This window comes from Chiloscyllium plagiosum, chromosome 15 (assembly GCF_004010195.1).
Source record: "Chiloscyllium plagiosum isolate BGI_BamShark_2017 chromosome 15, ASM401019v2, whole genome shotgun sequence".
NCBI classification, from domain to species: Eukaryota; Metazoa; Chordata; class Chondrichthyes; order Orectolobiformes; family Hemiscylliidae; genus Chiloscyllium; species Chiloscyllium plagiosum.
In genome coordinates, this window is record NC_057724.1 from 17,708,601 (window position 1) to 17,780,689 (window position 72,089).

A 72,089-nucleotide genomic window follows, 5' to 3' on the forward strand; every position below is an offset into this window, starting at 1 on the left:
GCTTTCTGATATGCTGTTGTCCAATCTTGTCAAGAAAGCCAATTCTTTGGCTGTATACCTTGTGATGACACCATCCATTCTGTCTTGTGGAGCAGCAGGTGGTTGAGGAGAAAGATGTTGTTACACGTGATGGTGATTGTGCAGCTCCTGCTGTTCCTCAGGTCCAAGGTACTGCTGCCTGAATGACTCTCATGCCACAATAAAAGCTTCCAGTGGTGAAGTGCAGATTCAAAACTCCACAGGTAGCAGAAGTGATAAGATGCAGGAGCAGAATTAAGGCATTCAGCCCATTGAATCCACCTTCCTGCCTTTTTTCCCTATAACTCTTGATTCTCTTTCTGATTAAAAATCTCAGCCATGAAAAAAAGTAATGACCCAATCCCTACAGCCCTTTGCAATAAAATATTCCTCCTCACTTCCATCTTAATTGGGTAACCCCTTATTCTGCGAATATGCCCTGTGATCCTCCCACAGGAGAGGGGAAATCACCCTGCCTCTACCTTTTCAAGTCCCCTAAAATCTTATAAGGTCACCTCTCATTCTTCTACCTTCCAATGAATTTTGGAACCTGACCCACTCAACCTCTCCTCATAAGAAAATCCCTTGAAAATCAGAATCAATCTCATGAACCTTCTCCAGGCTTCCTCCAATGCCAGGTTATCATTTTTAAAATGAGGGGACCAAAACTTTTCACAGAACTCTAGGTTGGGTCTGACAAGCACCTTCTATGGTTTTAGCAAGACTTCGCTATTTTTATGCTCCAGTCCCTTTGAAATAAATATTCTATATGCCTCTCCAGTTGCCTACTAAAATTGTATGCCTTTTTTTGTGATTCATATATGAGGACTCTCTCCCAAATCCATCTGTGCTACAGTTTTCTGCACTCTTAAGAATTTTCCACAGAAGCAATGAATGCATAGTCAGCACGCGACTCTGTGCAAAAGCATTTAACTGAAATAGCTGCCAGTTTTCAGCATTTAATAGTTTTCTTGCCTGTCAATTGTTCAGTCACATCAATTTCCACTTTGTTCAACCTACTGAGTTTCAAGAAGCTCCTGAAATTTGTATGCTCAGAACTATAGATGAAAGATTGGGTTAAAGTTCCTCTTAATAATTTCTAATTTATATAAATGTCAAACTTCACAGGGTTTTTGAACTGTCATTCCTGCAGAAATGGCAGGTTAAAATCCAACTGAAAAATATTTGCGCTAAAATTTCAAATGGGCGTTTCCTGTGATGTGTAATGTATCTGAGTAGCAATTTGCATGCAATTTTATTTTTTCTCCTTGCAGTCTGGTTCATTAACAAAGGTCAAACAGTTTACCTCCAGTTGTTAAGCTGTTTAATTTGCATGATTATCATGAGTGTTCTTCTAAATGAATTATCTAACTGCTTGTTTATTTGGGAACCTTAATAAACCTCTCAGAAAGTAAATCTTTAGGTTTGATGTCAATTGAAAAGTTAAATCTATAAGAACAGTGCACCAGTTTTTCGATTTAAGATGATAAAATTAAGAATCAATATCTTTGTCAGTGCATTACTAATGTGATAAAAATACAGAAATTTATCAATTTTCCTTTTTTTTTAATGCATAAATCAATGCTCCATCAATTGTTGCATGGAACAAATCAGCAAATCGTGTTTGAGTCAGAACTGGCAGCAGAAACTGTTGTATAAACCCTCATGTTTAAATTGACAAAGGGACAATGAAGGAGCTTAAGGTAACAATCTCCTCTAGTTGGAAAATCCAGAAGAAAGGAGCATAATCTTAAAGTTAGGATATGTAGAAGTGAAATCAGATAGCATTTTCATGGAAGGGGAGCAAAATTGTGGTCTCCTTAAAGACCATTGATGCTTGATCAATTGAAATTTTCCAGATTGGGATTCCTGGGTTTTGAGAGAGCACTGAAAGGTATAAATCAAAGGAGGATAAATCAAGCTAAGGTGAAGCAGTTGAGCTCTAGCTGATGAACTAAATAGGGAAAAACTGCTCCCAACAGCCAAAGGGTCAGTACCCAATGAACAAGGGTTTACACCAGTTGGCAAAAGAACTGGAGATGTCACAAAGAAATTATTTTTCATGCAAATTGTTAATCTGGGATTCAAAGAGAAATTACATTCATCTAACATTTTTGTTGCAATCCTAAACACTGATGACTTGTAGTTAATGTGCTGTTGCTAATCATTCTTTCTACACTTTTGAAGAACTGAATTGAACCAAATTAGCATAGCCAGCACCTAAGAACCATGTAACAAGGATTCAAATTTCAAACTTAATTTGCTAAATATGAATTGAAATTGCAGAGCGATGATTTCTTGTGGAATTTCCTTTCCTATAGACAAGAGTTCTGCTGCAGTTAGTCAGGTTAAGTGCAGCAGTGTTTGTCTCCATCCTGCTGAACATGTCACAATGGCTCCCCCCTCACTCAGCTGAATCTAAGGGCCTGGCTAATTCTCAGTGGAAGAGGATAAACCAATAGTGAATCTTAGTAGGAAGAGGCACTTCTCACACAATATGATGCAGCTTATCAAAGGATAGCAATAGGTAAAAGCTACATTGCCAGTTAGGCTTTTTCTGATAGTTGTTTCCAGCACGGCCTTGGCTCTTGACTGCTTTTTCTGAACTCAAAGACAGTACCATTATTGGATTGGGTAGAAGTCAATGCAGCATCAACATTAACTATTTCAGAGCCACTTTCTTGCACAACAACTGCCTCCAAGTTTTTCTCCACATAGATAACATTGATGTATTCAAGTATACTACTGTGATTACATTTATCATTTTGCCACCCTCCACCCACACTCCAAGTCTCTGGCTTCACAAATTCAGACAATGTGGAGATTTCACATTTCTTCCAGAACGTGTTCTCTTCAACTTAAAAAAAAATTAATCTTGATTCTGATCTTGACCTTGTTTGGTCCATGAATGATTGCCATGATGATATTCCTCATTATGTTCATCCGATTAAACATTAGTGGATCATTGTTTTGCAAGGAGATAATGTTTCTGCAGGTCCTCTGTACAACTCCCTCAGCACTATCGATAACATATGATAGCTGCTTTTACTGATTCTTGGACCATTCTTATTGAGGTCCCTTATAAATGCCTATTGACCAGGGGCTATCATACATGGTGATGTCTATTTTCATGAATAGCCTGCTGTTCCCAGTCAGCTGCTTCTTGTTATATATATTTAAGTAGTTCCATGGATTGAACTTTAGAGTCAATCCCTTTGGTAAAATAGAGAGTCAGGTCTCCAGTTCTTTTCATAAACAGCAACTTTGATGGATAAGCCTCACTGGAATGGGATGGGCCAGCAATTTAATAAGGATGTATAAGAACCAACATTTTCTTTCAATAGGGATTATTCCATCTGAACCCCTTGCTCAGCTTTTCTATTCAACTGTGAGTATCTTGGTGAAGTGTTCAAATCCGGAAGTGGCTGCAACTGTAGTCTCATGTTAGAAACGATCATTTTAGAGACCTTGTGTGTTAATCTAATTTTTGTTTTGTTTTGCATCTAATCATTTCACCTCATATGATGATCATTCTAACATGTTACCCCTCCTCACTGCTGTAATTGATTCCTTGCAACACCACCCACCCCACCCTCACTGCTATTCTCCTCTATATCTTGTCTGAATACCCTCTAACCAGGAATGTTGAGCTGCCAGTCATGACCATTTTCAGCTACATCTCAGTCTGACATAATAATCCAATGTGCCAATCTGCACCCTCAGCTCATCTGTCTTCTTCCTCAGACCCATTGCCTTAAAATATATTTCATTTAGCCTTGCTAATCTCGCTTTCTTCTTTTCTAGTCTATGTTTGCTTTGTTTTCCAGACTGAATTATGAGGTCTTATTGTCTAATTCCATCTCAGCTCCTCCTGTGTGAACCACTTGACAGGACCAATCCTGCTTCACTCTAGTTTAAATCCACTCCAACAGCATTAGCGAACCTCCCTGTGAAGATGTTCCTGCAGAATACAACATACATCCTTTTCGCTTTGAAGCTTGGGAACTCTTTTCTGAATAACATGCACAAGAAGGCAGATGCGTAATTGTCTCCACACATTCAGCTAATACCTTTGTGGATATACAACATGAGTCGAAAAGTGTGGTGCTGGAAAAGCACAGCAGGTCAGGCAGAATCCAAGTAGCAGGAGAGTTGACATTTTGGGCATAAACCCTTCATCAGAATATATAACAAGACTATATCTAGTCCTTATATAGTTATCATGACTTGGTGGCATGACTTTACTCTACCATGTCATTGTATAATTTGTTGTAGATGTGTGGCTGTTGTCTGATGTCTTAGCCAGCATCCTGGATGATGGATGATTAGTGATATGCAGTTTGTAAACATAACTTCTTTCTCAGCAAGACTTGGCCATTGCTTATAACCATGTCATTTGACCAAGCCTAGCTTTAATGATGTAATATTGTTTCATGAGCTCACGTGTTTACATGAAAATCTCATAATCATTTCTTTTTCCTGGTTCAGATCGGGATTATTGACATTGATCTTGCTCTTGCACCTTTTTCTCCCTTCTTTCCAATAATGCATCATGAGCCTCTGCTTGACTGATGAGAGTGTGAGAGGGAAGAACTATGTGAGATTGTCTTCCAAATGTGAGATCTGCCAGAAAGGGTAAACTTTTGCCTTGAGGAGGACCATGTGAATTTATTGTAGCAGTGCAAAAATCTTTGCAAGTCACTTTAATTTTAACCATCATGGATTTTGCAGTCAAACAGTGCACTCTGTAAAACTATTCAGTTGAGGGTAGTGAGGAGATGAGGTGACTTGTTGAACACCTTTTTTCCTGCGCAAAGACAGTAAAATCTGGAAAAACTCAGCAGGCCTGGCAGTATCTGTGCAGAGAAAACAGTCAGCATTTTGGGTCTACTGCCTCTTCTTCAAAGACCCTTCTCTGAAAAGTCTAATACAGTCAGACCCAGGAAATTTCTCCAGCTATTTCTGTTTTTGTTTCTGATATCCAGCACCTGCAGTTTCTTTTTTTTTATTTCCTTCACATTAGACTACTGAGGACTGTTGTTGTCACTACTTGTTGAAGTTAGAAGTCACACGACTACAGGTTATAGTCCAACTGGTTTATTCAAAATCACAAGCTTTCTGAGCGCTGCTCCTTCATCAGATGAAGTCTGGCTTCATAAGGACTTCAATCCAAATGTAGCAGCCTATTGTCTTGTAATAAACATGCACTGAGACCTTTCTGGGATGCATTTTCTTCAAAAATGGTGAGCTTGGAGTGATCCTAATATTGATGCACATACTTGCTGGATAGTGAAGCATTTTTATGAGTTTGAAAATTATGCTGTTATTCCTGACATGTTTATGGTATATTTTTACAGAGGAGACCTCATGCAGGAAATAAATTGGTCGCAAAACTTGGAATGTGTGGAAATGAAAAGTTAAAGAAATAGACACATTTGTAGGTCATCTTTGTCTTCTTGCGCAGACATCTTCTATACATCTTCTATTTTGGGATTGAACTGAAGAGATTGTTTTGGCATATGTTGATTTGATTTTTTTAAATTGATGTAAACTAGATCATGATTACTTTCTGCCCCATGAGTTAACATAGATTTCGAATATTCCCATATTTAATTCTTCTGATAATTGTGATGTCATTTGTGATATAGAGACAATTTGGTAGATTCTCAAGCATATGATGCTTTTGTTGTTGGAACATGGCAGGTCAATCAAATGGTAATTTAGAAAACAGTATCTACCAAAAATGGTTAAAGGTTCCTGTGAAAAAAGTATAAATCAAAGTCCATTCTCGCATTGAGCTGAGAAAAAAACTTTATGCCTGAGAACCTGGGATTAAGGTATTCCTGGGTGGAATCTTATGTAAAAATTGTTTATTCATGTTAAATTGAAACAAACATATGCAGTACCCTCTTTCTTCAAAACACATGTATGGAATTGCATTAATCAGTGTGAAGCTGACTTTTTGGACGATCATAAATTTAAGATGAGAAGTGAGTGGTTAAGAGGAGATCTGAAAAAGAATTCTTTCTCCTAAAGGGTGGTAGAAACATGGTACTACCTGAGTCCGCAGTGGAGGCAGGTACTTTCACAACATTTAAAAAGCACTGGATGAGTACTCTAAATGCCAGGGCAAGGTAGATTATGAACCAAGTGGAGGTAAATAGGATTAGTGTAGCGGGGTGTTGCCAGTCAGCATAGACATTATTGTATAACTCTATGATTATTAACTTTTGCACCACATAATCCAATGCAAATTTGAACTTTTCTTGAATGCAAATCCTGCACTTATATAGAGGGTCAATATTGGATTGGGAACTATCTTTCAAATGTAACACTTTAAAGTCAAAGTCAGAAAGTCATCAGATGAAGGTGCAGCACCCCCAAAGCTCGCGATTTCAAATAAACCCATTGGACTATAACCTGGTGTTGTGTGACTTCTGATTTTGTCCACCCCATTCCAACACTGGCCCCTCCATATCATGGGTATTTTAAAGTCAGCAATAGCATCAAGCCAGTCTGAGTCACTGTTTTCCAGTTGATAGATAAATGTTGCAGTCTGGAATCTTTAGTGCTGTAATTGACAAATCTGTCACCTAATGGATCATAATAATGTATCAGTTTATGCATGCTGGTAGATGGGTGGTCCATTTGTTAAAAGGTATCATATGTCCATCCTCAGGATCCATATTAGTATTTAAAATGGATCATCAGAACACATGGGATGTGCCAACAGTTGTAAGCCTATCTTGTGTGAACAAAACCAGCTTCTGCCAATATCTTCAATCTGTCTTGTATAAAATGTGTCAAGTGATAATATCTGCATTTATACCTGTGTCAATTTTGGCATGCAGTGAATGTTGTCTATTCCTTTTCAGGTATATTACTTGGATGAGCTAAAGGCTGCAGCTTTTCTGATGATATCTAGGTGATGCCTCATGTTTATCAAATATATTGTCTCATTGGAGTCTGTAGGCTATAATGTTGCTGGTAACTCTCATATCTCTAGAGATTGCTGTCACATATGAGTGTCATGTAATCAAAGTTTTTTTGCTGTGGGTGACATTCCCAGGTTTTTACTTTTATATGGATTTGGAGAAAGAAATGGTGGAATTGACATCTGGACACAGGTCAACCTTTTTAATGTAGAAAATTGTTTTAAGCTTTATTTTCTTCTAGGACACATTTGAGTGATCCTTTTGGGACCATTTAAAACTACCTTTTGGTTTTACAAATCAAATCAGCCTTTTTTTTTAATGTCTTCTTAAAGAAGAGAGAGGGAGTATGCACTATGCTTCTGTACAAGGCTGTAGCATTTAGTTTTGCTCTTTTTGTTATAATTCAAGACTGATCTCAGGCAAACTGATCAATGACTCAGGAAAAAAGGTTTTCCACAACTGCCACACTGTTGTCATCTTTTCGGTCTTTAATGTCCATGTACTGCCAGAAATTCCCCACCATGATTATCTTTTAATGTATGCTTACTATCACCATCCTCTACTCCCACATAATGCCACATGATGCTGTTTGGGGTTTACTATATTTTATACCACACAGCATAGCTAGGTACTTCTTAAGTCAGACATCTGAAGTTTATAAATAGCACTAAGTAGTAACAAGGCGGATGTGAGGACTGCAAATGCTGGAGATTAGAGGCGCGAGTGTGGTGCTGGACTAGTTATAAGGCTATGAGATCACATTGCAGACAGAATTGATTTCCTGATATTTTGTACATTACACATATACAAAGACAACTGGCTATGCTGATTCCATTACACAGAAATCATGATCAAACTATTACTCTGGAATGTCACCTGTTGTGATGCCATGTCTTAAAGGCACCACCCCACCTGGTTCTAGGATCTATGCCATGATGTACCACATAACAACACAAACAACTAGGCTGGAAGGATGGAAAGTGAGAAGTAGTAGTTATCATTTAAAACAAGCAGTATTACCATTGCAAGTAGGCGCCACAAGGCACAACTGCAGGAGTCAGAGCAAAGGCCTGAACATTAATTGATATCAAACCTGTGGTCTCAGGAAAATTGCAAAAGGGACAATGTAATTTTAACATGACTAAAGGCTAATTTAACAGATTTTCAAAATAGACAAAATAGAAGAATTTTAAGATTGTGCTAAGACTGGACCATTCAAAATTAAAATTGTCATTTTGGTATTAAGACCTTTTAGGGCCATAGACATATAAGTTCATTTTAAAACATTGTACAAGGGGACCTGCATTGTGCTCTGGGCTATGAAAGTTAGGAAAGAATCAACTTCGTCCGTGCAGAAGAGGGAAATTCAATTTCTATCCTACCCCCACCCTTTCTCAAGCAGTACAGAGACGTAATATGAATAGCTGAATATAAAGCTTAAAAATGAATCAGTGCAGCATTTTCAGAACAGACAATATAACATTTCGTTAGAAGTAAATATTATAGCATCACTACAATATAGAAGCTCCAAAGAAAATGCTGCAACATTATTTTTATTCAGTGTTTCAAACTTTGAAGGGATGATAAAACAAGTTCATTAAAACAGTAAGCTTTTAATTTCACTATTTATCTGTTGAAAAATGATTAAATCTTTGAGAAAATTAATCAAAATATTGCGATTTTAGAAGATTTTAAAACAGATTTAAAATAATAAAGACGAAATAACAACATTGATGAGAAAGATGAATGAATAATATTGGAGTCAATATTTAATGTCAGGGTTGGACCAAATTAGGAGTAAATACCTTGGAGAAAACAATTCTTAGCATACCGAATTGCTTCAACATTAAATATTAAAGATCAACATGAACCAGTAAGTAGGCCCTTGACAGGATGGTCCTATAAATTACCAAAATATTTAAAATACACAGGAACATTTGAAGACATATCTGACAGCTTTTGATAATAACTTTGATATGAGAACAAGTTCCTTAAAAAGTTGAGATTTAACATAAGAATTCAGTATTCTGGGATTCCTCAGTTTTCATTAATGACCTCCACATATTTGTGAAAAACTGTGACAGTGGATTTCTAAAATCAGAATTCATAAGAGACAGAATTGTTGCAGGAATTGTTGATGAATGTTTGTCAGATTTTTTAAGTCCAAGGAAGATTTAACTGTGGAGAAAGATATTCAAATTGTACAGGAAAGAATGACCAGGAAGATTCACAACCAAATCCAAAGAGGACAACTTCGCCACTGGAGAGCACCAGAATCAATGTATATTTAAAAGTGCAACCACATGTCACAAACAGACACAATGAATGGGCAAACTAACAGAAACTAATAGTTGTTGTGAATAATGCGGAACAGAAAAGGGCCCATAAGTAGTTTCCAGCTGTACCAAAAAAAACCCTACATTTGTAAAACCATAGGTCTCTTGAAGGAGGAGCGCACGGTTTCAAAGCAACAGAAATGGTGTTTACACACTTAACAGCTGAATGTAGTACAGCAATCATGACTGGAAAAGATACCCGAGACATTCCTAGGTGAAATTGATGAATCGATTTTGACAGAAGTTGCGCCTGTCAATAGACAACTTGTTGATCTTAAGCTGATAATGTGTGTATGTCACTGTCCTATCTAATCAAATAGAATGGCTAAAGAAATAGTTGTTACAGCTTGCAAAGTGAACATGCATTTTGTGAAGAGTATAACTCTCAACATTTTTGGTATGATTGAAGTAGCACTACAACATAAGGATTATCAGACAGTAAAGAACTCATACATAATTCATTATTAGGAAATCTCACTTGTGAGAAATAGTGCATTTTGACCTCAACCTTATAAAAAACCTTACATACACACAGAGTGATTCTGTTTTCCTTGAATGAATTAAGTTCAAAACCAATTTGAGAAAATGACCAAAATAGGCATTATTTTCCTGATAATATTAACTAAATCATGTTCGGCCCAATGGTCCATCGGAAAATATGTGTTGATCTAGCACAGTTGCCAAGCCACACATTGAGGGAAATCCATCCTCCGTTTACACTGGAATAGATTCTAGTCAAGTTGTCTAAAAGTATAGGTTTTACTGAACTGAATGTCGGCAAAAGGTTCTGCCTGATGCCATTCAATGAGTAATCAAGATTACTTTCTATATTTATTTCTCTGAATCGGAGTCCTTACTTCAGAACTTAACGAGACAGCATTCAGCAAGATCTCCTAATTCTTCCAGATTACTCACAGTACCTCGCAGAGGTGAGTATAAGAATACAATGATAGAGCATATTAACGCATAGTTGGAGAGATGGTGCAGAGCCTTATATTCCTGAAGCATCAGGAATATTGCTGGGAGAAGCGGAGCCTATGAATTAACCTTCCATCTATTGTCACCAGCCATGGTTGCAAAGGCAGCCACTATAATCAAAGACCCTCCCACCCTGATTGTACTCTCTCCCAATCACATTCAACAGGCAGAAGAAACAAAAGCTTTAGCACACACAAAACAACAGATTCAAGAATAGCTTCTTCCTTGCTGTTATTAGACTTCTGAATGGATCTCTCAAATCTTAAATTTAATGTTGATCTCACTCTTTGAACGCCTTCCTTGCAGCCATGATATTGTATTCCTTGTTCTGTTCTATTACCCTATGCATCTTGTGTGGTATGATCTGCTTGCACTGCACACAAAATAAAACTTTTTACTGTACTTATGTGACAATAATAAATCAAATTAAATCAAATCAAAATTGGACAGTCTACATCTGAACAGGAATGGTACCAACTCCCTCATGGGAATGTTTGCTCATTTTGTTGGAGCAGATTTAAACTAAATTGGCATCCTGAAGAATAGTTCAGTGGAGAGACATCTGAAATGGAATTAGAAATTAAAACCCTATAAGTCAGTCAGAAGGAAGAGGAAATATTACATGCAAGACTGAGTCTGATTGACCCATATTTGATCCTTAGCTTCCATGTTTATGTACCAAAAATTGAGAAACGTTTAGCAATAGAACCAAGAAACTATTTTCTTCTTGACTGAGAATTGCAAAAAAAAGTGATAATCTGCTCAGTGAGAGTTTTAATGCTAATTTAATGGAAAGTAGATGATATTAATTTGACTGAAAATTCAGTTATAGAGCCGTAAAACCAGTCTGTATTTTACAGTAATATTTGTACAAGATATTAAAATGTTGAAACCTGTAAAGTAAAAATACTAATTAAACCAATTATTTGGAGGTGAATCTGATAATTCTGGCTAGACAGCAATTAACATGGGGGATTGATGAGCATATTTTGGAATACAGCTTATATGTTAGAAATTTACTTTGCATTCAATTACAGTGGTATTGTAATTTTGAATGAGCAGTTAATGAATGGCTGATTTTTCTTCCTGGCTGTATTGTGCTCTCAGACATCTCAGACATCTTTCTGTTCATAAGGAGCCTTCCATATGTGCACACTGTTGTGGGATATGTGTCCAATATGTATAAACAATACAAGTGTGTCTTCACATTTATGACTCCCATCATCTGTCTGAGTCACCTCATAGAAGAGGGACCAGATGAAATTGGACCAGATGTAAAAGCAGTTACTGAACCTCCTCTGAAAATAATCAGCTTACACAATAAACCATGTTTAGATGTAGATCCTTACAGTGGAGAGGGGAGTATTCATACTAAAATTTCTTTGCTGATTATTTGGTAAACCCATGTATTTTGCACTCTCATGGTTGCTGTGGAAAAAACATTTCATGGTCCAACAATTGTCTCTGTGTGGAAGTTTCAACTAAACTCTTCCTTATTTCTTTAGTTAAAAATCACACAACGCCAGGTGAGAGTCCAACAGGTTTATTTGGAAGTACAAGCTTTCAGAGCACTGCTCCTTCATCAGGTAGCTAGTAAAGAGGGATCATAGGACACAGAATTTATAACAAAAGCTCATAGTGTTATACAACTGATGCAATATATCATTCGTGTATTTCTTTAGTAATAATTCTACCTTGAAGACCATTGTTGCCTGCTTATGAATTAAAGAGATTATGTCTTAGTAACATTCGTTAAATCTCGTTCTAGCTTTCCTTGATATTTTTCGTGAATTTTTTTAGTTGGAAGAATAGAGCACAAAGACAAGGAAGTTATTCCAAATTCATCTAAAACAATAGATCAGTTCTAGCTGGAGTACTGTGCCTGATTCTGGATGCCATACTTCAGAAAAAACTGTGAAACATTTGGAGAGGACACTGTGGTTAGCAGATAAACAACACTAATGTGATTCAAAACTTACTCATGCAGCAAGTGATTAGGATCGAGAATGCACTGTTTGAGTATGTATTGGGAAGGCAAGTGGTGAGGATTATACAAAGAGTCTACAGAGGGACATAGACAGGTTAAGCAAGTGGACAAAAATTTTGCAGATGGAATATAATGTGGCAAATGAGGCGGAACATTTTGCAAAGAAGATTAGAGGAGCTGAATATCATATAATTAGAGAAAGACTACAGAAAGCTACAATGCAGAGGGATTTGGGGGTGCTTGTACATAAATTTCAGAAAGCTAGCATCTAGATTTGCAGGTAATAGGGAAGGTGAATTGATTGTGTGCAAGTATGGTGGACTGTCACTTTAAGAATCCAATTATGTCATGCAATGATGTGAATGGCCATTTTGGGCAGGAAACAGCTAAGTCTAGTCTTGTTGCCTGTAGAGGAAACACCTCCATAATAAAGCTTCAGTTGTTTAACACTTCAGCCACATGGTCCTTCTTGGAATTCAACCAAGCTGGTCTTTTTTTCAAAGGTTATGGAATATATAAAAAATGAAAGTCTTACTAAAACTATGCAAAGTGCTAATCAAATCACAACAGGAATAACATTAATAGTTTTGGTACCTTTATCTAAAGAAAGATATATCGGCATTGTAAGCTGCCTAGAGAATATTCAATAGGAAGTTCCTGGGGCTGGAGGGTCCGTCTTACAAGGAGATATTGAGTACGTTGGGACTCTACTCATTGAAGTTAGAAGAATGAGAGGTGACCTAGTTTAATCACACAACATTCTTGGCATACTCAATGCTTTAGATGAGGAAAGGATATTTCCTATGTGAGAGAGTCTAGCAGTAGAGGGTATAATCTCAGAATAAGGTGTCAACCTTTAAAGGCAGAGATAAGGAGGAATTTCTTCCCTAAGGACAGTTCATTTACGATTCTTTACCACTGAGGACTTTATCCGTGTTGTTAAGTATATTGAAGGCTGAGACAGACAGATTTTTATTCAGTAAGAGAGTTGAGGGTTATGGAGAATAGGCAGGAAAGTAGGTTGAAGACAATTGAATCAGTCAAGATTCAGTCTTGATGGGCTGAATGACCTGTTTCTGCTCCTACCTCTCCTGACCTTATAGTGATGGAGACAGAATGAAGTAAGTCATTCAAACGATAATTATCTAGAAACAATGAAACAGTAGGAAAAATGGGGAAAATGTGGATGATTTGTTCCTGTGAAAAACCAGCATGGACATGATAAATATTCTATGAATGTTAAATAGGCGAGTAATTGTAAACTCAATGCTAATATTATGAAAACAACTGTCTTTACATTTAATGGTAATTACCTATTATCAGAATAATATTTAATAAGTTTCAATCAATGGACAACATTGTTTCAGTCCCAGAGTTATTAATAGTATAACATAGTTTGATTCTATGACGAAACCACAAACAGCATCAATCAGAATGTGTGATATAAATCCCCTTAATTGTCTCGCTGCTTTCAGTGACCTGTCATGCAAGAAGGCAGCTGGATCTAGCTTTTGTTGAAATTACTTCACTTTGACACTAATCTGACATGGAAGATTTTCCTGACAAAAAGCACTGTCAGTCTGGCCTCAAAGATCCAATCTTCTGCACATTTGCAAAATAACCTTTCTCATTTTCAGAGGATTTTCATTTGTAAAATAAATAGAAGAGCACTAATCCTCAAGAATGGAAAATGTAACCTATGTGCATAATAATTGCCCTGTTCTCAATTTGAGTAACACCATAGGACATTAACTGCCTGAGTCGGACTTTCAGTAATCAAATGGGTGATGCAGACATTTTTTTTAGCCAACTGTTAAAAGCAGTTTTTTTTTTCAAAAAAGCCTGCATTTGGAATATGGATCCTTCAAGGCAGCCAATTTTGAAGTTTACTCTTTTTGATTTAAGTAATGAGTCAAAACATGCATAGGCGGTTACAGTTAACAATTAATATGCACATGTCTTCAGCAGCAGATTTGTAATCTGTCCATGCTGATCCCGTGAAAGTAGATAACTTTCAAAATCATTGCCAATTCATTCAATTATTTCTGCAGACTACTGGATGGCTACACGCTCGACAGGCACCCTAACAGCGTGCTCGCTGCCTTTCCAGCTCCTCAAAAGTAGTCTGTCCCTCTAAAAACATGAACTGCACTGAATGAACGAAACTGCTGATGATGATCAGTCCTGCAGTTAGAGACAAGGGAAATGGAACGCCAAGACAGAAACAGTCCTCTCAGCTTCGTAGTAATGGTATTGGAGACGTTAGCCACGCATCTTATCAGGTCTGTGGGAAGAACAGAAGGCTTTTGAGGCCCTACATAGAAATTGAGAGATGGTGGCAACATAAGAAATCTGGCTCTGCAAACTTCACAGCAGTGCTGCAAGAGCTGGACAACATCACATGGTTGTTCAAGGTAAGTGAATGCACCTTCACATTACATCAGGTCACCAAAATGCTCTCAGTGCACCATACTCCCATCACTCATGATTGGCAGTCACAAGCACATAGGTTGCATGCTTAACATTCACCCTTGCACACTTTCGGATATCATGCATTACTGATATCAAACCTATTACTCGCTACGTCCACATGCCTTCAAGAATACAGCTATGACCGGAACACCAAGCAAACACAGTGCTAATCAATCACTAACACTATTCTGTCTTGCTTCAAGAACAAGATTATCTGAAACAAAGCTAACAGGATATAGATACACCTTGTTCTCCTGGGCTGCATGGGCAAGATGGTGCTGTGCATTGTAAAGTCAACTGTGACAGAACCCAGAGAATTTGGTATCACTGAGAGCATTGTTTCTGTTTGACATACCTTTCACTTCCACTTCATCTTCAGCTTACTATCTAGTAAAATGTACAAGTTGTCGATGGTGCAACTTTCTGCTTTCAGAACTGGTTTGACACAACCTTTAGAGACTACTTTAAAGGCAAGACAATGGGTGTGGGTGGGCTGCAGAAAGATAGAATAGCTCACTCATCACCAGTTCAGAAGGGAGAAGTCATAGCTAAGCTCAGCTACATAAGGCTCAGAGAAGAACATTAGTGGAATACCATTCAAGAAAGCGCAGGCGGGCATGCGGGCCAAGATGCTGACTGCATTCGCTGACAATGTCTGGTCACTGTTGGGAGACATGGAGAAGTCCAACATCAACATGGCATAAGAGACTAAGCAGAGTTTGGAACCTTATCCTTCCCAACTTGTAAGTCGTGGAAGATTTGATTTCTGCACTTCTGGAGTTTACCGCAATGCAGAGATTGGTGTATTGTTATGGACTGGGCCAGGCCACTCAAAACCATTTAAAGCAGGTAGCCCAGACCATAACTTTGCAATTTGTTTTGATAAGTGTATCGTGAAAATTACCTGGATTAAGTTAGCGAGGTTGACTACCAGGTTTAAAACAGACAAAAAAATTATTCGCAAACTTACATAATGAAACACGAAAACTCAGTCTATCCCAACTCGACTTAAGAATGCTGTTCTGAATATACAAAACAATCCCAATAAGCAAATCCCCTTTAAAACACAGTATAAAAAAAGAGTCAGATGCTTACAGATTGAAGTCAGAAGGGCAGAAGAGAGAGTTTCCACACAGCTCACTGTTGAACTCCCAATCAGTTCTGGACTGAACTGAACTGAACTGCTCAGCTAGAGAGCTGGCCACTCCCCTTTCATTCTGCAGGTCACTTCTAAAACATGACCACTTTGGCCTAAAGTCTCATCTATTTACATATAAACAAAAGATCTCTCAAAATCCTTTTCATCTCTGTACTAAACCAGTCTGATCTGAGCCCGGCCTGGTTTATTACCCCTCTGATAATAGTCAAGGACAGAGTCTCCTTGAGCCAAGGAACAGCTTTTAGAAAATAAAGGACTAGCTTTGTGATAGTATGATGCATCTGCTTCCACTGCAACACACATATAAGCCACCCAACATCTCTCTGAGTGCATTGGACAACCATGCGGAGGCCATGAAGCCTTTGCTGTCTTCCAGGCAGACTCAGCTTCCTACCATGTTGGCTGAAGGTCTTGATGAGGCCTCTGATGGCAGTCCAGCACCCCGTGCTCCCGTAGATTGCTAGGATTGCCAAGTTGCTACCTGAGGACAGTGATTCCCTAGAACGCAAACCCACTGTCCTTTCTTGGTGACAGTATTCATCATCCTGCTACTGCCGTGCTACCAGTGACCTCTCAGCCAGCCATCCCAACTACTAACACCCATGCCATGGTATTGTAGCCTGAAGTCAGGCCATTGAGGACAGCAACAGGTTCCTCCAATATAATGCTCAGAATCCTATAATTGGTACAGCACAGAATGAGGCCAGTTCGCCTATTGTATCCAAGAGTTACTCAGCTAATCACTCTCCTCTTTCTGTCACCTGGATAATGTTTTCGCTTCAAATGGTTACATAATTCCTTTTGAAAGAAAAGATTGAATCTGGCCCCACCACATGCCAAGGAGTTGATCCAGATTCTAAGAAGCCCATGCATAAAAATGTTTTCCTTATTCAGATGTTATTTGTTTTGTCAACCATCATAAATTAGCGTCTGCTCACTATCCTTTGACCAACAACAGCAGTTTACCCCTCTCTACTCTGTCCAGATCCTTTTCTCAAATCTCACCCTCAACCTTCCCTCGACAAGGACAACACCAGCTTCTACAACCTATTTCATTCACAGAAGTGCCTCATCTCATCCTTGAAATCATTTGCATCAGTATTTTCCATATCCTGTTCAAAGCTTTTATACTGTTGTTGATGTGCAGTGCTCCAAATTGAATATAATCCACCATAATATCCCTGCTTTTGTTATCCACCTGCCATGCTGCAGTCATTAGGTAGCACTGCTGGAGATCATTAGGGCAGGCGAAAACACCACAAAGGCAGACACTCAGGGTCTGCACAAGGGTGACTAGTTTATATAAGTGGATGTATTTGTGAATGAAGATGTTAGGAGAAGGAAATTGTAGATGGCTTCCATTGTCAGATCTTGGCCAAGGTGGTGCTGTAACTGAGCTATCTGGATAGAGGTGAGATGGGTGTTAGTGGAGTCCTGGTTATCAAGAGAAGTTGAAATGTGAGAAGCAAGGACTGAGCAGATACTGTCCAAGTCTACAAAACCTCACCCTTACTGCTCTCCCTGAGTGGATGCACCAGCTCACCAACTTATCTCTAAACACAAACCACAATGCTTGGATAAATATAGCTCCAGCTAGAGCAAGTCCAAAGCATCTGACCTGTAGGATGCACAGCTCACCCTTTATAGAGCATAGAACATAGAACATTAAGCGCAGTTCAAGCCCTTCGGCCCTCGATGTTGTGCCGACCTGTGGAACCAATTTGAAGCCCATCTAACCTACACTGTTCCATTTTCAACCATATGTCTATCCAATGACTATTTAAATGCCATTAACGTTGGCGAGTCTACTACTGTTGCAGGCAGTAAGTTCCACACTCCTACTACTCTCTAAGTAAAGAAAGTACCTCTGACATCTGTCCTATATCACCCCTCAATTTTAAAACTATGTCCTCTTGTGTTAGCCATCACCATCTGAGGATACAGGCTCTCACTATCGACCTTATCTAACCCTCTGATTATCTTGTATGTCTTAATTAAGTCACCTCTCAATCTTCTTCTCTCTAACTAAAACAGCCTCAAGTCCCTCAGCCTTTCCTCATAAGACCAAGCAATATCTGAGTACATTTCCCCTGAACTTTCTCCAAAGCTTCCACATCCTTCCTATAATGCAGTGACCAGAACTGCATGCAATAATCCTAGTGCGGCCACACCAGAGTTTTGTAAGTTGCAGCATGACTTTGTTGCTCTGAAAATCAATCCCCCCTACCAATAAAAGCTAACACACTGTATGCCTTATCAACCTGGGTGACAAATTTCAGGGGTCTATGCACATGGACACGAAGATCTCTCTGCTCATCTACATTATCAAGAATCTTACCATTATCCCAGTACTCTTTATGCCTGTTGCACCTTCCAAAGTGAATCACCTCACACTTTTTTGCATTAACCACCACTCAGCCCAGTTCTGCAGCTCACCTATGTCCCTCTGTAACTTGCAACATCCTTCGGCGCTATCGACAATTCCACTGACCTTAGTGTCATCTGCAAATTTACTAACCCATCTTTCTACATCCTCATCCAGGTCAATTATAAGAATGACAAACAGAAATGGCCCCAAAACAGATCCTTGTAGTATGCCAATAGTAATTGAACTCGAGGATGAACATTTCCCATCAACCACCACCCTCTGGTTTCTTTCAGCCAGCCAACGTCTGCTCCAATCCGCTAAATCACCTTCAATCCCATGCTTCTGTATTTTGTTAATAGCCTACCCTGGGGAGCCTTATCAAACATTTTACTAAAATCCATAAACACCACATCAACCACTTTAGCCTCATCCACCTGTTTGCTCACCTTCTCAAAGAACTCAATAAGTTTGTGAGGCACATCCTACCCTTCACAAAACCGTGTTGACTAATCAACTTATTCCTCTCTAAATGATTATAAATCCTCTCTCTTATAACCATTTCCAGCACTTTACCCACAACCGAAGTAAGGCTCACTGACCTGTAATTACCAGGGTTGTCTCTACCCCACTTCTTGAACAAGGGGACAACATTTGCTCTCCTCCAGTCTTCTAGCACTATTCTTGTAGACAATGATGACATAAAGATCAAAGCCAAAGGCTCTGAAATCTCCTCCCTGGCTTCCCAGACAATCCTAGGATAAACTTTAACTGGCCCGGGGGTTTGTTTATTTTCACACTTTCTAGAATTGCTAATGCCTCCTCCATGCAAATGTAAATCCAGTCTAGCCTAACAAATATATAATATATATATATTTATATAATACTGGTGCAGTTGTTGTGGGATGGAAATGGGGAATATAAGTTCAATGAAGAGTAATTAGCACATTGCATTCTGTGGACTTGACGGACAAAGTGTGCATAGCAGCTGCAATGGTAGATTGATATGATGATCCGACTTCGACTAATGTTCCAATCACGTGCATCAAGTGGCTACACCAGCTGGAAGTGGCCAAAAACGAATCCTGTTTCATTTTGGCTTTCAGGGTTTCTGCTGTGTCGACACCTGTTGTGTATGGAGTTCAATTTCATAAGCTGGTGTTGAGTTTTATTTTCTTTAATATGCAGTGAAGATGCTAAAAGATATGTTAAAATTTCCATACATAGACAGTTACAAAGATCTGTTCTCGAAGGCAAAGAGGATGTTGGCAGAGAGAAGGATCAATCCAGGCGTAGTTTGATGACAATGCCACAATACAGTTATAGACAAACTACAGTTGGTATAGGATAATCAATATGACATACCATGGCAGCAGATCTCCAGATGGGCAGTTACGAGCAGCAGCAGAAACACTAACAGCAATGTAGTCATTGTATTTTACACATCCTTCTGTTTGCAACAGCTTCAGCAAGAGTAACTCTGTAAAACTTTAAAATCATATTTTCACATGATAGAATTTATGACAAGAAACTTTCTCCACTGTATAATATGCTCGCTGAGATATGAATTCACCTAGAATTGGTTCAGCTAGAAATTTATTTCAATTCTAGATGAACGTTCATACCATGTTGCAGAATTTGTTCTGTTTTCTTTAATGCACTTAGTCAGTTACATAGTACCTTAATTGGGATAACTCATAAGGGAACTGTGTGATTTCATTTGGGTTTGCTGTACATTTGCAAATGATTGCATTTTGGAGGGGAGATTGGTAATAAATAAGTGATGTCAAACCATAATACTTGCAACATTGAACTCCCAAATTTTCTGTACCTAAATGATATTATAACTTGAATTGAGTTAGTCAGATAATATGTTTATTGACAAAAAAATTATGATGGCAGATGATGAGTTATGATGACAATATGAATAAATTATCATAATTCATAAAATAGTTACAGCCTAGTTACAGTTTGAAATAATGAAAGGATTCTATAACTATCAACATTTCAGAATACAAACAATTACAACATTTTGTTAAACAAAGCACATTATCTTAATTTACAGAATAAAAATAAACGTTCTACTGCACTTTGGATTTTAAAATTGGTTTCATGTGATCTGGATGTTGCTGGTTAGACCAGCATTTATTGCCCATTCCTAATTGCCCTGGACAAGATAGTGGTGAGCTGCTTTCTTGAAAAACAGCACCCCAGAAGTGTAAGTACAGCCACATTGCTGTTTGGAAGGGAACTCAAGAATTTTGACCAATGACTGAAGGAATACTGACACAATTCCAGTCAGGATGGTGTATGGCTTGAAGGAAAACATGCACATGGTGGTTTGTTATGCGTCAGCTATTCATGCCCTTCTGGATGGTAGAGTTCATGGGTTTGAAAGGTTATTGTCTAAAGAGCCTTAGTGAGTTGTTAAAGTGCATGTTGTAGATGAAACTTTCTGCCCATCAGTGGTGAAGGGATTGAATGTTGAAGTTGTTAGTTGAGGTGTCAATCAAATGGGCTGCTTTGTCTGTATTGTGTCAAGTTTCTTGAGTGTCGGAGCTATGTTCATTCAAGAAAATAGAACATGTAAAGTATTTCATCATGCTACTGACTTGTGTCCTGGAAATAGAGAAGATTGGCTTGATGAGAAAGGAGAAGGAAAAAAACAACAAAGACAATTGAATAGTTCTTCTCTACCTTGTTGACAAAGCTTCTCTCATCACAGTAAGGCAGAGGAAATAATCTGGAGGTTACAATCCAGAATGACCTTGGAGTGTTGAGTACCAGACTCTGCTCTCTTCACCAAAATCAGACTCTCATGGCATCCAGCTATACCTGGTATTGGATGACTGGACCAGCTGTGTGACAAATGTACTCATTGGGCTGAAAGGTGCAAAGTACTAAGTTGCACTGGGGTATTAATAAGTGCAAGGGTCTGCAGACTTGATGGAACAAAGTTAAACACAAGAGATACTAATGCTTCAGTACATTTGAGATACGTATTCATTATGCATTCATTACAGATTATTAATAGTGCTATAGTTACATTGCATCTTGTCAAAAGGTCAGGCTTATATATCTTTGGAATATGTTTTCAGATGTTTTAGTCTTCGGGCACTCTCATCCCTTAATATCTGACAACCGGAAGTCGGTTTTCACTTATAGACTGATCATAACCAGCTCTGTATCACCTCTCTTCACATATTCACTGCCTCTGTGCCCAGGATATGTAAGTGTCCCCAAATCACACTTTATCTCTAACTACTTTTGACCCTTTCTTTATGACTCTACTAAAAATTGTATTTTTATGATTCCACTTAAAATTCATCCCTTTCACAATGCTTTGCATTTCATCTAATAATAGCTACTTCTTTTTAATCTATTTGTTTGTGACTTTTTGTTTTTCTTACACCATTGTGAAATGGATTGTAACTGCTTTCAATCAGAAAAATATCCTTTGAATGCAAGTTGGTTGGTTGTGAGACATGAAAAGCAGCATGTGTTTCTCCCTGTTGATGCATAATATCAAACTTAGATGTCTGGTTTCCACATCAATAAGGCTTTCTGATGAATTAAGAGTAGGACATTTCCCAAGTTCAGTTAGGCATTGCTGGATCCCCAAAAGTTGTTTCTGTTTCAAGAGAACAATATGTCATGGAAAGAAGAATGTGTTTGAAATTCTAATATAAAACCAGCTAATCCCACTTGGATATTTGAAATAGTTTTCTTCTATTATTGTGAATTGCTTTCCAAGTATATGTGACTTTTCTCTCTCTGAACTTCTCTGTCCCTGATTTGCAAGCCTCCTTATTAGGAAGGTTGACAACCAGAGAGGTATGCATTAAACAAATCCTTAGTTCTCTTCAGAAACGGTTTCACCAACAACAAGGCCTTGGTACTGATGTTAAATTAACAAGCTATTGAAAATGTAGGGTGTGGAGGAAGGTGTGGTGGTATTCAGACAAATAAGATAAAAGCAGAATCATCTGCAAATGTTTCTTAAAGATAAACAAAATAACTAATTAATTACTTTAGCCTCCTCATGCCTGATTTAAAAATATTTTTTCTTTGCTGATGTTGAAGGCATTCAGGACAATCACTTGACGTTTCTTGAAAGCAGTTGGTTATTTGACATACCTGACAAAGACATGTCTTAGAAAGGTGCTGGAGTCAGTTGAGCCATGTGATGAAATGTGGATTTGTTCACAAGCTGTGCTAACTGGAGCCATTCAAATTCTGAACACCTTGACTGCTTAGACATGTGATTTGTCAAAATAACAGATGTTCTTTTCTGAAAGGCATAAGGAAATAAGATGGATTTTTACAACAATCAACAGTTGTTATATCATCACCATTAGGTTAGCTTTCAATTCCAGACTTCTATTGAATTTAAATTTCTGCATATGCCTTGACACTTGTCTTCAGAGGATTAGTCTGGGGCTGGAGCTTTGGATTACTGTCCTAGTGGCATTACCATTACACCACCATTGCACTTGCAGAGAGAAGGAGGTAAACGTCAGGTATATTCACTAAGGGGCGTATGGTAAACTAGAATAAAAGATGTATATGTCTATCCATGCTCAGACTACTGTTTCACTGCTTCACTGTTTTTGACAATGGTATGTTACTGCCTTGCATTAGAGCTAAAGTGCCACCTCTGAGACAAAAGATTGGGAAGGGGAATATAATTACACGTAGATTAGCTTCTTGTCATCCAATGATAAGAAAGCCATTTTACCATTGAAGAGGGGAGGATTTAATTGTGAAAGTTTAACTTACAATGAGGATCTGATTTTTGGACTCTCACCCGATTAAGTCATAAATAGTCATTATTTTTGCCCTGGTTGAGAGTGGAACATCGCACATTATATTATAAATTGTAAGATTGGAGTGGTTCATGACAATCACATGAAGGCTGACATTAAGAGTGCAACAGAGAAAATATTATTGATTCTCTAAACATAAGGTCTGTTAAAATTCTATACCTTTATCTGTGAGCGGGACAGATGTTGTGGGCATATTTCAAGTTGTTGGAAAATAAACATTTCTTTTTTTAGAATCATGTTGCCTAATTTATGCTGGCGAATAACTATACCTTGCTCTGTTGGAAGCAGAAATAAAAATGAAGCTTGACAGAAGCCAAGTTTCGATTGCAGACACCAAAGTTTAAGGTATTACATTTTTAGTCCCTCTAGGAGCCATGTGGTTGACAGCTAAGTATGTGATGTTTAGGAAGGAACTGTATGTCATTCTGGCATTTGTTGCTTTAGAATTCCAGAATAATATTTTCCAATTGATTCTTATCTGGTATGTATTTAAAGAGGAGCTACATAAATACATGGTGAAGAAAGTCATAGAAGGATATGTAATATATTAGGTGAAATAAAATAGGAGTTCATGAAGCATAAGTGCTTACATTGTCCCATTGAAACAAATGACCTTTTGCTGTCCTGTAAATTTTATGTAATTCCATATATTATAAATTGATATCTCATTGTTATAACCACCAACTCAAATGTTGATCATATTAATGAAAAACATCAATACTTTAGTACTATTTTCAGAGAAGTAAATGCTACAAAATAAGTAATAAAATAACACATTCATACCACAAATATATTTTTGAGGGCAATTAGAAATACGCAATGATGTTATCCTTGCCAGCATTGCCTACAGCTTTGAATGAATAACGAAGTAAAACATTTTTTACTTTGAATTTTTTCAAGAACTCAGATTCCAATATATTTTAGTCAATTAAAGTACACTATTAAAAGAAAAGCTACCATTGAAAAGTATTAAATGCAAAAGTGCTTGTACAAGTTTTATTTTTGGAATGTTGTGTTGGTTACTTCACCAAAAATAAAAGGCAAGATTGCAAATACAGTAATCATATCACTTGTGTTTGTTTTTAATTGCTTAACTTCAAGAACCTATGGTTTTGAATTATTCCATACCCAGCTGCAATAATATTGTGAGTAGGGGTTATCTTCAATTTAATATGAGAGCATAACATTGCAGTTTAGAGTAACCACTTACTATGCAAACCGATCAAATTCACTTCTTTCAGTGACACAAAAATCAAGCAGTTTCTATGGCAGATAGTGACCGAACGTTTGTGAATGGTCCAGTAGTTACATTGTAACTTTCCCCAGAGTGTTTTGCAAGGCTTTAGTGTTCTGATTAAAGTTCTCAGAGATGCTGTAGATTGCAAGGTGGTTGTTGAAGTGGATTAGGAATTAGACTTCCACTACTAGGGCCGGAATTCCAATCTAGCCCAGACTTGTGAATTGAAAATCTCTTTATCTACTGGCACTAAGGATTCTTTGTTAAATTATTTTGGACAATCTCAATTCAATTTTGTGCTGTAGGATGTGTTCAATTAAAAATTAATCACAATCTAATTTCGAAAATTATCTTTTTCATCTGACTGCTTCTGTGCAGTTCAGTTTACTTGCTGTTGAGAGCCTCATCTATACATTTGTTACCTCCAGACTTGATTATCCTAGCATTATCTTCCATTCACTTAAAAAAAAAATCAGCTTTTTAAATCTCTATTGCCTCTCCCTAACCTGCACTGAATGTCTTTGTTCTATAATATCCATTTGCGTATGGCGAGTGTTAAAATTATTGTTCTTTGAACAAGGAATTATTCAAAATAGTCTATTACTTTCAAAACAATCTCATCTCCAGTACTCTCTCAACTAGTACACCTCTCCAATCTGGTTGATGAATCAGTACTCTTTGAAGTTGAACTCTACTTGGAGGAAGCACTGAAGGTGGCAAAGGCACAGAATGTACTCTGGATGCAGGACTTCAATGTCCATCACCAATAGTGGCTTGGCAGCTCCACCATTGACTGAGCTGTCTAAAGAACATTGCTTCTAGACTGGCTGTGCAGCAGTTAGTGAGGACACCAAAAAGATGGAAAAACATACTGAACCTCATCCTCATCAATCTCCCGGCTGCAGATGCATCCGTCTTGGAAATATTTGTAAGAGCAACCACCACACAGACCTTGTGGAAGTGAAGACCCATCTTCACATCGAGTATTGTGTTATGTAGCGCTATCACTCTGCTACATGAGATAGACTTTGGGCAGATCTAGTAGCTCAAGATTGAGTATCCATAAGGTGCCTTGGGCATCAGTAGCAGCAACATTGTACTCTACCACAAACTGCAACCTCATGCTCTACTCTAGCAACAGCATCATTCCTTCACCATTGCCAGGTCAAAATCCTGGAACTTCATTCCTTAGGACATTGTGGATCTGAGAAGTTAGTTCACTACCTCCTTTCCATGTGTAAATGCAATACTATCTGGACTATATCCAGGCTTGAGCTGAAAAGTGAAAAGTTATAGTCTTGCCACAGAATTGCCTGGCACTGACCATCTCCAACAAGAAAGAATCTAATCATCACCCCTTATTATTCAAAGTATTAACATCATGGAATCCCCCAATATCAACATCTTAAGGGTGGCGGGGGGAGTCCCATTGACAAAAAAATGAACTGCACTAGACATATAAAGACTATGGCGAAAAGAGCAGCTCAGAGATTAAGAACACTGCATTGAGAGACTCACCTCCTCACTCTCCAAAGACTGTCCATCTAAAAGGCACAAATAAGGAGTGTGATGGGATACTTTCACATGCAAGGCAGAGCAACTCATTAGATAGTTACCACATCTACAAAGATCCATTCCCTCCACCACCGCATTCATTGGCAGCAATATATATCATCTACAAGTTGTATTGTAGGAATTCATCAAGGCTTCTTAGACAGCAACTTCCAAACCTACAACCACCGCCATTTAGAAGGACAAAGGCAGCAGATACATGGGGACACCACCACTTACAAGTTCCCCTTCAAGCTACTCATCACCTTGATTTGGAAATATATCATCATTCCTTCACTGTCACCGGGTCAAAATCCTGGATCTCCATTCCTTAGGACATTTTGGGTCCAAGAAGATAACTCACTACCTCTTTTCCGAGGGCAACTGGAGGGTGATCAATAAATACTGGCCCAGACAGCATCACATGATGAATAAACAAAGTACATTGAATAATTGAAAATAATTACTTCCCTGGAGGAATGGGAAATCACAATCCAAATTGAAGTATTCTGGTAATGTAGCTGGTATTTTCCCATGTGATCAATTTGATACCTTCTGGTGTTTTCTACCTCTGTCATTTAAGCTACTGGGTAAGGATCGTTTGATGTAATTCACTACTATTAAACCTACTTTATCCTTGTTTGACTTGGGCCTATCTAGCGATTGGTAGTAGAGGCTACAGAACCATAGAGTATCTGTAGAAAAAACACTGCTGTTGGATGACAAAGTTTATTGCATAATAACAATAGGTACAACTATATTTGATCAAGTACAATTTCTAAAACCTTAGAGAGCTGGTACAAATACATCAGTTCCTTCTGAAAGCTACTGTAAACCTTTTAGTCTCCAACCATAGACTTCTTGTGACAAGCTTAAAATATGTGGAACTAATGTAACATGAAAACTAACAACTTCCAATTCTTACACAAATACATCTACATCCAATCGACTGGTTGTAAGACACCACCTTGAATTCCTAAATGTATGACATTTGATCGCTGTTAGAGATTGATTCATGCTCCTGAAGATCTAAAAACATCGGAATAAAATGAAACATATGAAAGAAATAGCATATATTTAAACTAAAAATGCATTTGTTTTCCATTTTAATAATCAACTTATTTGCATAAAGTCTCTTAAAAATGAAGACGGCTGCATTATATGAGAAAGTAATATCGTTTGAATTTCATATCTTTAATCCAGTTTATATAGGCCAGGGAGAGATATTCATTCTTTAATCTTCGATTGAATTTGAATTACATATTAGATTTATCTTTTAAGCAGTCTGCTGGGACACATGCAAACAAATTGATAATATGATTTCTTTTATATTACAAACAAAGAGGAGTAAACTAAGGCAGCAGCAGATATACAGGCAATACAGCATCCATAGAAAGGCCTTGGATTCCACAGTAAATTATTCAAAACAGATTCTATTAATCTGTCATTGATAGGTTACAGACTTTACACTAATCTTCTGAAAAATCTGTTGAAGAAAGAAGAAGGAACTTGTATTTATGTAGTGCATTTTCTTATTTAGTGTGCTGTCACATGCTTTATCAGCCAGAATTCGAAGTGTAGTCATTGCTGTGGTTTGAGGAAAAGGCTGGATTTAATTGAAGCAATGAGGGTCTCTCCTGCCAGCCAACGGGAGCCCTTCCTCTCCATATTGAGGAGGCCATGACAAATTAAGTTACCGATATGCTTAATTGGACAGAGATGGCCTTTCTCCATCTTCCAGGTCCCTAGAGCAGGACTAAGTGAGGACTGCAGATGCTGGAGATCAGAGTCGTGAGTGTGATGTTGGAAAAGCACAGCAGATCAGGCAGCACCTGAGGAACAGAAGAAGAACGTTTCTCTCAGCATAACATTACCCCTGTTCATGATGCTGGAATCCTAGATCAAGTGATCAGTACTTAGATTAGATTTCTTACAGTGTGGAAACAGTCCCTTAGGCCCAACCAGTCCATACTGACCCTCCGAAGATTAACCCACCCAGAACCATTTCCCTCTGACTAACGGACCTAACACTATGGGCAATTTAGCATGGCCAATTCACCTGACCTGCACATCTTTGGACTGTGGGAGGAACCCAGAGGAAATCCACACAGACACAGGAAGAATGTGCAAACTTCTCACAGATAGTTGCCCGAGGCTAGAATCGAACCTGGGACCCTGGTGTTGTGAGGCAGCAGTGCTAACCACTTAGCTACTGTGCCGTACTTTTGAACAAGGCCTACCCCATGACATAGGCATTCTTAAATGTGTTGCATCTTACAATTTCCACTTTAAGAGTAACTGTGCAGATTGGACCTGCTGGTATTAAACCCTTAAGTGGTTAATAAACTATGCCTTGTTGTTAACACAAGTTCTTCTTGTCAAGACTCGGAAATAAATCATTTTCTCTTAAGCCAACAGGCACTTACATCAATGTGCAGGATGGTAGATTGATGCTAGCAATGTACCTTAGCCATAAGATGCATAGTCATACAGCATTGTGACCAATTTTGGGGATCATTGCTTATATATCTTAGGGAAACAATCAAGTTGACCCATGTGAAAAAAAAACTGTTCAGAAGACAATAAAATTTAACATTTTAAGAATATTGCTGTTTTAAGAATATTCAGTTTGTAGTGCTAGTGCAGGAACAGAGAAGCAGTCCTCAGAACTTGTAGAAGGAACAGGAGGACAAAAAACAGTACTCCAGGCGAAAACCTTCACCCCAGAGATAGTAAGAAGTGAAGAACAGAGACTGTGGAGTAAAACGTCCTTATTACATTTGGCAGATGCAGAGTCCTCAGAGAAGAAGTACTTGTATGAACACTCCTGACTGAGGTTTTGCGAGGAAGCAATAACTTCAGAGCTTCGAGAATAAAGAAAAAGATCTCGTTAAACAGGGGTAAAACTGGAAGTTAATGGTACAGTGCCCAGATTTGTAGGATAGATAAAAAAAAGGAACACTTGTCATTCACAGAGAGCATTGCCATAATAACGAGTACACAACACTAGATGAGGCTACAAAGTCAATGCCATTAAATTATGTTGAGGCACAATGTTGAGAATGTCACAGGACAGATTGAAAGTGATAAAACTGTGATTTGTATGATTTAGAAGACAGAGTCTGACTGAAAAAGAAATTTGGTATAATTTTAAGAGGGACTCATCACTTAAATTGCAGATTTGTTGGGAAGATTTATTAAGACTGTAGCCATAGATGTTTTGTTGAAAAACTAGAAACAGAGAGGTTTTTTTGTATTTGGCAGTGAAAGGAGAGGAATGTATTCATTTTACCCATTAGGAAGACAGGAAATCTCCATTTTGCCTGCAGGAGCCAAGGAACCATAATGTAATCATTAAAAAAAGTGTGAAAGCCCCTAGCAGTACAAAGGTACAGATTTGTTATTTAACTGAATTTAGCTTTAATAGAAAGAAAAAAAATACAGCATTGCAATAATGTAGAGTTTTAAAAAAAACCATAGATGTCTTTCAAACAGGAATTAAAATGGCACTGAGATACTGCAAATTTAAAGCAGCAATATAACATTAAGAATGTATAACAAAATTAAGAAGAAATGACATGAGAAACAATACTGCCATAAAGATTTGATATCAGAGATTGGCCAGCAGAATACAGGATTAAACATCTTGGAGAAAACAGTTCTTAAGATACAGAACTGCATTAGAGTTAAATACTAAGTCTCAAGCTGAATGAATAAATGCACTATAGATACCTACAGAAGATGATGCTATGAATTGCCAAACTTTAAAACAAAGCACAAATACTTTAATTAAAAAGTTCTAACAGCATTTGGTGTATTAATCCGATCATAACCAAAACTATTGAAAGATTAAGATTGAGCAGAAAGGTTCAGTATCTAGGACAATAGAATTCATTAACAATGTTCACAAATTTGTTTAAAAAAACGATTATCAAGCTTTGAATTCAGAATTCACAAAGAATACAATTGTTGTTGAGGTTATGAGTGCATCTTTGTCAGTTTTGTTGCAATTCAAAAAAGACTTGACTTTGAAGACAGGTATTTGACTTGTGTTGGAAGCAGAAACCAGGAAGATTTATAGATATCTGAGAAGGAGGAAACTTTACCACAGGCAGCAATGGAACCTACCTACTTTATAAAGCAAAAACATCGTACACACACCCATGACAAGCCAACACAAAGAGCACACCAAACAGTAGATACTAATAGCCAGTGTAAATTCTGTGAAAGAATGAAGCCTCACAGATACAAGCTGTGCCTATAACCAAACACTGCTATATAAATAAAACTACAGGTCACTTCCAGGGGATGTGCAGAAATAGGACCTGACGAGTGCTATGGTATTTGGAAATTAATTCCATTTCTCTGTGGTTTTCCCCACCATACATAGCATGTAGCAACTTTAAACTTATGGCATCCTCTGTCCTGTCTCTTACTCTGCAAGTGTTATGTAATCGGAGAAAGTGAGGACTGTAGATGTTGGAGGTCAGAGTCGAGAGTGTGGTGCTGGAAAAGCACAGCTGGTCAGGCAACATCCAAGAAGAAAAGTATGCAATAATTGCCTCTCCTCTATTTAGAACTTCCATTGCCTTTTTGGAACACAAAGCTTTTAATTATGTTTCTGATTTTCAAGTTCTTTACTGTTCTTTCAAATAGCCCCACGTTATAGTTTAAAAGTAAGCATTTGTTTCATCAGGTAAGTGCAATAGAGCCTCCTTCACTGGAAAATATATGAGAGGCATTCCAAGGGGAAATAAGTGACTTGACTGACTTGAGTTTGATAGGACTTATTTATATCAATGAACATCTCATTAATTGTCAACCTGGTACAGGAATAAATGCCACTGTCCTATGAAATCAGAAATCATGGCTGAAGAAGCAGAAGTTACAACCTTCAGAGAGTACAGAAACTATATGCTCAAGTAACTCCTAAAAGCAAAGATTTGCAGCAAGCAACTCTGCAATACAATGAACATAAGAAGTTGAAAATGTTCATGTAAGACACAATGACATTTCTTACAATTGACCCTTCTAGCATCCTAATGGTAGCAGAATGAGTTTGACTAACACCAAGAGAACAGTTGGGTCAGAAACAATCTGCTGTTGACCAAGCAGAAAACAAGCAACCAGTCGAAGATTTTATTGGTTTCTTAGACTCATGGAGGAGCCCAAGAAGCAGAATGAAGCGGTTGAGATGATTTATGTTGACATAAGAGAATTACAGCATATAATTAACAGACAAAAACAAACCCTGCAATTGCACAGAATTGGTGGCAATGGTTTCTATCCCTAGCATCACTAAAGAAAATTCCAAAGATAAAAATCAGCAAAGTTTACCAGACCAAGCAAATACTGAGGACAAGAATGAGCAACACAATTTACTTCAGCTCATTGACGAATTCTTAGCTGTTCAGATAACAAAGCAGCTCACAAAATGGATTAAAACAATACTCAAACAAAAAAGCAGCAAAATAGAAGACAATGAATATTAGTACATAAGTAAAGATATTTGGGATTTTTTAAAAAGGCCATATTAGTCTTGTTTTCCAAGGAATTTGTTTTCATGAATCTCTTTATATCAATCAGACTTTGCTTTAAATTACTGCAGGCAGAGGAGACAGCTGCATGAATAGCTGAAAGACTGGTGTAGGGAGAGAACAATTCAGATTTTTCAGTCAGTGAAAATGGTTTTAGAAAAATAGATAGCGACAGATGAGGGATGAACTAAGTGAGTAATAAGATTCTGGCACCTAAAATAGGTTGAGTGCATTAATTTAAATTAGTAATCTCAAAGTTGAAGTGAGTGTGATGGCCAAACTGAACTAAAGCAAAGAGGAAAATGATTAAAATTAGGATAGGCAAATTCGAGGGCCAATTAAGAGGTGGGAATGGGAATTTGAAAGCGAAAAGTAATTTTATTTTAAAATAAGAACGAAATAAATACTGATAAAAATGAATGAACTGAAGTTGTGATGTTTCTATGCAAATATACAGAAGATTAGAGAAAACAAAGCCTGAAAACTAGACAGTAATTTAATGTGGGGCTATAAATATAATACATTTCTCTCCAAAGTAAGTTTTGTTATGTCTCAAATTCATGTCAATCGTTTGCAAAATGCTGCATTTGAATCCCTCCAGCCTGGTTTCCATCCCTGTCACACCAACAAAATCAGACTTCTCTTTGTTAGAAATGATTGTTGATGTCACAATCACGAAGGTTATCATCTCTCCCTATTCAACCTTGTTAGCCTGCTTGTAGCCTTTGACATGATCACTACGTTCTCTCTTCCAAATTCCTCTTCCAGTTGGTTATGACTGCAGTCACTTAGCTGCATTCTTAATTGCAGCAAGAGAAAGGCCTCTCATCCCACTCCTGGAACATTGCTTCAATTGTCCCTCAAAAGTCTAACCTTGCTCCCTTTCTATTTCTTGTCAGCATGTTGCATCGTTACATTATCCAAGATTCATTTGGAGTGATGGGTCTCGTAGACTGGTTGGAAAACTGCCTAGAGCCTTGAAAGATTTGGTGCTATCCTGAGATAACCAGGCACTTACTTGGTCAGTTTGAACTGCCTACCAAATTAGGTACCCAGTAGAGCAGGCATCTTGCTCTCGAGAACCAGCAAGCAGAGAGAGACCAGCAGCTCTCGGAATGGCAGCACCAGCAGGAGTAGTAGAGATAGGTGGAGGGATAGGTAGTGCTGAGGAAGTGGGGAGGCTGCAGAAGGGCCTGGACAGCCTGGGAGAGTGGACAAAGAAGTGGCAGATGGAGTGGAATGTAGGAATGTGTGATGCTATGTACTTTTGTAGGAAGAATAGAGCTGTAGACTATATTCTATATAGGGTACTGGAAGATGGAATGGGGCCTATTGCACAGCCTTGCTTGAACTCATTCTGGAGTTTAGGGTATCAGTTCCCCCATTCTAGACAGTTGCAGTCTTATCATCATGCGACAGTTACAGGCTTGAGAAATTTTTCTTGGACATCCAAATCCTCATGGCTTAATTATGTAATAGAGAGTCCCTGGTGTTGTTAATATCATTTTTGATTTGTCCAACAACAAAAACCATTGCAGAGTTGGCCCTGAAAGACCTAAAAATACACAATCTCTCTGGGAGGAATTTAACTACAGGAAGCAGCTTCTTTAGGAGAATTTTTCCAGCTTTGGATTAGAGAGAAATACAGTGATGGCTTCCACAACTTGATTTTTCTCCCTTCTTGAAGCTCGTTAAAGTTTTTGTATTCTTGAAATCTGTGGGAGGGAGGAGGATAGTTATTTTACTTCCCAAATCTATGAAATGTAAGAAGCCTCGATGTGAACAAATGCTTTGAAGACCCCAGCTGGAATGCCATTGGGTCTGTGGAGTCGTTCTTCTTTTTATCTGTTTGATTGTTTGTTGTAGTATTCTTATTGATGCTAGTTCACCCATGGTTTCCACCATAGGATTCTGTAGGATAGCCTGGAGTGTATCAGCTATCCCTGCAGATCCACAGTTGAAGAAGTATTCTCTCTCTCTCTCTCTCTGGCATTGATGAAATATCATTGTCACCCTTAAGAAAAGAAACAACATCCTTTGAGCGAAGGAGCATTAGTCCAGTTGGCCTTAATAGACTTTTGTCTTTAAAATAATTTTGCACGTCATTATGCTTAACATATTGTTGGATCTCTGGGGATTTCTCTTCTCACCATTTGTATTTTATCCTCTGCATTTTTCAGCTTTGAACTGGTGGAATGCTGCTTTCTCGACTTGCGATTTGAATCTTTCTGTCGGGCAATTAAGGCTATTCATTTTGTTTTTAGAAGGTCTCATATTTCAGCATTGCTTTCATTAAATCAATCCTGTTGATGATGGGACTTAAATCAAATTGTCTGGACACAGGAGTCACATTGACTTTATTTGATCCTACGGCATCACCCGTTGGCTCGGTGATCTTTCGAAGGCTTTTAGATTCCAAAATTGTTATCCCCATTTTCAAGTCACTACATGGCCTCATCCTGCCTGCTCTTGTGATCACATCAAATCCTATAACCTCCCTCTAATCCAGGATTCTTGAACACCTTCAATATTGATCTTATTGAATGGCAGAGAAAGCTTGAGAGACCAAAATGTCTACTCCTGTTCCTATTTATTATGGTCTTAATATTAAGTAGTCATAGTTGGTAGCCATACCTTCAGTTGCGAAGGCCTCAAGATCTACAATGTCCTTGTTGAACATTTCTGCCTCTCCATCTTTCTTACCTTCTTTCCTGGTCAGTTTCTGAAGCAAAGATTTCTAGGTGTGATTCTAGATAACAAAACAGGGCAGGTAATCTAAAGTTAGCAGAATGATGAGAAGTATTGAACATCACCAGTTGTTAACTATGTAGAGTTAAATACATTCAAAGTTTAAAGGCACTGAGGTAACTTTAATTAATTATAAATGATAGCAGTTCAAATAGTGGATCACTGCAGCATAAGGAGGGTCACCATTCTTACATCATTGTTCTAAAAGTGGGAACTGTCCAAACCAGAAATTAATAAGCCTGTCAGTTTTAGCTGTGTTTTGAACAAATTCCTGTCTTTTATATTACCATTGAGGTTTATGGAGACATAAATAGATCAGCTGTATGAATTTGTAGAAGGTAGGTCATATTTGATTAATTTAATTGAATATTTTGTAGAAATTGCAATGCATATAGATACAGGATTTGGAGTAGATTTTGTACATATCAAAAAGTATTTCAAAAGTGCCTCTTGACAACTTGTTACAGAAATAAAAGCACATGGAGTTAAGAAACAATGCAGGTTCAAGAGTCAATTTCTGGACTGAAATTAGAGCGTGGGGATTTGGAAGTTTTACAAGCTGTTGGGAGGTAGCAGCTGTGCTGGTGTCATGTTTTAGTTCTATTCAAACAATAATTGGATCTGAAGTTCCAAAGTGAGCTGACCAACAAATATGAGAGGGAAGAGCATACAAATTGAGGGGTGTAGGGGGAAGCTGGAGTCAGGTGGAAGTGAGGAGATGAGGGTTTTGTTTGTGGTGCATATCAGAGCAATTGAGTGCATTTCCCCAGTAAACAGCTGGCATTGGCAGAGGCACATACTCTGAATCCTGTGCTTTAGTTTCCATGATTCTACAGATATTATATGCTGCTGTATAATATATTTGAAAGGAACACCATTTATCACTAGTGAGGCACTAATTATATCATAAAAGGAAACTCACTGGGATTTCAGACCTATTTTTGTACATCATTTGTTGCTATTTGCTATGTGCTGGTTAATTCCTGTTAGAACCCTGATTCTGGATATTGTGTTTTTGTATCTCAGAGATATGCAGAAATGACTGTCAGCCAATTCCATGAGTGAACAAGAGCTATTTTATACACTATTTAAATGTCTGCAACCTTATGCTAACTGCAGGTTAATCATCTCTCTGTAACTTTGCCTTTGACTCGCAACACGCGACACAAAGAATGGTCAACAGGCACACACTAACCAAAACCACGACACCTCTTCCTCCTTGGTAGAACTTAATAATCCTATTTTAAAGTAAATCATTGCAAATGGCAATCAGATGTACATTAAATCTTTTCTGGGAGCATTTTCTCTAAGTACTAAAATAATCTGTGAGACATGAAAGTTGCTGGTGACTGTTCTGATTTATGAACTTTAGGTTCTAGTTGCACATGAGAAGCTCAGTGGAATGGATTTTGAACACCATAGTCACTCATCATAAAATGTAATGTATCCTAATCATTATTGTCTTCCAAATATCATAGTCTGCTGTCTGTCAGGCATCGCACATTATATTTATGTTGTTATCCAGTTGATAAATGTTGATACTGAGCAACTGTTTAATCTGCATTGAATCTGCCTGAATAGGACCATCCATGATAGTATACACACCATATTTCACTCTCAGGAGTAGATTCCTCAATGAGTCAAAATGATTGCCTGCATGCCTTGTAAAATGATTCATTTTTGAACGTGAATCATACGTTTTTCCTCAAGCTGGACATTGGTGTTGTGAATCCATGGGCATCTCCATAACATGGCTACATTTCGGGAAGGGTCTCACTGTAATCGCACAATGAGTCTGCTGAGGACTCATTGATCATAACCCTCGAACTTTAATTGTAGAGGTTTACTGTGCCTGTAATCCTGAACCTGAGAGCGCATTTCTGTATAACCTCTTTGAGGTAAGGGTAAATATTCGAATGGACAATATTTTGGCCTTTTTCCATTGTTAATTCAGCATCCTCCCTAAGTAGGAATCCTCTAGTTTGTGCAAGTTATGTTTTTTCATGAAATTGGTCATCATACAATCGCTATAGTGTGGAAGCAGGCCATTTGGCCCATCTGACCCTCTGAGCAGCATCCCACCCACACCCACCCTATTCCTGTAAACCTGCATTTCCCATGGCTAACCCACCCTCTCTGGACACTATGTGCAACTTAGCATGGCCAATCCATCTACCCTGCATATCTTTGGACTGCTGGAGGAAAACAGAGCACCTGGAGGAAACCAACATGGGGAGATCACACAAACTCCACATAGACGGTCACCCGAGGCTGAAATCCAAAATAGGTCCCTGGTGCTGTGAGGCTGTGGGACCAACCAGGGAAGCATACGGCTGTCATGAATTGGTTTGTTAGCTAGTTTGGCAAATTTACATGGAAGCCAAATAATGCAATCCTGCCATGTATTCTTTTATGAGATCACCATCTCTCCGGCATCTCTGGCGGACTTCATATTGCTCAGTAATCACACTTTTCTTGAGCTTGAAGTATTGTTCAAGATTATTTAGTGCTATATTTTCTGTGATCTGTTTAAATAGTCCTTATCTGCCCTGAGGAGGTGGATGAATATCGCATTCTTGTGGGTTACTGCCAGCTCTGGACCCTCCATACTTACCGCAAACATGTAGCTGTTTAATCTCAGAATCCATCAACCTGATGGTATGAGCAAGGATCTCTCAGAAAACAAAGGATAGGTTTTAGATCCAGTAAGCTTGACCTATTATCTACCTTTATTCATCTGCTATTGTGCTTTGTTCCTCAGATAGGCACTGTGACTCTTATCGGGTCCCGTGTCTGTACAAGAGGTTTACTTCAATGCTTCAACAATGTCTGTAGCCTCAGGAGTATTGCTTACATTCATAGGCATGTCTCGTAACACAGTTAGAAGCAGCTGGACACAGACAATCAAAACACTGAACAATTGAACACAATGCAATTAACAAGATAGAAGCAAATAACATCATCAAAAGCCCTTTCATCAATCTAATGCCTGGAGTACTGTGGACAGTTCTGGTCTCCTTACCCCGAGAAAGGATGTGCTGGCACTGGAGGGAATGCAGAGGAGGTTCACTGGGTTGATTCTGGAGTTGAGAGTGTTGGCTTATGAGGAGAGATTGAGTAGATTGGGACTATACTCATTTGAATTTAGAAGAATGAGGGGTGTCTTACGGATGCAGATAAAATTATGAAAGGAATAGTTAAGACAGAAGCAGGGATGTTGTTTCCATTGGCAGGTATAAGTAGAAGTAGGGGGCATAGCCTCAAAATGATGGGGAGCAGATTTAGGACTTCTTCACCCAAAGGGTTGTGAATCTGTGGAATTCCCTGCCCAGTGAAGCAGTTGAGGCCACCTCATTTAATTATTTTAAGGTAAACATGGATAGAAGTTTGAACAGTAAAGGAATAAAGGGCTATGCTGAGGAGGTGGGTAAATGGAGCTGAGTACATGAAAAGACCTGCTATGATCTTATTGAATGGTGAAGCAGGCTCGATGGGCCAGATGGCGTATTCCTGCACCTGATTCTTACGTCCTAATGTTCTTAGGTCACTCCTTCTTGAAAGCATTCAGTGTTTGGACTCAACTGTTTTCTGTGGCAAAGAAATGCAGAGGCTCATCACTCTCTGGATGAAGAAATTTCTCCTCATCTCAGTCCTAAAGAGCCTACTCCGCATCCTTAGGCGGTGACCCCTAGTTCTACACTCCCTAGTCATCAGGAGCATTTGGCCTGCAATTACCCTGTTGAGTTCTGATAGAATTTTGTAGATTTCTATAAGATCGCACCTCATTCTTGTAAACTCCTGTGAATATAATCATAACTGATCAAGTCTTTCTTCAAACCTTCTTCAAAACCTACATCATTCTTTTTGGGTCAAGTGTAACATTGTCAACAAACCTACTGATAAGATTAGATTAGATTCCCTACAGTGTGGAAATAGGCCCTTCAGCCCAACAAGTCCACACCGACCCTCCGAAGAGCAACCCACCCAGACCCATACTCTTACATTTACCCCTGCACCTAGCACTATGGGCAATTTAGCATGGTCAATTCACCCAACCTGCACATCTTTGGACTGTGGGAGAAAACCAGAGCACCTGGGGGAAACCCACGCAGCCATGGGGAGAATGTGCAAACTCCACACAGACAGCTGGCCGAGGCTGGAATTGAACCCAGGTTCCTGGTGCTGTGAGGCAGCAGTGCTAACCACTAAGCCACCGTGCCACCCCATGACAATCTTCTTGTTTGGCGACTGCCGCCAATTCACAATTTGTCAAAGATAAATAAAGTGAAATCAGAGAAAGGAACTTGCTCTATTTGTTTGTGACAATCCCTTTTGCTCCATTGTACATTTGTCATTAAATTTCAGGTATGTTGTCCTTGAACTCCCGTTTCATTCCTAGCCTTTGCATTTTCAACAGCATAAAACCTATCACTGTCTAGCTTCTGTCAGTTTTAAACAAAAACTGTATTTGATTTGAGACATTATTTCTGATTAACACTCTATGGAGGCTGCTCAGTATTCCTAAAATTATTTTGTTTCTACTTCTAAGTTCCATCATCCTTAGTATTCTGTGTATACCAAAAAGTTATACTCAAGTAAACTTTGGTGATATTGCCTCTTTCAACTCATTATACTCATCAAAAGAGTATTGGACATTTAGGACATCGCTCAAAGCTGATTTTTGATAAGGTATCTCTCAGAATACTAGTGCAGTTGTTTTTTGAGGTGAAATTGATGTTTCCAGATAGAAACACATTCATTGGATTTATGTGACAGCTCCTGTCACACTACTGTGAAATCGCCAAAGTAATTGATAGTAAAATAGATTGGAGTAAATATATGTTTTACCTAATTAAAACGTAAAGTGAAATGCACATTCAAAATCGTAGTAGACTGTAAAATGTCAGTACGAATGCACTAAATCAATTGTCAGAAAGTAAAATGTTCCAAAATATCTCCTCAAAATAAATCTCAAAAGTGTCTTTAGCAGTGTAATCACTTCTTTTTGACTTTTAAATCACCATTATTGTTAACTGTTCTTTTCTGTAATCATAGTAATGACATCTTGTGTACAACTGTAGCTTGGCTTCTGGAAACCCTTTTAGAAATATCTTGCCATACTCTTAGACTAATTCTCTCTTTGCATTTTCTAGGTCAGCATGTTTTTCAATATTTCCTCTTAAGGATTTAGCTGATAATAAGGCTTAGGAGCTCTTATGCTTTGTAAGTTATGCTCAACACTAGTGGCATGGTTTCAAAAATGATTCCAAATTCAGCACCTTTCACAGTGTGCCATATGGCACAGACTTTGTATTTTACAAGTTAAAGATTAAACTGACACATCTTTACAAATCTTCTGTCACCCAAGTGCCTCTTCTTAAATATTAACATCCACCTATATCATTCTCAACTTTATTTTAAATTACAGATTGCAAACTTCAAAGGTCACGGCACTATCCTCTACTCTATAACATGCCTCATGACAAGTGACAGATCTGGCCAAGGGAAGTGGGCCTGTCTAGCGTGACAGTGATGATGCTATTTATTAATCCTTAGGTGACAAAGGTCTGTATCACCAGATCCATCCATCATTTCCTCAAGCCCTTTTTCTCTTCTTGGCCAATCTGAACAACATGCCCCACCAGTGTCTGTGAAATTGTAACAGATCGCAGGCGGAGATGATTGACCGCACATTTGTTTTAGCTTGACACTGGAAACCCTTTCAGCCAGTTAATGCCAACCTCAGGCAGTTCTGGAAAACCTCTGACTGAGAGATAGGATTAAAAAATGTCATCCATTTTCTCAACCACATAGCAAATTGGAGAGCATTATTGATTGATAATTTTCATTCCGAGATACGTGTTGGTTTTATCAGAAAGGTGTATTGAATTTCTGATTGACTTGCTAATTGCACCCAGCATGATATTTTCTTATTGTGCTGTTATCTGAGGTAACAAAGGAACCCAGGATATGCAGCATTATCTATGATCTTTACACTGGACTGACATAATATGATGGCTCATGAAGTAAACCTTTTTTGTCCTCTTCTGTCAATGGCTATTACATTTCTTTATTTTACAATGGTCACTGAACACTTATGTCTTAAGTCAATAGCTTAAATGTACACAATTTGGATTCTATGAAGAATAGAATCTGATTACAGAATGCTTATCCATCTGTATCCACAGTGCTAACATACTAGAGCTGAAATTAGTACTGTGCCCACAATTGGGGAGATTAACAATTGTACAGGTTCTTTTGGGCTTTATTTATCTAACTCGTGTGAGGGTCTATCTTATGGTCTACCTTATGGTCTATCAAGAAGAGTCCGGTAGAGTAAACAAAAACAAAACAATTACTCCTGTGCAACTATTGGCAAATTATATGAATAAGCTTAATGTTATTATAAAGACTAAATGGAGAGCTTAGACTTAGGTCTGTCTCCCACAAGCTCCATCGTTACTCTCCCCTCATGACATCGACACAGTTGGTGGTTCAATCAAGTATTAACCTTTTCAGATCCTGTCAGACCCACATACAACATCTTCCCAAAAGCTTTTGTTTTCTAATAACCTTGATTATTATACATTGTGCATTCCTTTATAATAATTTACATGTCCCCCAAGTCTTTAATTTAAATAGTGAAATGATTTACAGGTTTCATCATTTTCCCCAGTGTTTTCTCTTTGGACTTAGAAAAATTGTAGTTTGTTGGGTAGAAATTACTTGCACTGGTTATGAAGTGTGCACTGCTTTTCTAATATTTGTTGTCCACTATATATAGGAGAATTACTTGTAGTATGCCTTAAAAGTTAAGTGTGACATCTCTGCAACATATAGTTGATTTTTTGTTAGTTAGAAACAATATTTGTCATTCCCAAGGTTTGCCTGTCTGATCATATTATGATACTGATCCCGTATCTAACTGAAATTTGTGTGGTGCCTATAGACATAAATACCTGTTTGCTGAACATTTGGGCTGGATCTCTGACTTCCCCGGAAAGCCTTTGGATATGTCTTATACGAGAGACTGTCCTACTTAATTTAGTTCTTTGGTGCTTAGCACATTTTCTGAAAGTGATTTATGGTTTTACAATTTAAGCATTCAGTTTTAATAGCTGGGCACTGTTCTTGCCCATGAGGTTTCTTTGTTCTATGGCAATGGGAAGCACTTTTAGTCTCTACAGATCTTCTCTACCTGCCTCATTGATTTATCATGTGTCTTATTTGGTTGCGTAGCTTAGGAATTGAATAGATTCCAAAATACCCTATGCTGGATTTGATCTCTTCCCCTTAGGATTAATCCAAGTTGCTTCTGGACCTCTGCTTCACACACCACCTGAATAGATTTCTCTTGAGTTGGATTTTCTTTGGACTGTACTGAATTTGGGGTGCTGGAAAAATGGTTCCAATGAGTTTAGATTAAATTCCCTACAGTGTGGAAACAGGCCCTTCGGCCCAACAAGTCCACATTGACCCTCTGAAGAGCAACCCACCCAGACACATTCCCCTACCTTTAACACCAACACTATGGGCAATTTGGCTTGGTCAATTCACCTAACTTGCACATCTTTGGACTGTGGGAGGAAACTGGAGCGCCCCCACACAGACACAGGGAGAATGTGAAAACTCCACACAGACAGTTGCCTGAGGTGGGAATTGAACCAGGTCCCTGGTGCTGTGAGGCAGCAGTGCTAACCACTGAGCCACCATGCCACCCTAGCAACTCAGATTCTGAGCTTTTCTGCCTCAACTTTATATGGCATCATCATAGTGAAAGGTACTACAGCACTCTTCAGTATTGATCCAGTCTTAGCCCTGTATATAACATCTTTAGCGTTTAAAGTACCCTAAAAAAACTGCATGATCTATCCCTCCAAACTGTAATTTACACATGTGTGTGTGAGAGAATCTTTTTAGATTAGATTAGATTAGATTACTTACAGTGTGGAAACAGGCCCTTCGGCCCAACAAGTCCACACCGACCCGCCGAAGCGTATACCACCCAGACCCATACTCCTACGTTTACCCCTTCACCTAACACTACGGGCAATTTAGCATGGCCAATTCACCTAACCTGCACATTTTTGGATTGTGGGAGGAAACCGGAGCACCCGGAGGAAACCCACGCAGACACGGGGAGAATGTGCAAACTCCACACAGAGAGTCGCCTGAGGCGGGAGTTGAACCCGGGTCTCTTGCGCTGTGAGGCAGCAGTGCTAACCACTGTGCCACCGTGCCGCCCAAATGCCGCTGTGAGTGCATTTGTGTGTGAAAACTGTCGTGGCTTTATTATTTCTAGTTGTCCAAGTTATATTGTGAACAATATATGCTAATCCCTTTGCTTATGAGAATGTACAAGGGAATCCACATCTGAATTTACCACAGTAACCATACACAATTTAACTCAATTATATCATGATGAGGTTACCGTCTTGCCTTCAATTTTCCCCAAGACACAATGCTATTCATGCCGAACCATTGCATCTGTTCACTCAGGGCTCTTTGGCATAGTGATAGTGTCCATATCTCTGAGCTAGGAGACCTGGGTTAAAGTCCTGCTGATTCCAGATCTGTCTCACAATGTGACTGAACATGTTAATTAAAATAGACGCAGTGGTACTCATCATTCTCTCCAGCAGTCTGATAACTGTCTATTAAGATACTAGCTTACATTGCCCTGTATTGATCTCTTTGATAACATAATCCAGGATATAACAATAGTCTATCATGCACTTTGAACTGGATATTTCTGTCTTGACATACTTATATTAATTCAATCTCTCCAAAGGTGGGCTGGCTATTGAAATGAGGTTTAATGCAAATCATGAAGCTATTTCATTTGAAAACAAATGCCAAAAAGAAGGATCAATTATAATCAGATTCACCATATTTGAACCAGCACAGCTCGTTATTAACCAATATCAAGCATATTGCACTTACCCAAAACTATCAGTTACTTTGCTTAAGTGGAATTATTCCGGAATATTCTCTTCTGTCTTCTTCAGCTGTTGCTGGATCTGACTGTCTTAATAGTCTTCAGAATTGTGTAGCCTTATCTGGCCTGAACTTCCATTGAACAGTTTCAGATATACAGGGCATTGGTGTGACTATGTCTGGAGTATTGTGCACAGTACTGGTCACCATATTTATGGAACAATGTTAATGCATTGGAAGTAAGGAGAAGGTTTACTAGACTAATACGCAAAATAAGCAGATTGCCTTATGAGGAAAAGCTAGACAAGTTTGGCCTATATCCTTTGGAGTTTAGAAGAGACAGAGGTGATTCAATTAAAAAAGATCCTGAGGGGACTTGACCTGGTGAATATTGAAAGGATGTTTCCTTTTGTTGGAGAACGTAGAACTTGAGGCCATAGTTTCAAAATAAGGGAGTGTCCATTTAAAAGAGAGATGAGGAAACAATTTTTCTCCCAAAGTCTTTGGTATTCTTTTCTTCAAAAGGCAGTGGATACAGAATCTTTAAATATTTCTAAGGCAGATTTAGAGAGATTCTTGGTTACCAGATGATGAAAGATGTTTGAGATTGCAGGAATGTGGGATTGTGGTTAAAATCAGATCAACCATGATCTTACTGAGTGGTAGAGCAGCATCGAAGAGCTGAGTGGTGTAATCTTGTTCCTAGTTTATATGTTCCTTCACATTTCTATTCTATTCTAATTTGATATTTTAACTGAGTTTCCATGTCCTGACTACATTGATTCCAAATCAATACAGTCCGGGACATTCAAATGGACCAGTGTAGTACACAGTCAATGGGTCAGATTCTAACTGGGTTTCCAGTGCTTTGTTTATGAAGAAAAGATACAGAAAAATTGGTCATTTTAACTGCTGAGAGATGATCTGGTAGAATCGAACATGGTAGTCAAAGATATGAAAAGTGTATATCCTGAATATTACTTTCAATTGCAAAAGTAGGGAAAGCAGACAGAAGGTCAAATATTTAAATGATAACTATCTTTCAGGACTTCAGAAGCGCTTTCATGCCTAAAGGGTGATCAGCAAGGAATGGATACTTGGTCAGCACTCTGGAATCAAAAACCCTTGAAGTGTTGAATAACCAATTGAAATCTGCAATGCAAGGACTGTAGGGTGCTTTTTATTGATGAATCTGAATACATTGAGTGGTTGCCTTCATCTGGGATTATGTTGTGATCTTTCACTGTTTCAGATAATTGATACTGAATATTCCAGTCAAGCTACCGGGAGCTGATCAATTGTAACTCCAAATGGGGATTTCGCTTGGAATCTTTTAATTCAATCATATGTTGCAAGGTCATATGTGAGTACAATAACGTCTATACTGAAAAGGCTTGTCAACTGAATGGTGATTCTAATCTGATGTCTTTCCATTTCATGTTCCCATCGATGCAACTGGTTTATGTAGTCCTCTAATTGCACTCCAATTTCTCTTTTGGTTTGCTAATTAACTATGCAGTGTTTTAAAACTGTTTTTCAACTGTTTTAAATCAAACATTGTCCAAATCTCAGCAAATAGAGTCTCCTCTCTCCCTAAGTATTCTTTTATAGAGTTGTAGAGTAATATAGTATGGAAACAGACCCTTCAGTCCAACTTGTCCATGCCAAAGGTAATCCCAAACTAAACTAGCCCCACTTGTCTGTACTTAGCCCATATCCTTCCTAACATTGCTTATTCATGTGCTTATCTAAATGTCCTTTAAATGCTGTAACTGTACCTGAATCCACCACTTGCACTGAAAATTCATTCAGTACACGAACCACTCAGTGTAAAAATAAATTTTCCCTCGTCCATTTTAAATCTTTCTCCTCTCATCATATGCTCCCTAGTCTTGAAATCTCCTTCATCCCTGCATGAGATGTTTACTGACGATTGCAAAATGTTCATTGTCACTTGAACCACCTCAGAAGCAGTCTTTGTATGCAGCAAGAGTTGGATACCTTCAGGACTGAGCTGATGAAGGATTAGTGATGCAAGTGTCATAGAAATGCCAAGTAATCATCAGTGAATATTCTCAGCTCTGACCTTATGATGGAGGGAAGAACATTGAAGGCAGCTAGTCCTAGGACATTACCTGAAGAACTTATACAGAGCTGTGGTGGCACGGTGGCTCAGTGGTTAGCACTGCTGCTTCACAGCATCAGGGTCCCAGGTTTAATTCCAGCCTTGGGCGACTGTCTGTGTAGAGTTTGCATCTTCTCCCTGTGTCTGTATGGGTTTCTTCTGGGTGCTCTGATTTCCTCCCACAGTCACAAAGATGTGCAGGTCAGTGAATTGACCATGCTAAATTGCTCATAGGTTAGGTGCGTTAGTCAGAGGGAAATGGGTGGGTTACTCTTCGGAGGGTCGGTATGGACTTGCTGGGCCGAAGGGCCTGTTTCCACTATCTAAGAAATGTAAATGACTGAATTCCCATAACCATCTTTCTTTCTGGTAGGAATGATTCGAATCAGTGGATTAGAGTCTTTTTTATTCATTCGGAAGATGAAGGCAGGCTGGTTGGGCCAGCATTTACTACCCTTCCTTAATTGCCCTGAGGGCAGTTGAGAATCAACCACATTGCTGGGGGAGAGGAGTCACGTGTAGTCTAGACTGGGTAAGGAAGGCAGTTTCCTTCTTTAGAGGACATTAATGAACCAGATGTTTTTTTTCCAACAATCAACAATGGATTAATGATCACCATTAGGCTCTTTATTCCAGATTTCCAGGTAATGTTCCGGGGACCTGGATTCAAATCCCACCATCATCAATCTTTTTGGTTACTTCATTAAAAAAACTCAATCAAGTTTGTCAGGCATGATTTACCTTGCCTAAAACCATGCTGACTATCCCAAATTATTCCTTGCCTCTCCAAATGCATGTAAATCCTATCTTTCAGAAATATCTCCAACAACTTACCCACCACTGAAGCCAGACTCACGGGACTATAGTTCCCAGGCAGGCTTCTCTGTACAGCCTTTCTTGAACAATGGCACAACATTAACCACCCTCCAGTCCTCTAGTACTTCACCCACATTTATAGATGATACAGATATTTCTGCTAGGTGCCCCACAATTTCCTCCCTAACTACCCACAACTTCCTGGGCTATACTTGATCACGTCCGGGAGATTTATCCACCATTATGTTTTCTAAGAACATCAGCACTTTCTCTTCTGTAATGGGAACTGTTTTCAAAACATCAATATTTATTTCCTTGAATTGATATGATTTGTCAATACAAAACAAACGTCCTTATGTCTGTACATAGCTCTAACTGCAAAACTTATTTTCCATTCACATTTTTTGTCACAATTTTGCATTGAATTTTCCATTGTACTTTCCTATGAAGCACATTTATAGCGGAAACTGCTAATACAAACTTGTCACATCAAAGTTACAATTTCCTTTCGTTGGTTGCACTTTGGGACTTTAGTTCTGTGTGTGCAAGGACCTCAGCTTATGTTTAACATCCAACTGTCATCCTCTCAAGTTGCTGAGGTTTTGCCATTTAACTGAAATAATAGCATTAAACCTAAAGTTATATATAAAAGCAAGTGCAAGTATGCTTATGTTTAAAGTGAAGGTTGAAATGCATTTGCATATCCTGGTTCAAAACAAAAAAAAATGTGAACTAGGAACAGGAGTAAGCCACTCTGTCCTTCTGCAATTCAATACGTTTGCGGCTGATCTGATTTTGACCTTAACTCTACGTTCCTGCATAACCCCAATAGTCTGTCATGCCCTTGGTAATCAAAGATCTATCTATCTCTGACTTAAACATATTTAAAGAATCTGTATTCACTGCCTTTGATGGAGCAAATTCCAAAATAGCTCAACCATCGGAGACACCTTTTTACTCATCTCTGCACTCTATTGACTTTGAAAGTATAAGCTCCCACATACAGTACAAATTCTGGTTACCTCACACAGTGTAGATTTGGAAACGTTGGAAAAGATTCACAGTATTGCCACATTTTATTAACTGATTTGAAACCTTCAGTTCCTGTATTACCCTCCAGCATCTGAGTCTTTTTACCTTACAATAGTATACATTTTAAAAGACTTGATTAACATGCTTGAAATGATGACTCTGTATCGTTTGAATGAGTTAAGTAAGAGAGAATGAGGAGGCAATGTATGAAGAACAAAAGCAGATAATTAGTTTAATCCTCAGGCACCCTTTCTTCACCCAGAGAGTTGGAAGAAGCTCGGAGAAACTTACTACAGATACTGGAATTTGCACTGAAAACAACAAATGCTCAAGATCACAGCGGGTCAGACAGCATCCATGGAGAGAGAGAGCAAGGTAACATTTTGACTCTTCATCAGAGCTGAAGTGAAGTGTGGGGAGGCCAGCATTTATGCTCTAGTTTGGAGGGTGGGTGTGGGGATCTTTACACTCACCTCCCACCCCCTGCAACTATAACATAAATGCTGGTCTTCACTTCAGCTCTGATGAAGAGTCATCTAGACAGGAAACGTTACCTTGCTCTCTCTCTATGTTTGACCCACTGTGATCTCCAACATCTGTAGTTTTCAATTGGAAGAAGCTGTCAGGATGTTCAGGATGTGAAGAATGTGTTGCTGGAAAAGGTCAGGCAGGCAGCATCCAAGGAGCAGGAGAATCGATGTTTCGAGCATAAGATCTTCATCAGGAAGAGCTCAGTTGTTCGGGTGCACCTGCTGTATGCGTTCAAGTGGTTGCTGGCAAAATCTTGGACATTCTTATCTTCTGTATCTCATTTCCGATTACCTTCAGGTAGGGGAGGTTGGATAACCAGAAAAAAGTTCCAGAATTTCTTTCTCCTTGAGTGGCCCTGGAAATGTATGCTTTGCTTGGGAGAGTATTTGGTGGCTAGGTTGCTTTTCTGCAACGCTGAACCTGAAAACCACTTGGCTTCTGATGTGCAATGCCGTGGGCCATCAATTAGTTCTCATGGAAAGGGAGGATAAGAAGAAGAGGAGAAGATATTACTCACAGTGCCATTGATATTAATCAAAAAAAATCTAGTCATTAAAAATGACACTGCAGATAAAGTCTGTGACACTGAAGGAAATGTTAATCATTAGAAATTATTTGGAATAATAGAAACATGAAAGAAACTGATGTGAAACTTTTGAGAACTAAGAAAAGCATCGGTGAGGGTAAATCTTGCAATAAAGAACTGCTTGAATTACTCCAGGGTTAAAAGCAGTGACAACAAAGACCCTCTGTTATTTATTATATTATTCTGAAGAGATGGAACAAATTCTTATGTAAATATGTATCCAGGTCACCACATTCACTGGACAATTGCAGTGCCCATGTAGTAACATGTCTCAGTCAATCAGCTTACCAATCACATGGAGCACTATAATGAAGCAATTGTATTTTTAGTCTCAGGCATGATTAGATTGGATTCTCTGAGGTGTGGCAATATCATTGGCCCTCCACACCTATTATTTTGACTTTGCGAAGGAGCTCAGCCTTTCTAACAGAAGATTACAATCATGGGGCTCCAACAGAAATACTGAGCCATATCTTAAATCCGACAAGTACCTCATAGTGCAAGATTATGAGCAGAAGGTCAATCTGCCCATTTATCCCACAGGTCAGTTGCTGCATTAGATTAGATTACTTACAGTGTGGAAACAGGCCCTTCGGCCCAACAAGTCCACACCGACCCGCCGAAGCACAACCCACCCAGACCCATTCCCCTACATTTACCCCTGCACCTAAACACTACGGGCAATTTAGCATGGCCAATTCACCTGACCTGCACATTTTTGGACTGTGGGAGGAAACCGGAGCACCTGGAGGAAACCCACTCAAACACAGGGAGAACGTGCAAACTCCACACAGTCAGTCGCCTGAGGCGGGAAATGAACCTGGGTCTCTGGCACTGTGAGGCAACAGTGCTAACCACTGTGCCACTGTGCCGCCCACCTGTGACTTAAATGGCTCGTTTCACTGACAGCCATTTTGACAGGCTCATGTGGAAGGATATGGATGTAAAGTTAGTATGAAAGTAGAATGACAGGGCACAAGGTGGGCAAGGGGCCAAGTAAAGGATAAATGTTTTGGGGTGGACTGGAGATATTGAGTCCAGCATGGAGAGGGTTGGGGGGAGGTGAAAAGATAGGAAGAGTGTATTGGATCCCATAGTGGGGGATGGGGGTGATGCTGCTGGTGTTCCAGCAAAACAGTGTATCAAGCCTCGTGAAGGGGAGGGGTGGTGAGTTTCTGAGGTGCTGGCATTGGGGCGGGGAGCATGTCGCTAGGTGAGAGATCGTATCAGGTGTCAGATCCCAGCTGGGGTGCTGAATCTCAGGTGGGCAGGGGGCTGTCAGGGGTAGGTGGGTGTTTGGGGTCTGCCAGCAGAGCTGAGCATGTTGGGTCTGGGATGTAAAGGGAGGATGCCGTCTGCTATGATGGAGATAGAGGATATTGTTTCTGCTGGTGGGAGGGAGGTATCTACTACCCGGGGATTAGGGTCTGTCAGATCCTAGAGAGCAGGGAGAGTCAAGTATTTTTCAAATGCAGTGCTAAGGTTTTGGCTGCCACAGATAGAGGAGGGTATTGAGTCTTGGATGGGTAGACAGGTTTGTCAGATCCTCAGCAGTGAAGTGGGGGTTCAGGTTAGAGTCTGAGTGGTGTAAGGGAACTATATTAAGGGATGGTAAGCTGTATTTCAATATAATAGTTATTCAGAAGCCAGACTAGGTTTTTAATATCTAAATGTTTCTGAATAATTATTTACTTGAATCTGTCCGATTTAAATGTAGAAACTTTGGAGGGTTCCAGGTGCAGGATAATTGTCAAATCAGATTCTTCAATTTCCTGGACAATTCTCTCAGTGCCTGCGACATCAGGGATTCCACAGGGTCCCAGGGAACAGCTCCCATCAGAAATGACCAACTGGCCATTGGAAACTTTAAGCCATTAAGAGAATCATAATGCCTTGAGAAGAGGAAGGTAAATTCATGGAGTTAGTATAATCAGGTCCTTGACGCAGCAGGACATTTCCTTTGCTAATGTTTTATTTTAGTCATCATGAGAGACCTTCTAAAACATTAAATGGGTTAAAATGCTATATGTTATAATCCATTTAGATAAAAAAAAGATATCCAGAAATTGCAGAGACCTCAATTTCAATAATCACAAAATTGGACCTCATTTATGGGAAACAGAAACCAATAATGAAATGAATGAAAGTAAGAAGATTTCAGGGACACAAAAATTAAATACTGCACAGGCTGGAAAGCTTTCATAAGAACACAAAATGTAAGAAATACACAGATGGTCGAATATTATGTCTGGAAACAGGAATAGAAAGAATGGATTTCCATGTGAGCTCAGGAAAAGCTAACCTCACGCCCTTTTGAGCGTTTTGAAAAGCACACTTCTGACCCACATGTGAGTTTACACTGTTGCTTTGTGTTTCCACATAGGGTTCAGTTTGCAAATTTGGGAATCGTCAATATGGGAGGAGTGTGGGTGTGGAGTGACAACAATTGGAAGACCTGGGATCTCCAACAAAACATCCCAACTCCCAACATCATTTAAAGGCTTCTTCAACCTCATCCAACCACATTCTATCATATTCCCCCTCAGGTCTGCATGCTCCCTCAGAATTCCCATGCCCCTAACAACCAGCCTGACAACCAGCTTGCACTAGGTACAATCCTTTGAAGCTATGCAATAACAATGAGGAGTGTTTTGATATCATTAGAAAAATTAATCTTCTAACCATTTTGAATTCAAGCACACGATCATCAATGTTGTGCGTGGGCTTCATGATGCAAGAGTAATGTTTTGATGATATCAAAGAGCTGCTTCCCACAGACCACAGTATAAGTGGAGATAGATAGATTGAAGATCGTTTGAGATTGATTTGAAGGCAGATTCATGTGTAGATAGTAGTTTATTAACAATGCAACAATAAGATTTGAACCTGGTTTATCTCAGATTGCATATTGTATGTTATGCTAACATGCAAAAAACAGCATTCTACAGTAACCACAATAAAAGCCCATGAGCCACCAAGGGAATAAATGTACATCGAGTGCCTGCAAAAAGAAGCTAATTACCGGTCACCCAGAGCAGATACAATCCCTTCGGGGAAAATGCTGAAAAACTGGGCTCGGAAGCAGAGTTAAAAATTCTGGCAATGATTTAGCAGGTTTAGATCCAACAGAAAAGACAATCACAAGCAAGTTAAAAAAAATTCTTCAGTTCCAGGCTTAAGGTGTACAAATGGATTTTTAAAAGTCAGGAATAAGATTTGATTTTGGAATTTGAAGTTTCAGAGCCTTAAAAGTGAAGGTACGTCTATCATTTCAATGGTTTGGAAAATAAATAAATGTTTCAGGCAGTAACTACAAAGTTTTATCAAGTTTAGCTTTTAAAGACAAAATCAGAAACAAAGAAACATTGTGTAAATTTAATCATGTAGTCTTTAAATTCAACACAAAAATATGTCAGACAGAAAAAAATCATGCAAGTAACATGACAGCAGTTCCTTTGAACACAGAAAAATATCAATGCACGTTATTGATTGAAACCATTTTTCGAAAGTCTCTCCCAACACATGTCTGGAAATCCTGATAAAGGAATATGTTCATTTTGCTGTATGAAGAAACTATATCAATAAAGGGAAATCAAAATTTAAACAGCATTTAGAAAAACAGAAATCTCAACAGCTTTCAGTTCTTATACTACAACCAAAATCTTTATAACAAGATAACAAAATGAGTGTAGCACAAGGAAATCATGGACTGCAAGTACCTGTCAATGCAACAACATTAATTGTTGCCAATCTTTCCATAAGAAATTCGAGTTATCAGATCAATTTGCTGGATCAGAAAATTGGCGAATGTGAAAAGCAGAACTCCTAACATTTTGAACAGCTTCAACATTGGGCACCAATTCAAATGCAGAGCTGATTAGCACTCTATTACATGGCAAGGACATCAAATCACGTGCTATGTAGACAGATCAATGGGAATCAAATTACATTTGACAACCTCCTAACAGCTTTTGATCCATATTTCACTTCAAGAACAAATAAGAAACTCATGAGATCATGTTTCAACAGCAGATACCGACTTTCAGGAGAGGCTGTAGATTGCTTCATTAACAACCTCTATCTGAGCCGGGTAGCTGTGGGAAAACCTCTGAGTACGTTTATGCTTATAGCAGCCCACATTCTGCCATGGGCCATTCTCCACATACATTTTCTCTGCACAAGACCCAGTGTTTCATATGGATCACTTTTTTTGTGCTCACTTTGCCTTCTGATAGTGATGCCAGATTGATGAATAGACAGCCAAGCATCGCATGAGGCTAAACCAAACCTTCAAGATAATGCCCATGAGAAAAAAAAGTACTGGGAAGAAAAATTTTACACAGTCACAAAACTGACCTTCCACTCATCACAAGAGTGTTCCTCTGAATTTTGAATATCAGGGACTGGAATTGGATACAGAATGTCTGGGATCCTGAACCCCACAGCATCATCAAGTAACTGGACAACAAGGTGGCCTCACCTACGCTGTTGAAATGGCAGCTGAAGGGTAGACTCAGAAAATGTTTCAGAGATGAGAATTGCTTGATGCCAAATATTTGGGTGATGACGTGGATGCAAGCAGCTCGCTCACTCAGATGCTGGCAGAATCCGAATGTTAGTGCATTATGGCTTGATTGAAATGTAGTCAGAGAGTAATGAGAAATTGTGGAGTGACTTGTTTGTTGTAAACCCAGAGTGTGTATCCAGTATGGTGATAATTACAAATGACACAACGCCAAGTAGAAATGTGTAATGTGAAGAAAATGTAATGCAGCTTCAATGTGGACAGGCTTAGTGAATGGACAAAAACATGGCAGATGAATATAGTGTGCAAAAATGTGAGGTTATTTAATTTGGTGAGAGAAATGGGATGAGCATTTTTTTAAATGGTAAAAGGCTAGAAAGTATAGAAAAACAAAGGGACCTTTTCTTGTTGATATGTCACTGAATGCTACTATGCAGTGTTGTAAGCTATTAAAAAGGCTAATGGAATAGTTAGCCTTTATTGCAAAAGATTTGAGCACAGTCATAGTAAAGTCTTGTTTTAATTGTATTGGAGTTTGGTTTGACTGCACATGGTATACTGTTTGCAGTTTTGGTCTCCTTATTTCAGGAACAAGGAGTGCGATGAAGATTCACCAAACCTGATCTTAGGATGGCACAAACTGTTCTATGAAAAGAGATTGGGCAACTGGGCCTCTGTTCTCTAGCATTTCAAAGAAAACGATGTGACAACATTGAAACATGCAAAATACTCAAAGTGACAGTCATGGTCAATGTAAGTAACTTGTTTCCCCTGGTTGGGAAGTCTAGAATGAAGGACGCATTTTAAAAATAAGGGATGTTACTTAAATCTAAGATGAGGATTCTTTTTACTGAGAAGTTTGTGAACCTATGGACTGTCTTTAAACATGCTAAAGTTAGAGGTTGATAGATTTTTGATTACTGATGGTGTTCAGGGTTATGAGACTGGAGGGAGTAAAAGTATTGAAGTATTCAATCAGCCATGAACGATGGGACAGGTTTGATGGGAGGAATGGTGTACTCCTGTTTCTATGTTCCTACTCTCGCCCTGGAAGATGACCTGATAGCAACTGAAGAAATATACATTGTCAATTGTACAGTCCCTGGAGGACTGACCACTTTACACCTTAAAGTGGGTGATCCTCCCCAAAGCATACAGCCCACACATAGGTAAAAGGATAAGGTGATTCTTTGGAGACAATGCTAGATATCAACATAACCCTTGCCATTTGCCCAGTTTGGTGATACAACAAGAAAGATCTGCCTCCAAAGTGGATCTGAACATTTTAACAATGAGCGCACTCAAACCTGCTAATCACAGAACAGTTTAGTAAACAGTCACTGGTACTGTGTGCAATTGCTGGGATGGCAGCCCGCAAGCAGGGAAGTGTGTAACAGGACCTCCTGTAGCTGGTGGGAAGATTGGCAGATAGCATTGGAGGGAAGAACCAGATAGTAACTACAAACCATCTCTGGTAAAAGCGATGTCTTTGTTTGGCAGGTAGTGGCCTAATAGAGACAGACAGACAGACAGACAAAGATCTTGTCAACTAACATGTTAAAACAGGTTCAACCCATTTTAAGTATTCTGTTTTCACTTGTGTTAACCATAATTTCTCCTCATATTTGTAAAGGTGCAGTGGAATAAAGAATCCCTGCTTCACACTTCAGATTGTTTGTGAGCTTAAATCTACCATTGTATCAGAATCATGCTTTTGAACTGAACAAAGGTATTCTGCAGAGTAATTATCTAATTTAAGCTTCAACACAGCTTGAGCAGCTGTCTATTAACTAAACCTAAAAAAGAATTAAATCACTGTTTCAGGTGAAAAGAGTGTATGCTCCCTGGTTGGTGGGAAGGAAGGAGGTGAAACGGCAGGTCTCACACCTGCTGCACTCGTTCTGCTGGGAGGGGAGTGCTTGTGGAATGGTCCAGGCAATTGCGGAGTAAACAGTCCCTTTAGAATGCAGATATACCAGGGTCCTCATTGCTATTTGCGGATGTACATTATTTCACTGATTACTCGACTCCTTCACCAGATCTGCATTGCAATCTCTAATAACCTGGAAGATGACACTTTCTGTCATGTTGTGCTATTCTTCACAGACCAGAGTTACTTTTGACATGACTGTCAACACTTACGTCAATTACCATGTACCACCTTTACGAGATTTAAGTTTGCTTTACATTGTGCTTACAAGTTACAGTTTTAGCTCTCTACTGACAATGCAGGCAATGAACAGTCTAGTTAAGGCTGGCTGCATGCAACATTCAGTCTCATAAGCTAGTAACATTTCAATCACAGAATGGGTTAATAGTAAATTGTGATCCAGTGCCTATTTGTTGTAGACTACAGAGGAACCTTATCTATCCGAAGGACACGGTCGAGGAGTATTTTGTTTGGTTAATTGAATTCCAGATATAAAAATGCCAGGTAATATTGTTAGCCAAGCATCGGGACCTTGTGTCTTGTTTGGATAATCTGAAATTTGGTTAATCGAATGCCGGATAATTGAGGTTAAATCTGTATTCTGTTTAGCTCCTATAACATTGTAGCACAACCTATTGGAAGTCTCATGCAATGGTACAGAAATATGGAAAACAGAATGACTTTTGGATTTTCTGTTTTATTAGTAACAATATGGTATCTTACCATGCAACTGGAATCCAAAGAATAGCAAGTGTTAAAACGTGGCCAGGTACCCACAGCTCTTAGATTTTAAGAGGAGCAGCAAGTTTATTGTGAGGGCACAATTCTCCATGGTAACAAAGGAGTGATCAATGTATTGATTAACAAGTGGAGGTCCTACAGGAAGAAAGAGCTAAAGATAGGAGAAAGCTTGCTCACAATTATTTTGCAACTCTCCGGTCGAACCCTTCTCTAACTGTTTGCAATAACTTTTCCAATAATTCCAACACAGGAAGTTAGTGAACAGAGTTAGAACACAAATGATAAGGGTGTAATATACTGGCATGGATTGAGGATTGGTTAATTTAAAGAAAACAGAGTAGGAATAAATGGATCGTTTACAATTTGGTAGGCTGTGACAAATGGGGAATCAGTGCTTGGACCCAGATGGCAGATATGTTCAAACTTAAATATTTAAGCATCAATTTATCATTTGTACTTTTGTCGCTGTGTTAGTAGCCATGAAAAACCGTAATGTGACAATAGAAATAATTTATGGCATGCTTGCTTCCACACATGGCTTCAAAACTCCTATCACCAAGCCAAACTTGGGGAAAGAAATCCTAGAATGAAGGTTTATTTAGCTAATTATATTCTCCTGGTTGATAGTTATTCGACGGTTTCTGAAGATATCTCCCAGTCACTGAATTCTAGGTCTTCAGATGACATAGAAAACATCAATGTGTAGATTTTGCGCTGCAGTGCCAAACAAATACTGTCAAGCTAGTTTAAAGGTTGTGAAATATTAAATATCAGGCAAATGTGCACTGAGATTAATACATTGGTAATCACCATGTATTATCAGTCTTTTGTTAGCAGGACAACAATTATAGCATTCATCCAGTTGAAAGTTACCTTTTCTGTCTTCCATGTAACTAGGAAGACAGATAATAGCCATGAGAAGATGCTTGACATTAGTACAATTGCTGACGCTAATAGATATTTTCAGCGCTGTGACACAGAAACCTATGTTATATGATGCACATTGCAGAATGATGCATTCACAGTTGAATGTTTTCATCTTAATAATGCAGTGATATTTGAAGGGAAGAATTAGCTATAGTGGCAAGACAGGATTTCTTGCTTAGGGTCATTTGAGAGAGAGTGTGTGTCAAAGAGAGATATACAGTTCACATCTACAATACTGCTCTGACTTGCTGAAAGAACCTTGTCTTAATAATAAGTTGACTTAAAATTAAAGTGCATGAAATTGGGGATAGTGCATTGAGATGAATAGAAAATTGTTTAGTAGAGAGGAAATAAAGAGCAGGAATAATTGTTTTTTGAATGGCAGGTAGTGAATAGTGGGATACTGCAGAGGTCACGAGGGCCCCAGCTATTCGCAGTATATGTTAATGATTTAGCGAAGGGAACAAATTGAAATATCTCCAAACTGCAGATGACACAAAGCTGAATGGTAGGCTAAACTGTGAGGAGGATGTGGTGTGATTTGGGCAGGCTGTGTGAATGGACAAATGCATGGAAGATGCTGTATAATATAGATAAATGTGTGGTTATCCACTTTGGTAGTAAAATTAGGAAGGCAGGTTATTAGCTTAATGACTGTAAATTGAGAAAGGACAATGTTCAACAAGACCTAGGTGTCCTCCTGTTACTTTCAGTTGCTGAAAGTCAGCAGGCAGTAAAGAAGGCACACTGTATCTTGGCCTTCTTTATGAGAGGATTTGACTCCAGGAAAAATCATGTCTTACTGCAACTTACAGGGCTTTGGTGAGACCAGCCCTGGAATATTGCCCTGGAATATTACCTGAGGAAAGATGTTTTTGTTAGAGAGGGAATACGGCAAAGGTTTAAAAAATTGATTCCTGGCATGGCAGGACTGATGTTTGAAAAAGATTGAGCTGGTTAGGGTTACATTCACTGGAGTTCAGAAGAATGAAGGGGGATCTCATAAAACCTGAAAATTTAAACAGGGTTAGACAGGTTAGATGTAGAAAGAATATTTCCAATGGTCCAGAACTGGGGGGTCATTATTTAAGGAAAAGGGGTAAATCTTTTAGGACTGAGATGAGGAGAAATTTCTTCACTCAGAGTGTGATGAACCTATGGAATTCATTACCACAAAAAGTGGTTCTGTTTTCAAGAGCAAGGTAGACATAGCTACTGTGGCTAAAGGCATCAAGTGATATGGGGGAAGAATGGGATTAGTGTATTGATGATAATAATGAATGATGGAACAGGTTTCAGGAGTTAAATAGACAACTCCTGCTCCTATCTTCTTCTGTTTTTCTACCTTAGCAGTGAGAAATAGTCCACTTTCCTGCTAACTGAAGTATGAATGAAATTTGTCATTGGAAACATGAGATTTAGAGGTGAGCTATTCGACTTGTTTAAAGTATGGATGCGGTTGAACAAGATAGATGTGGAGTGGGTGGTTTTCCTTACCTGAGGTTCCATTCCATGGGCTCCAAATACAAGACAGTCACTAATGAATCTAATAGGGAATGAAAGAGAACTATCTTTCCTGAGAGGAATTAGAATGTAGAATACATTACATGGGCAGGTATTGAGATGAATAGCTTGGATATGTTTGAAAGGAGGTGCATTAATATATGAGAAAAAATGGAATAAACAGAATTTGCTGAAAGCCTGAGATGTGACAAATGGATGCTTGAAGAATATGAATGCTACAGCAGATTGGGTGGATTAAATGACCTATATCAGTGCTGTATATTCAATGTAATTCTATGTAAATTGCTTGTTGTTAACTTACATCAGCACCACAGATCATGTCACGAATATTATTAATGATTACAATGAAAAGATTATTTAGCTCAGTATTTCCTCATTATTCATTAGGTGCCTGTTAAATTGGCCTAGAAATTCTGACTGCATTCGGGGACAGATTAGACCAGCTGTAATCTCTTTAAGATTAACCATATACAAGTTGACGATATATCTGGCTGAAGTTCCAAGTCCGATCTGTCCCTAATGCATCTATTGGGCTAAATCAAGGAGGTCAGCTCTGATATAAAAACAGGAAATGTTGGAAACTGATGAGGTTCTGAGGAAGAGCCATATCGGACTCAAAACAATAAGTGCTACTCTCTCCACAGATGCTGCCAGATCCCAATGCCACTTTGACAGGGATTGAGGACATATGCAAGTTGGAGGTGGTGGAGGGAGGCTTAAGGACGAGACACCAAATGGATGACAGACTAAGATGTCAACTGAGTGAATAACTAGAGTGTTAGGTGTGCGGATACGTGTTTGGGATAGTGAGAGAGGTCAAGCCAGGGAGGGGAATCAGAGAAAGGGTGCTTGGATTGGAGAGGTCTCACAGCTGGGGAGTCTCGGACAGGGTTGTAGAAGGAGGACAGGGCGTTTGTGTTAGGGTGTGTGCAGAGATTGGGGGCAGAAGGGTTTGGGCATTGTGTTGGGTCATGATGTTGGCGTATGGGATGGAAATGGGTCCACAACAGGGTTAGGTCCACAACAATGTGCAGGGGGAGTTGAAGGGGGTATGCTGTATCCTAGGTAGGGGGCCAGATTGAGTATTCAGGCATTAAGGCTGGAATGGAAGTTTGGGATATAGGACTGTCAGGTCTGGTGTGGAGGGGTTACTGGGGGAGGATGAGAGGATGGCTGTTATCTGCAGGCTCTTAGGGGAGTGTAGTTATGGTGTCAGTGGGATATCTCTACTTCAGTTCAATAGTAATTCAAGAAATAGCTTTTCCTGAATAATTGTTATATTTAAGAGATTCTAAACCATTGAAATTTTCTGATTTTAAGGGATTTTTTTAAAGGATTCAAGATGCAGGGAATTGCCCATTACTCCTGGAATGTCTGTCTGCAATCATCCAATCAGGTTTGAAACCATAGACTGGTAGCAAGGTTGGAGTAAGGGATATGCCAGGCCATGAGATTACAAATATATATTATCTTCTTAAGCATTTTGCTAGAGTCACAGTTGTAGAGTCATGGAGCCATAGAGATGTATAGCATGAAAACAGACCCTTCTGTCCAACTCGTTCATGCCAACCAGATATCCGAAATTAATCTAGTCCCATTTGCCAGCACTTAGTCCATATCCCTCTCAACCCTTCCTATTCATATACCCATCCAGATGAGTTTTAAATGTTGTACTTGGACCAGCCTCTACCACTTTCTGTGGCAGCTCACTCCATACACACATCACCCTCTACGTGAAAAGGTTGTCCCTTAGATCCCTTTAAACCTTTCCCCTCTCACCCTAAACCTATTGCTTCTAGTTCTGGACTTCCCCAATCCAGGGAAAATACTTTGTCTACTTACCCTATCCATGTCCCTCATGAACCTCTTTTAAACTCTATCAGGTCACCCCTCCCCCTCCAACGCTCCAGGAAAAGCAGCACCAATCTATTCAGCCTCTCTCTGTAGCGCAAACCCTCCAACCCTGGCAACATCCTTGTAAATCTTTTCTGAACCCTTTCAAGCTTCACAACATCCTTCTGATAGGAGGGAGACCAGAATTGGACACAATATTCCAAAAGTGGCCAAACTAATGTCCTGTTACAGCCACAACATGACCTCCCAACTCCTTTACCCGATGTTCTGACCAATAAAGGAAAGTTTACCAAACGCCTTCTTCACTATCCCATCTATCTGTCACTCTACTTTCAAGGAACTATGAACCTTCCCCCCAAGGTCACTTTGCAGCAACATCAGGACCTTCCCATTAACTGTATAAGTCCTGCCCTGATTTGCCTTTACAAAATGCATCATCTCACATTTGTCTAAATTAAACTCCATCTCCAAATCCTCAGCATATTGACTCACCTGATCAAGATCCCATTGTACTCTGAGGTAACCATCTTTGCTGTCCACTGCACCACCAGTTTTGGTGTCCTCTGCAAACTTACAAATTATACCTCCTAGTTAAGCCAATTCTTTTCTTCTTTATTTTGTCTGTATTTTAAGCATAGTGTATGAATAAGTGTGTTTTGTTTCAAGCCTGTTAGTAGAGTTTGCTGTGGTCCATAGCTGTACAAATCTGCTGCTGACGATGATCCCCAACTCCTCAAGTAAATCCAATCTGGAGTTGCTAGATCTGCTCAAACTCTATCCCATTTGGAATGGTGGTGGTTCCATGCAATGCAATGGATGGTAATCCCCAAAATGAAGGCAGGACTTTGCCTCCTAAGGGACTGTGTGCTGCTCAGTCCGACCAATGATGTCTTCAACAGATGCATCTGGCACATGTAGATTTTCGACGACAGGACATACTCAAGAATAGTGAATGAGAGAGTTTTTACAGCATGGGTAGAGGTCCTTTGACCAATCATACCTGCGCGGGCCATCAAAATGCAACTATTTTCATCCCATTTTCAGCAATTAGCCCATGGCCTTGTGTTTCAAGTGCTCATCCTCAAAACTTCTTAAATATGTTGTGGGTTCCTAACTCTACGACCCTTACAAATAGTGAGTTTCAGATACTCACCACATTGTGGGTAGCAGCACAAAGTACTCATAATGCTTCCAAAGCTCCATCAGAAGTGTTGAGTGCATGATCTATTTCTTAAGGTCCCCAGCATTGTAAATACCAGACTTCAGAAAATTTAGTTCACTCCACATGGGATCAAGAAAGGGCTAGAGGCATGGGGTATTGGAACAAACAGGAGCCCTGATGACTTTCCAGTGATATTACTGAAGTTTCAAGCTCAGAACTAGCCACTCTTTTGAACCAACTGTTCCCATCCAGACACAAATACCTTCTAAGTGATAATGTGCAAAATTGAAGCAGTGCATCCCATCCACAAAGTGCTGTCACGGCAATCTACTTTCAGTTATCAATATGAGCAGGGTGCTGTCAACAGAGCTATCAAGCAGTTCCTGCTCAGTAATAACCTACTCACTCATGCTCAGTATCAGTTCATCAGACCACTGAGTTCACTATACAAATGTAGGCAAACGTGCTATATTCCAGAGGTGAAATGTCGATGACTGTCCTTGACATTTGACCAAGAGTGACATCAAGGAGCTCTAAATTGGAGGCATTTGGAATTAGGGTGAAAACTCTCCACTGGTTGGAACCATAGAAATCATAGAATCCTTACAGTGCGGAAACAGGCCATTTGGCCCAAGATGTCCACACCATCTCTCCAAAGAGTAACCCCCCCAGACCCATTCCCCTGCCCTATTACTCTACATTTCCCCTAACAATGCACCTAATCTGCACATCTTTGTGAGAGGAAACTGGAGCAGCTGGAAGAAACCCACGCAGACACAGAGAGAATGTACAAACTCCACACAGACAATCACCTAAGGCTGGCATTGAACCTGGGTCCCTAGGACTGTGAGGCAGCAGTGCTAACCACTGAGCCACCATACCACCCCGGTCATATCTGGTACTGAAGAAAATGACTGTGGTTGTTGGATGGAAATCATCTCAGCACCAAGACATCATTGTTAACAGTTCCACAGCATTATATCCCAGGCCTAATCGTCTTCAGCTGTTTCCACAATATCCCTCACTCCAACATAACGTCAAAGTGCGAATGTTCACTGCTGATTGTGTAATATTTCGCACCAGTTGCAATTCCCAGACCCTAAAGCAGATTGTATTCCAATGCAGCTAGATCTGGACAAAATTCTGCATTGGCTGATAAGTGGCATATAACACTCACCGCACACAAGTGCCAGTCAATGATCATCCCTGTAAAGAGAGAGAGCAACAATTTCTCTTGGCATTTAATGGCATTATCGTCACTGAATACAAATCCATTATTAACTTTCTGGCAGTTACCATTGCCAAGAAACTGAAATATGGTGATAAACGCTGTGGCCACAAGACAAAGCCAAAGACTGGGAATTCTGCAGCAACTAAATCATCTCCTGATTCCTCAAATCTTTTCCACTATCAACAGGACGCAAGTCAGGATTATAAAGGAATATTCTCCACTTGCCTGAATGAGCTCAGATTCAACAATATCCAAGAAACTCAAATTCCTTCAGGACAAAGCTACCAGTTGAATTGCACCACTTCTTACAACAGTAATAGTTACTCCCTTCATTACTAACACACATTAACAGTGTTAGGTCTGCCCATAACTGAGAGGCACTAAATGGCTAAATAGCATTAAAGGCCTTTAAGTGGGATCAAGAGTTAACACAATGGTACGTTTGAACGTTTGAAATTGAAAGAGAGTCTTCCACAAACAGCAGCTGCAAAAAGGTTTGTTATAGACAGTTTGATAAGAAATATTCAAGGACAGACATCTTGAAGATTTGTAACTAACATTGCAGGGAAAAGTAAGCTCCCACAATAACAAACACAGATGAACTAATCGGATTATGGCTTGTAAAAATCTCGAGGATCAAACAAGTTCATTAAACTATTAAAAATCATATAACATCAGGTTATAGTTCAACAGGTTTAATTAGAAGCACACTAGCTTTCGGAGTGATGCTCCTTCATCAGGTGGTTGTCAATCACCTGAAGAAGGAGCGATGCTACGAAATCTAGTGCTTCCAACTAAATCTGTTGGTCTATAACCTGGTGTTGTGTGATTTTTAACTTTGTACACCCCAGTCCAACACCGGCATCTCCAAATCATTAAACTGTGACAGTGATTGAATCCCAGTCTCATTAATGAATGGATGTTGTCCCATTAGGTGAGAAGAGTTAGTCAGAACAAAGGGAGCAAATCTCATCTCAGAAGAAGTATATGATCAGCCTCGGTCATGGTACGGCTGTGAAAACAACAGATAAAGACATCTCACAGTAATTACTTATGTCTTCGAAAGTATTCATGATATTAAGAAGTAGGTTCTAGTTAAAGTTTCTTCAGATAATCACAGAGGTAAATTTAAATGTAAATATAAATATATATGTAATAAAAATACAAAGATCACTAAAAGCATTAGGGGACAAAAATTCAAATATAGATGTGAAAGTTAACTTCCCTTGTCATGAAAGAAATGCCTAGTGCACACTGTAAGAAACAAATTGCTCACCACTCTTTAGCTAAACAATGCTAACAGTAGGGGTAATATAAAACTTCAGATATAATTAAGTTTATAACAGAATTTTAATCTATAGCAGTTAGTAAGAACCTTTTGTATCTTTTATAATTAGGACAGTGGGAAACATAAGATGAATACAATGTCTGCTAAACATCACGAGATCTTGGGGAACCTGAAGCTGTCCATAAAAGCGTCCATCATTGATTTTAGGGGTTTGACAAGATTGGATATTGATTAGTTATTTCACTGGATTGGACTTACAGAATAATGAGGGAGGCACTGTGACCACATTGTGTATGATTATTGTAACATAAAATGTATAAAAATACTATATGCCACTGGGGAAGTCAGAGTGTCAGTGACCTCTCTTCTGATCTGAGCCAATGATTAAGGGGATTATTGTATTCTTACATCAAGCCCAGATTGAAGATGCTTGAATAAAGACTACCACTAACCTGAATTCTACCAGCCTCCTGAGTCTTTGTTCCCAGTCAGAAATTGTTCCTACAAGCAGCATTATGTAACATTTACAAATGCACCACATCAGCTCATCAAGGTTCCTATAAGTGCAATTTCTAAACCTGCAAAGTCTATCATCTAGAAGGACAATGGCACAAAATAGATCGGAACAGCACTACTTGCAAGTTCCTCTCCAAGCCACTCACCATTCTGATGTGAGGCTATTTGGCTGTTTCTTCTGTTACTTGGTCAAAATCTAACAGCCACAGGGCTACAGAAGTTCAAAAAGACAGCTCACCTTCCACTTATTCAGAATAATTCGGATTGGACAATACTACTAACCTAGCCAGTGATACCCACATCACATGCACATGCCTGGTTTAAGGAGAATAAAAGATAATATTGTACTTAAGCACACACATTCAGCAGCACATGTGAATAATAACATCTAATACTTATTTCATAAAATGATCCCGCCCTTTGTGATTATTGGTGAACAATTATTGGAGAGCATTGATTTAGTAAGATAGCTATTAATTAGTTACTCAAGTCATTCCCAGGAAAACCAGCCTCTGCACTCTTTACATTCTTTATGAGTATTACACTGTCTTGTTATTTATGTGATGGAGTCCATGGTTAGGAATCTATTTGAGAAGGGGTGCTTTTGAACAATACCTTGCAAACCCACGACCACAGCCATCTAAAAGGACAACAGTAGCAAATACTTGGGAACACCACTACTTGCAAATCCCCTTACTTACAGCTTGTCATCTTGACTTGGAAATATATCATCATTCCTTCAATGTCGGTGGATCAAATTCCTGGGTCTACCTAGTGGCAAGGGTCTACCTACAGCACATGGAATACAGCCGTTCAAGAAGACAGCTCATTACAGTGTGTTTGAGGGCAACTAGGGACAGACAATAGATACTGGCCCAGCCAGTGACACCTGCAACCCATGGGAGAATAAAAAAACAAAAATCATTTGAAACCACTGCCACAGCTAGCCATGCTGACCTTAAACAAGATTCCAAACACATACATATTGAGCTGTTATATCTGTCGGTGGGAATATTAGCTGGGCCACAACATACTGGTTCAGTAACTGGTTAAAGATAACAAATTTCACACTCACCGACTGTGTTCTTCTATGATAGTGGGTAGGTGCTGCGAGGTAGATTACATTGCTGAGATGATCAGTCGACTGTACATTAGCCAGATCTGCCAAGCGAGCATGCCAAAATTCTGTCTCATCTGTAAGGAATTGGAACTAAATATTATCAGTGCCTCAGAAGGTGGAGACTAAATCGAGATCATAGATCTCTCGTCTGACAGTAAGGTCTCTGAGTAGACAAAATCATTATCAGCTCACTTACCTCCCACACACACAAAAAAAATACAGCAAGCTAGGAAGTTATTGCTACATTTCTGCTGACTTTTGTCAAGAAACCTGTGCCATACCAAGCAGTTCATACGTGAGGTTAAATGAGTGCAATTCAAATCCAATGCACCATCCTGCATCTTCCATCCTGCATAATGCAACAATACACATAACTAGAGAATGACTGTAATGCTGGAACAAGGTTTAATGTGTGGCCTTGTTCGAACTCATGAACATCTTTGGTGAAATCTCCTTTCAAGAACGACAAGGTTATAGTTCCATGAAGATTATTAGAAGCACAATTACCTTAAATCAGCTAACATTTATCATGTGTATCATCTGGTAGTAATGATTTGGAGATACCAGTTTTGAACTGGGGTGGACAAAGTTAAAAATCACACAACACCAGGATATAGTCCAACAGGTTTAGAAAACTAGGTGCCTTGCGCATTTATTAACAAGATGATGGTGAGCTGCCTTTTTAAACACTGTCAGTGTTAGGGTGTTGGGGCATTAGTGTGTTGTTGGGGAGGATCTTGATCCTGTAGCAGTGAACAAATGGCATTATAGTTCCAATTCAGGATGGTGTGTGACTTGGAGGAGTACTTGAAGGAGCTCCGAAGTATCTGCTCTGTTTGTCCTTCTAGGTGATAGAAGTTATAGGATGGGAAGTGCTATCAATTGAATCTTGGTGAGTTACAGCAGTGCATCAGTGATGAAGGGAGTGAGTGTTGAAGGGCGTGGATAGTTGTGCCAGTTATGCAGGTTGTTCTGTCCTGGATAGTATTGAGCTTGGTGTGTGTTATTAGAGTGTGCACTAGAGCCTTTTAATCCCACTTTCCCTGGTCTGTCGGGTTTACTCTGGATATCAATAACTCAAGGCAGTTCTAACAATATAATATACTGAATGTTATTGCTAAAGCAAAGTATAGTTCAAACAGATCTTCCATATACAATGCTTACAATCATAAGTGAACTCTTTTACATGGCTTTGGCTAAAGATCAGACCAGAACAGGTTCCATCTCAATCGTTTGTTGTTGATTAATCGACCTCCCTGAGCTAACCATATTTTATTGTGAGGTAAGCTATTTTATATGCTTTTGATACAAAGGAGTTATGCATTTAACTCTTGATGCTACCCAATGTCTAAACAATGAACAGTTTGACCACTGGCAAACATCATAGTGTGTCATGTTTTCAACATTTGTTTGATCGATGGAGACTTACTTGTGTCTCTTTGGAAAAACAGTTATCACTTGCCTTTAATGAACTTTGGCATCAAATTTTAACTTGCACTTGCTGTTTATCTGTTATATGACATTAAATCAACGATATACTATTACACAGCAAAATTCCTTGACCATCACAAATTGAGCAGATAAACAGTCCACAGTACCACATCTGGTTCACTGTATGAAACAAAATTTCAGCTTTTCCAGTGTTACTTTGATAGTTCAGTCCATTACTGCTGAATTACATGCACTGCTGTAAACAATCACACAGATTCCTTCAGCAAAACACAGAAATATTTTAAAACCCACGACATGACTAGTCATTAGATCATCACTAATTTTCATATGTTGTCATCTTCTCAGTTCGTTCTAATTTCATTTCACTTTGCTAACCCAACTAATTTTAAGCTGACGTCTATATATCCAGGCAGCTGGAGCATTGTCCTTCACATTTCTCACTTGTGCCTCAGAGATAGTGGACAGGCATTTGGAGTCAGACAAGGTTGCCAGCCACTGACCTGCTTTTGTCATCATATTATTTATATGACTGGTTCTATTCAATTGATCATTGGTGGTCCCATGGATGTTGACATGGGAGATTCAGGAATGTTACTGGAGTCATGGAGATCTACAGCATGGATAAAAGTCTCTCAGCCCTTTGCATTTGAGTGAGTTAAAAATGACCACCTAACTTGTTTTCAAAGTATATTTTATTCATTAAAAAAATGTTGCAGTCACAAATGAAGTTCAGTTCTGTACAGTACCATATCAAAGAAACAAAAAAACATTGGAGTTTGACTCTATCCAAACAAGACAAAGGCATCTCTTACTTGAATCAGACTGAATTACATGCATTTGAGGCACCAGGAGGGATAGATAATTGAACAGACCCCCAGTTAACTTCAACAGAAAGACCTCAGGCAATGGTCTTTCCCCACTGCACCTTGGCTGCAGTTGCCCCAGTCTTTCGTGCATCTCCATTTTCCAGCACTTGGCTCATAGCCTTATGTCAAGATTAGAGTGGTGCTGGAAAAGCACAGCAGGTCAGGCAGCATCCGAGGAACAGGAAAATCAATGTTTTGGGCAAAAGCCCATCCTGACGAAGGGCTTTTGCCCGAAATGTCGATTTTCCTGCTCCTTGGATGCTACCTGACCTGCTGAGTTTTCCCAGCACCACTCTAATCTTGAGTCTGATCTCCGGTATCTGCAGTCCTGACTTTCACCTTCATAGCCTTATGTGCCTTGTCAATGAATATCAAGGGCAAAGGTTAGATTCTGTCTTCTTGGGGATAGTTATTGTCTGTCTGGTTGTTGACCCTTTATTTTTAGGTATGCCTGGTGCTACCGCTGACATGCCGTCATGCATCTTTCATTAACTCAGTGTCAATCACCTGGCATTTTGGTAATCATAGAGATAGGACCTTACAAATTGCGGTTGAATAAAATGTAAAGGATGCTGGTAAGTGGTAATCGGCTGAATATTTCCTTATACATATTCAACCTGATGCTAAGAGACTTCATGTGTTCCTGGGTCCATGTTGGTTACTCATACGGGAATTCCCTTCCAACTTTATAATACCATGCTGCCATTCTTGGTGGGATTGCCATTCTGGTAAAATATAAAATACTTGCATTTTGATACTGAAATCTGGGACTTTGGGGGGAATCTTATGGGGTTTGAACAATATGGGATCTGTGAAAATTTGTGGCAAAATCAGCGGTGACATCCAGCAAGGCCCAACCTGACACTAGAAATGTCCGACTCCAGCTTTCTATCTTACCAAAGGCACCAAACATAGTAGACATTGAGAAATCTTGGAATTGAAACCAGAGCAGATATCTGGTGACTTCAGCTCGCTGTTTTCTCTGAAGGAATTCCTTATCACTTAAAGCCAAAGAGCATCATGAGCGATGCACATCAGCCACGTGCATTCCTTGTCCATAGACATTGGTATCCAGCATTTTCCAACTTACCATGACCATCATGGCATCGCTCTGATGCACTTGGATGCTCAGGAAATGCTGACTTGCATGCAGGGTACACATAAAATTGGCATTGAAAGGCTATCAGTACTGACATATTGATGAGGATTTTGCACAGACACACAGACAGGTTTGACCCTGCTTGTCAGAATGAATCTGTGTGAGGGGGGTTACCACCTTAAATGAAACAAAGAATTATGGATGCTGGAAATCTGAAATAGAATCATTTGGTTTAGGGCACACCGAAGCATCTATCTAATATCCTCGGCATGTGCCAGCTGCCTACGCAGCAAACACTCAGCATGTTTATTCAACCTAATGTCCATGTCAGAAACTGGTGTGGCGGAGTGCTCAGACCAATCAAGGAAGGCCACTGTTCGACAGGATTCCTGGTACTGTCAGTCATGGGCACTGTCCACACGTAGTCCAGGATATTGGTCACAGTCAGTCACGTGTTTGAGCCACTCATGCTGGGGTGGGAAATGACAATGGTCAGTTTTGTAGGGTCAGTCAGAGGGATTGTGCATCATCATTCAGTCAGCTGCAACCACAACAATTGGAGTCTGCTCAGTCATGTCAAGGGCTCTTCATCAAAGCCGATGCTACTCGAAAATGTCAGGGGCAATACTCGGTCTGGGGAGAGTCAGTGGCACTTTGATGGCAGGAACTGTGGGACCTATGTCTGCTGAATGTGAGGAACAAATACATAGCCACCAGTTGTGAAACTCACTACATTTACATTACAATCATTTCATTACCATTTGCTATGCATGTAGTGAATGTGCTTAGTGATCAAATGGTGGTCAAAGATGATTGCCACCATGCCATTGATGCTTGCAAATTAAACTTGGACATCTTAATAATTTGGAAGTTGGTAGTAATGAATTTACAAAAGGTCTGCAGGCTGAAGGGTAACCATTATGCATGCAGTGGGCATTGGGGTAGAGTAAATTACAGAGGGTGTTCAGATTGGATGTAGATATTGAGGTAAAACATGTGGTCTGGTGATTAAATAGTTAATGGAGATGTATATAAAAAGGAGTATTTAACATTGCCAGTTACATGTGAGTTACATGCTGGACTATCATACTGTTCATGAGAGGAATGTTGACAACACTTGTATAATGATATTTCAAACCAGCACAGGGGTAAGGCATGCTGAACTTTTGGTGGATATCTGCTGAGTGACATATTGTTGTAGAAATGACCTATCATAAGATGAGGCTTGAATCATTCAAAGAGGGCAGGATATGTGTTTCATGAACTGCATTTGGTAAGATATGGCAAGAAATCTCTCTTGACATTGTGGTGAGAATCCTCCAAACAACACGACACTATCTCACTTACCCCCGTACCTGTAAAACTTGAGCATTGTGAATGTGAGTACTTTAGGCTGTTGTCTACCTAGTCTGTGGGACAGATTTATCAATTTTGGCACTGCAGCCAGTTCAAAAGACTTTGCTGTTTGATATGGCTGTGTATGCTTTTGTTTCTGATTGATGCTGGAGGGTCCTTTCAGTTCTGTTCCTTTGTTTAGGGAATGGCTTTCTAGTTAATTTTGAAAAGACCAAGCATGAACCACATACCTATGGGTCTGGAGTTACCCAATGCCAACCCACGTATAGATGGCAGATTTGATTCCTTATGTTGAGTCCAGAAGGCTGTTAAGCACTGAGTCAAAAATGGGATGCTGTTCATCAAAGTTCCTAATCTATTCCTACATCCATCAGTCCCTGTTGTTCAGATGCTGTCAGGCGTGCTGTGCTTTTCCAGCACCACACATTTTGACTCTGATCTCCAGCATCTGTAGTCCTCACTTTCTCACTGTTGATCAGCCTAATAATCACATTGAATTAGGCTATTGTAGCATTTAGGTTTTATTTCACTTAGTACCATTATCTAGGTATTTTTAAAAGTTGTGCTGTTTATGTGACACTTGTATTTTGCTGATTCCACCCAAAATGTAATCTCCTACAAATGCTACTCACATTATTGATCCTATTGTTCGCATAAAGCAGCTTGCTAAAGAGTCCCTAACACTCGCTGAATTTTAATGTTGTACTGCATGGAGTAGCATTAGTCCTTGTTTGAAAACATGTTGTCCTCTTCATGTCTATCTCCTTAGCCACATTTTGCACTGTTTTTAAATCTCAGCTTAGTTTGCAGATTTTCAGTGATGCTAGCCAGAAATTTCTACCTTGCATGTAAAAATACTTCAAACATTCTCAATAACTGCTTTGCAAATGTTATCTTAAAGTTGTATATTTCCATTCCTATTTTGTTGACCAATGTTATACATGTAGGTACATGTATATATATAGACTTGTATGTAGATAAATATCCATATGGACATGCACGCACGTTGGATAATTATTCATTTTGTTCATAAAAATTGAATTGTGTTCAAGTTTCTTGTGCTCTATCCTTCACACTAACTCTAATTCTAGTTTAAGTTAGCTCTAATTCAGGTTTACCATCGTGTTATGCTGCTTTAGTCCTAGCTATATTGTAATTTGCTACTGTAGGAGCTTTCTGTTGTCACTGCATTTGCTTACTTGTTTTCATATCTGAGTTTAAGTCAGTTGCAAACAGATGGAAATCAGTGTCCATGTCATTGTTCCAAAACACTCTTCAGTCTGCAGGGCTTTCACGGGAGTTTAGAATCAGCCCAGAATAGGAACATCAAATGATTGCTGTACAAATCAGATAAAGGTTTGACTTGAAATGACTTACGTTAACAATCATCATGATGGTGTGTTTCCAGCTAAGGCAATAGTCCTGTTTGCCCCAGTAAGGATTACACAAAGCAGAATATGATTTTAAGGTGGAACAGTGAGCATTCCATTTAGTTCAAAATCAAAAATAGCTATTAGATCGAACTTATTTATGCAAAGGATGACCTGGAATAATTTGCTAAGCCAAGTATAACAAAGTCAGATATGCAATTGTTCAGTATACAATTTGATGTTATGGTGACAAGAGGAACATCAGCTTCGAACTTAATCCCAAACCCTTCCCCCCATTCCAATGAGAACATGCAAGGATTTAATTTGGGGTAGAGTCCATACCATTCTATTCACAGCACACTTCTGCCTACGTGCTCACAACTCATTCGACTACCAAGTTTCAGGGAACATCAGAAACTTTCATTGAAAACTGAAACCTCATAAATATGCAAACATCATCTATTTGTGATTTCACATAAAATCAAAATGCAGTTCAAACTCACAAATGCACAGGTCTTAACCAATGCCAGACAAGTCAGTGAAATCAGATGGTAAACAGGACCAGAGTCAGAAGAGACTCAGGAAGGTCACTTTCTAAATAATTAGTTATGATTTCCCCGTGGGCCAGCTAAAGCAAGAATAGTCTACAAGGAAACATTGATCTTCCTCTGTTCTGGTCTCTTCCTCCAACCCATTCTACTTTTCTCCCTTGTCCTTCTGACCTCATACCCACAGTACGCCTTTTAAATTATGCTGCCACTGTTCCCACAGATTCCTGCAGGTGCCTTCTAGTGACTGTTCTTCAGTGAGATATCGATCCCCATAGGGTTTCAGCAGAAAATTCACCTCCAAGGTTTAAACAAGGCTGCGGTGTCAAAATCTCTGAGCTTTGCCACTTGTACTGATTTACATGCCCACAGATAAAACATAGCTGTGCTTTTAACTGTCAGAT